The sequence below is a fragment of the Rattus norvegicus genome, chromosome 1 (genome assembly GCF_036323735.1).
Source record: "Rattus norvegicus strain BN/NHsdMcwi chromosome 1, GRCr8, whole genome shotgun sequence".
Taxonomy (NCBI): Eukaryota; Metazoa; Chordata; class Mammalia; order Rodentia; family Muridae; genus Rattus; species Rattus norvegicus.
The window spans coordinates 58,980,542-59,052,630 of NC_086019.1; the positions used below are offsets into that span (position 1 = coordinate 58,980,542).

At 36.7% G+C, this 72,089-nt stretch overlaps 1 protein-coding gene and 1 pseudogene across 2 annotated transcripts; both read left to right on the forward strand.

The window, feature by feature from the left end:
- The first annotated feature begins 14,046 nt into the window (after nt 1–14,046).
- Vom2r9 (vomeronasal 2 receptor, 9) lies at nt 14,047–32,307 on the forward strand. Of its 2 annotated transcripts, XM_039090964.1 has the most exons (7): nt 14,062–14,270; nt 20,321–20,612; nt 20,983–21,789; nt 22,831–23,046; nt 24,937–25,060; nt 27,040–27,920; nt 32,257–32,307. In XM_039090964.1, the coding sequence occupies exons 1-7, from the start codon at nt 14,062–14,064 to the stop codon at nt 32,305–32,307; spliced, it is 2,580 nt and encodes an 859-aa protein (XP_038946892.1). The 2 variants fall into 2 exon arrangements, with proteins under 2 accessions (NP_001092935.1, XP_038946892.1); NM_001099465.1 differs by lacking the exon at nt 32,257–32,307 and having other exon boundaries at nt 14,047–14,270; nt 20,321–20,627; nt 27,040–27,962.
- Nucleotides 32,308–56,613: 24,306 nt separating this feature from the next.
- On the forward strand, nt 56,614–57,619 carry Fpr2-ps3 (formyl peptide receptor 2, pseudogene 3; annotated as a pseudogene).
- The last annotated feature ends 14,470 nt before the right edge of the window (nt 57,620–72,089 follow it).

A 72,089-nucleotide genomic window follows, 5' to 3' on the forward strand; every position in this document is an offset into this window, starting at 1 on the left:
TCAAACCTAAAGATAATAGGTATGGAAGAGAGTGAAGATTCCCAAATTAAAGGGCCAGTACTATATAGTCAACAAAATCATAGAAGAAAATTTCCCTAACCTAAAGAAAGAGATGCCCATAAACATACAAGCAGTCTACAGAACTCCAAATAGATTGGACCAGAAAAGCAACTCTTCCCATCACATAATAGTCAAAAACACCAAATGCACAAAACAAAGAAAAAATATTAAAATCAGTAAGGTAAAGGTCAAGTAACATATAAAGTCAGACCTATCAGAATTCCACCAGACTTCTCACCAGAGACCACAAAAGCCAGAAGTTCCTAGACAGATGTCATACAGACCCTAAGAGAACACAAATGCCAGCCCAGGTTACTGTATTCAGCCAAACTCTCAATTAACATTGAGGGAGAAACCAAGACATTCCATTACAACACCAAATTTACACAATATCTTCCTACAAATCCAGCCCTAAAAAGGATAATAAATGGAAAAGCCCAACAAAAGGACAGAAATTACACTCTAGAAAAAGCAAGAAAGCAATCCACTTGCAACAAAACCAAAATAAGAGAAGCACACAAACATAATCCCACCTCTAAACATGAAACTAGGAGGAAGGAACAATCACTATTCCTTAATATCCCTCAACCTCAATGGGACTCAATCCCCCCCAAAATAAGACACAGATTAACAGAACGGATACGTAAAGAAGACCCAGCATTTTGCTGACTACAGGAAACACACCTCAGAGACAAAGACAGAAACTACCTCAGAGAGTAAGGCTGGAAAATCACTTTCAATCAAATGGTCTGAAGCAGCAAGCTGGAGTAGCCATTCTAATATCAAACATAATCGACTTTCCACCAAAAGTCATTAAAAAAAGATTAATAATGGCACTTCATATTCACCAAAGGAAAAGTCTACCAAGATGAACTCTCAATCCTAAATATCTATGCTCCAAATAAAAGGGCATCTCCATTTTTATACGAATCCTTACTAAAACTCAAAGTACATATTGCACCTCACAAAAAAATAGTAGGAGATATTAACACCCCATTTTTTCATCTTCTTTAACGAGTATTTCTTATTTACATTTCAATTGTTATTCCCCTTCCTGGTTTCCAGGCCAACATCTTCCTAATCCCTTCCCCTCCCCATCTCGGTCAGTGTTCCCCTCCCCATCCTCCCCCCATTACCGCCCTCCCCCCAACAATCACGTTCACTGGGGGTTCAGTCTTGGCAGGACCAAGGGCTTCCCCTTCCACTGGGGCTCTTACTAGGCTATTCATTGCTACGTACGCAGTTGGAGTCCAGGGTCAGTATATGTGTAGTCTTTGGGTAGTTGCTTAGTCCCTGAAAGCTCCGGTTGGTTGGCATTGTTGTTCATATGGGGTCACAAGCACCTTCAAGCTCTTTCAGTCCTTTCTAAGATTCTTTCAACAGGGGTCCCATTTGCAGTTCAGTGGTTTAATGATGGCATTCGCCTATGTATTTGCTGTATTCTGGCTGTATCTCAGGAGAGATCTACATCCAGTTCCTGTTAGCCAGTACTTCTTTGCTTCATCATCTTATCTAGTTTGGTAGCTGTATATGTATGGGCCACATGTGGGGCAGGCTCTGAATGTAACACCTCATTTTTATCAATGGATAGATTATAGAAACAGAAATAAAACAGACACATAGAGAGACTAACAGAAGTTATGAACCAAGTGGACTTAATGAATATTTATAGAACATTCCATCCTAAAACAAAAGGACTTTCTTAGCACTTCAGGTATCTTTTCCAAAATTGACCATATAATCAGTCATAAAACAGGCCTCAACGGATAAGGAAAGATAGGAATAATCCCATGCATCCTACTAGCCCACCACAGACTAAAGCTGGTGTTCAATAACGAAAAGGAAAGAATGCCCACATACACATGGAAGTTGAACAATGTTCTACTCTATGATAACCTGGTCAAGGAAGAAATAAAGAAAAAAATTAAAGACTTCTTAGAATTTAATGAAAATGAAGGTACAACATACCAAAATGTATGAGACACAATGAAAGCTGCGGTAAGAGGAAAACTCATATCTGAGTGCCTGCAGAGCAAAACAGGAGAAAACGTACATCAGCAGCTTGACAGCATGCCTCAAATGCTAGAACAAAAAGAAACAAATACACCCAAGTGGAGTAGAAGGCAGGAAATATTCAAACTCAGGGCTGAAATCATCCAAATAGAAACAAAAAAGGACTATACAAAGAATCAACAGAACCAAAAGCTGGTTCTTTGAGAAAGTCAACAAGATAGAAAAACCCTTAGCCAGACTAACCAGAGGGCACAGAGAGTGTGTCCAATTAACAAAATGAGAAATGAAAATGGAGACATAACAGAATCTGAGGAAAGTAAAAATATCATCAGATCCTACTACCAAAACCCCTATTCAAAAAACTTGAAAATCTGGAGGAAATGGACAGTTTTCTAGACAAAATCAGGTACCAAAGTTAAATAAGGAACAGATAAGCAAGCCCAAAACTCCTAAAGAAATAGAAGCAGTCATTAAAAGTTTCCCAAGCAAAAAGAACATAGGACCAGATGGGTTTATTGCAGAATTCTGTCAGACCTTCATAGAAGACCGCATACTAATGCTGTCCAAACTCTTCCACAAAATAGAAACAGACTGAGAACTACCAAACTCTTTCTATGAAGCCACAATTACTCTTATTTGTAAACTACACAAAGACCTAACATAGAAAGAGAACTTCAGACCAATTTCTCTTATAAATATCAATGCAAAAATACTCAATAAAATTCTTGCAAACAGAATTCAAGAACACATCAAGATGATCATCCATCATGATCAAATAGGCTTCATCCCAGGGATGCAGGAATGGTTCAATATAGGGAAATCCATCAATGTAATCCACTATATAAACAAATTCGAAGATAAAAACCACATTATAATTTCACTAGCTGCTGAGAAACCATTTGGTAAAGTTCAATACCCTTTCATGATAAAATTCCTGGAAAGATCATGAACTCAAGGCTCATACCTAAACATAGTAAAAGTCATATATGACAAACAAGTAGCTAACGTTATACTAAATCGAGAGAAACTTGAAACAATCGCACTAAAATCAGGGACTATGCAAGACTGCCTACTCTCTCCCTACTTATTCAATATACCTCTCAAAGTCCTAAACAGAGCTCTCAGACAACAAAAGGAAGTCAATGGGATACAAAATGGAAAGGAAGAAGTCAAAATATCACTATCTTGAGAGGATATGGTAGTATACTTAAGTGACCAAAAAGTTCCACCAGAGAACTACTAAGCCTGACAAACCACCTCAGCTAAGTGTCAGGGTTTAAAATTAACTCCAAAAAAATCAGTAGTATTCCTCTACTCAAAGGATAGACAGGCTGAGAAAGAAATTAAGTGACACCCTTCTTAATAGTCCCAAATTATATAAAATACCTCGGTGTAACCTTAACTAAGCAATTTAAAGATCTGTATGATAAGAATTTCAAGTGTCTGAAGAAAGAAATTGAAGATCTCAGCAGATGGAAAGATCTCTCATGATTATGAATTGTCAGGATTTATTTACTATATTTAGTAAAAATGACCATTTTATCAAAAGCAATCTACAGATTCAATGCAATCCCCATCAAAATTCCAATTCAGTTCTTCATAGACTTAGAGAGAACAATTTGCAAATCTATTTGGAATCACAAAAACCCAGGATAGCTAAAATTATCCTCAACAATAAAAGAATTTCTGGGGGAATCATCATCCCTGACTCAAGCAGTAATACAGAGCAATAGTCATAAAAACTGTATTGTACTGGTACAGTGACAGGCAGAGAGACCAGTGGAATAACATTCAGTACACAGAAATAAATTCTCACACCTATGGTCACTTGATTTTTGACAAAGGAGCTAAAACCATCCAATGGAAAAAAAGATAGCTTTTTCAACAAATAGTGCTGGTTCAACTGAATGTCAACATGTAGAAGAGTGCAAATTGATCCATTCTTATCACTCTGTACAAAGCTTAAGTCCAAGAGGACCAAGGATATTCACATCAACCAAGATACACTCAACTAATAAAATAAAAATTGGAAAAGAGACTTTAAAACATGGGCCTGGAGAAAATTGCCTGCAAAAAACACCAATGGCTTATGCTCTAAGATCAAGAATGGACAAACGGTACTTCATGAAACTGCAAAGCTTCTGTAAGGCAAAGGACAGTGTCAGTTAAAAAAAAACAGCATCCAACAGATTGGGAAAAGATTTTTAACAATCTTGCATCCAATAGAGAGCTAATATCCAAAATATACAAAAAGCTCATGAAGTTAGACTCCAGAGAGCCAAAGAACCATATTAAAAATGGTGAACAGAGATAAACAAAGAATGGCTAAGAAACACCTAAAGAAATGTTCATAAGGGGAAATGCAAATTAAAACAACCCTGAGATTCTCCCTTACACCCGTCAGAATGTCTAAGATCAAAAACTCAAGGAACAGCAGATGCTGGATAGGATGTAGAGAAAGAGGAACACTTTTCTATTGTTCATGGGATTGTAACCTGTTACAACCTATCTAGAAATTAGTCTGGAGGTTCCTCAAAAAATTTGATATTGCACAACCTGAGGACCCAGCTAACCCTCTCCCGGGCATATACCCAAAAGTTGCTCCAACATACAACAAAGACACATGCTCTACTATGTTTATAGCAGCCTTATTCATAGTAGTCAGAAGCTGTAATTATCCAGATACCCTTCAACATAGGAATGGATAAGGAAATGTGGTACTTCTACACAATGGAGTACTATTCAGCTATCCAAAACAATGACTTTAAGAAATTCATAGGCAAATGAATGGAAATAGCAAGTATCATCCCGAGTGAGGTAACCCAATCACAGAAAAACACGCATGGTACGCACTCATCGATAAGTGGATATTAGCCCAAATGCTCTGATTACCCAAGATGCAATGCATGGATCACATGAAACTCAAGGATGACCAAAATTTAGATGCTTCACTCCTTCTTTAAAAGGGGAACAAAAATATCCATAGGAGGGGATAGGGAGGCAAAGTTTATAGCAGAGACTGAAGGAAAGGCCATTCACATCCTGTCCCACACGTGGCTCATATATATATATATATATATATATATATATATATATATATATATATATATATATATATATATTCACCAAAACTAGATGAGATGGATGAAGCTAAGAAATGCATGCTGACAGGAACTGGATATAGATCTATCCTGAGAGACACAGCCAGTATATGTCAAATACAGAGGCAAATGCTAGCAGCAATCCCGTGAACTGAGAATAGGAACCCCATTTGAGGAATTATAGAAAGGACTGAAAGAGCTGGTGGGGCTTGCTGTCCCATAAAAACAACAATGCCAACCAACCAGAGCTTCCAGGGACTAAACCAATACCCAAAGACTATACATGTACTGACCCATGGTTCCAACTGCATATGTAGCAGTGAATAATAGCCTTGTTGGGGCACCAGTGGAAGGGGAAGCCTTTGGTCTTGCCATGATTAGACCCCCAATGTAGGGGGCTTTAGGGGGGTGGTAAGGGGGGATGGATTGTGAGGGGAACTCCCTTATAGAAGGGGAGGGGGAGGGTTTAGGGGGCTGATGGACAGAAAACCAGGAAAGAGAATAGCATTTGAAATGTAAATAAGAAATGCCCAATTTAAAAAAAATGGGGAAATAATAGAGATAGAAGAGCATGAAAATTCCCATTTCAAAGTGCCAGGAAATATGTTTAATGAAACCACAGAAAAAAAAAAACTTCTCTAAACTAAATTAGGAAATCTTTATAAACATTTAAGAAGGCTAAGGAACACCAATTAGATGAGACAAGATAAGAAAATCCTCTAGCCACACAGTAATGAAAACACTAAATGTACAGAGAAAAGAAAGAACATTAAAAGCTGCATGGGAAAATGGCAAAGTAAGATATAAAAGCAATCCTATCAGAATATCATCTTACTTCTAAAGAGAGACTCTAAAACCCAGGAGATCCTTGGAAAGCTATGTTGCAGAATCTAAGATATCAAGGATGCTGGTTCAGACTACTATACACAGGAGAACTCTCCATCACCAGAGATGGAGAAACTAAGATATTCCATGATAAAACCAAATTTAAGCAATATCTTTCTACTAACCCAGCCAAAGATAAGATAATAGAAGGAAAACTTCAACACAAGGAGGTTAACTATACCAAAAAAAAAAGAAAGAAAGAAAAAAATTAATCATCTCACAGCAATCCTCAAAGAAGAAAATCATATATAAATCTAACATCAGAATAAGTGGAAATGCAACTGCAACTACTGGTCATTAATGTCTCTCAGCAATAGTGGACTCGATTCCTGAATAAAATGACACAGGCTAGCAGACTAGATACATAAGCAAGATCCATATATACAAGTAACACATCTCAGCAATAATGATAGTACCTCAGAGTAAAGGACTATAATAAACTTTTTCAAGCAAATGGACCCAAGAAACAAACTGAAACAGCAATTCTAAAACCTAATAATATAGACTGTCAGCCAAAAATAATGAAAAGAGATGGGAAAAAGATACTTCATACTCAGGAAAGAAAAAAAAAAGATCATTAGGATGAAGTCTGAATTATGAACATCTATGCTTGAATCTCAAGAGTACTCACATCCATAAAAGAACATCTACTAAAGCTCAAAATACACACTGAACCCCCCCCAAAAATAGTGTGATACTTCAATAACTCTGTTTCACCAACAGAAATGGCATTAAAACAGAAATTAAACATAAGCACGATGAAACTAACAGATATTATAAACCAAATGAATTTAACAGATATCTACAGAACCATTCACCCAAAAACCTATGAATGTATCTTCTTCTCAGCAGTGCATGGAACGTTCTCAAAAATTGATCATATAATCAGACAAAAACTAATCCTTATCATGTTGAAAAAATTGAAATAACTTCTTACATTTTATCACATCCCCACAGTTCAAGGCTGGACTTCAACAACAGCAAGAACAGCAGAAAGCATACAGACACATGGACACTGAAAAACTCTCTACTCAATGACCACTTAGAGAAAAAACAAAGACAGAAATTAAAGACTTTCTACAATTCAATGAATATGAAGGAGCAACATACAAAAACATATGTGACACAATGAAAGCAGTGCCAAGAGGAAAAGTCATACCACTAAGAGCCTTCAAAAAGAAATTGGAGAGATCTCATACTAGCAACTTAAAAGACCACCTGAAACCTATACAAGAAAAAAGAATCAAACACACCCAAGAGGTGTAGATGGGAGAAAAGAGTCAAACTCAGGTCTCAAATCAATCAATTAGAAATAAAGAGAACAATGCAAAGTGTCAACAAACAAAAGAGTTGGTTATTTGAGAAAATTATCAAGATAGACAAACCCTTAGGCATGGAGAGAGTATCTAAATTAACAAAATCAGAAATGAAAAGTGGAAACACAGCAACAGAAGCTGAGAAAATTCAGAAAATCATTAGGACTTACTTCAAAACCTATAGCTGACAAAAACTGGAAAATAATAATTGTAACTAAGGTTACAATGAGATAATGTAAAGTATCTATATAGTCCCATAACCCTGAAGAAAATAGAAGCAGTCATTTAAAACCTCCCAACAAAAGAAGTCCAGTGAGAAATGGTATTAATACAGAATTCTACTAAACTTTCAAAGAAGAGCTAATATCAATACTCCTCAAACTATTTCACAAAATAGAAACAGAAGGACCACTACATAATCAAATCTATGAGATCACAGTTAACATGATACTTAATCACACAAAATCCCAGAAAAGAGAGAGAACCTCTGATCAATTTCACTTATAAACATTAGTGCAAAAATACTCAATAAAATGCTTGCAAACCAAATCTAAGACTATATCAAAAACTTCATTTACCAAGATCAAGTAGGCATCATCCCTGGGATGCAGGAACACTTCAATATGTGAAAATTCATCAAGATAATCCACTATATATACAAACTCAAAGAAATAAAAATTACATGATCATCTCAGTAGATGCTGAATAAGTCTTGGAGAGGTCAGGTCTTCAAGGCCCATACCTAAACAAAATAAAAGCAATATACAGCAAACCATCAGGCAATATCAAAGTAATTGGAGAGAAACTTGATGCAATCCCATTAAAATCAGGAAAAAGACAAGGGTGCCACTCTCTCTCTTTCCATATAGTTCTTGGAGTTCTAGCTAGAACAATAAGACAACAAATTCAGATCAAGGATATATAAAATGGAAATGAAGAAGTCAGGGCATCATTATTTTTAATTAATTTTAATTAATTAATTTAGTTAATTAAATTTTCCATTTTTTTTAAATTGGGTTTTTCTTATTTACATTTCAAATGTTATCTCCTTTCCTGGTTTCCTGTCCATCAGCCCTCTAACCCCTCCCGTTCCCATTCTATAAAGGTGTTCCCCAACCCATCCATCCCTCCTTACAGTCCCCCAACAATCTCCTACACTGTGGGTCCAACCATGGCAGAAGCAAGGGCTTCCCTTTCCAATGGTGCCCCGTCAAGGCTATTCACTGCTACATATGCAGTTGGAGCCCAGGGTCAGTCCATGTATTGTTTTGGGGTAGTGGTGTAGTCCCTGGAAGCTCTGTTTGGTTGGTATTATTTTTAGCTGATGTGATACTATACATAAGTGACCCTCAGAATTCTACAAGAGATCTCGTACAGCAGATAAAGAATATCAGCAGTGTGGTTGTATACAGAAATAACTCCAAGAAACCAGTAGCCCTCCTTTATACAAATGACAAAAGGGGTGAAAAAGAAATTAGCAACACCCTTCACAACAGCCACAAATAATATAAAACATTTTGGAGTAAGTCTAACCAAGCAAGTGAAAGTTTTGTGTGACAAGAACTACAAGACAGACCCTGAAGAATGAAATCGAAGAAGACCTCAAAAAATGGATAGATTTCCAATCCTCATAGATCAGTAGAAACATTAGAGATAACAGCCATTTTATCAAAAGCAAGCTAAAAATTCAATGCGTTTTTCAATCACAATTTGAATGCAATTTTTTTACAGACATTTAAAGAGCAATTTTCAACTTCTTTGGAAAAGAAAAAAAAAAGGAAAGAAAACCCAAGATAGCCAAAAACAATCCTGAACAATCAAAGAACTTCTGGAGAAATCACCATTCCATACCTCAAGGTGTACTACATTGCAATAGTGACAAAAACCACAAGGTAACTTTACAGAAACAGACAGGTTGATCAACGGAATACAATCAAAGACATACATCTAAACCCACTTACCTACAGACGCTTGATTTTTGATAATGAAGCCAAAACCATAAAATGCAAAACAGAACCATCTTAACCAACTGTTGCTGGTATAACTAGTCGTCTTCACATAGAAGAATGCAAATAGATCCATTTATAATGGTTAAAAAAAAGTTCAAGTACAAATGGATCACACACCTCAACATAAAACAGGGTACACTGAATTTAATAACAGAAAAATTTGGAAATAGCCTTGAATACATTGATACATGAGAAAATGTCCTGAACAGAGAATCAGTAGTTCAGGCTCTAAGGTCAATAAGTAATAAATGGGATTTCATGAAACTGAAAAGCTTCTGTAAGGCAAAGGACACAGTCAATTGGAGAAAGCAAAAGCCTACAGATTGAGAAAAGTTTTTTTACTAACCCTACATCTGATAGAGTATGGGTATCCAAAATATATAAACAAATCAAGAAATTAGATTAAAACAAAACAAAACAACAACAATAACCACCACCACAACAACAAAAAACCCCAAACCAAATAACCCACTTAAATGGGGTATGGAACTAAACAGAGACATATCAACAGAGGAATCTTGAAAGGCAAGAAGTACTTTAAAATATGTTCAATAACCATTACATACCCTACATACCCAAAGAAGTTAATTAAGAAGGAAGGTGCAAATGAGGATGTTTGAATACAAACTAGAAGGGGCAACAAAATATCATGGGAGGCAACATATAAAAAAGACACGTGCTCCACTATGTTCATTGCAGCCTTATTTATAATAGCCAGAAGCTGGAAAGAACCCAGATGCCCTTCAACAGAGGAATGGATACAGAAAATGTGGTACATCTACACAATGGAATATTACTCAGCTATCAAAAACAACGACTTTATGAAATTCGTAGGCAAATGGTTGGAACTGGAAAATATCATCCTGAGTGAGCTAACCCAAACACAGAAAGACATACATGTTATGCACTCACTGATAAGTGGATATTAGCCCAAATGCTTGAATTACCCTAGATCCCTAGAACAAACGAAACTCAAGACGGATGATCAAAATGTGAATGCTTCACTCCTTCTTTAAAAGGGGAACAAGAATACCCTTGGCAGGGAAGAGAGAGGCAAAGATTAAAACAGAGACTGAAGGAACACCCATTAAGAGCCTGCCCCACATGTGGCCCATACATATACAGCCACCCAATTAGACAAGATGGATGAAGCAAAGAAGTGCAGACCGGCAGGAGCCGGATGTAGATCGCTCCTGAGAGACACAACCAGAATACAGCAAATACAGAGGCGAATGCCAGCAGCAAACCACTGAACTGAGAATAGGACCCCCGTTGAAGGAATCAGAGAAAGAACTGGAAGAGCTCGAAGGGGCTTGAGACCCCATATGTACAACAATGCCAAGCAACCAGAGCTTCCAGGGACTAAGCCACTACCTAAAGACTACATGGACTGACCCTGGACTCTGACCTCATAGGTAGCAATGAATATCCTAGTAAGAGCACCAGTGGAAGGGGAAGCCCTGGGTCCTGCTAAGACTGAACCCCCAGTGAACTAGAAAGGTGGGGGGAGGGCGGCAATGGGGGGAGGGTTGGGAGGGGAACACCCATAAGGAAGGGGAAGGGGGAGGGGGACGTTGCCCGGATACCGGGAAAGGGAATAACACTCGAAATGTATATAAGAAATACTCAAGTTAATAAAAAAAATAAAATGTAAAAAAAATATCATGGGAGGCATAGGTAAGGAGGGACCTGGCTGTGAGATAGAGGGTATGGAGGAAAATAGGGGAGGGAGGTTTGGAGGACACAATGAGGTATGGGGAAAGATAGGAGAAAGTTCCCAAGAGCTAGTAAAATGAATCAAAATATAAGGATGCCAGGTGTGGCGGGTGGAAGAAATCTCTAGTCACTGCCAGAGGTGTGGTGTGGGGAGGCTTTCATGAATCAGGGAGTCTGTTCTTAGCTACAGTGCCCAAAAGTGGGGATATGGAATATGAAGGGATCATGTCCAGTAGTGAGACAGGGTCCTTAATGGAGGAATGAGAACAGCAACACTTCAAAAATTTTGACCTAGTTTTGTCAAAAAGAAATACAGAGACAAAAATAGAGCAGAAACTAGAGGAATGGCTATTAGCCAGGTTAACCTTGGTCAATGGAAGTCCATGTTGTTTCACCCATGTGTAACCTCCATCTTTGTCATCATCGCCATTTTGTTCATAGGCCCATTTGACAATGAGAGCTGTAGTTGGAAAAGAGGCTGACAGTCCACAGAGAGGTCATAATATCTGTTTAGTTACTGAGATCCTCATTTGATGAAGTCACCTTCTGATGAGCATTTGCATGAAATGCAAATATCTTTACATCCGTACCCCATTTTCAAAGATGTATCCACACAGTCCTTCTAAAGATGTCCATATCACTATTTTTCTATCCTGCTCTTTCTAGGTCTTTGACCATCCAGAAAACCCATGAGCCATAGCTCATTAATCATTGAACAATTGCACAACTGACCATTTTTCCTTCCATACAAAATTTTTCACCATGTGTATTGAACAAAGTTATGCTCACTATGAAGATTTCCCTTTGCCAGTGTTTTTCAGGATTGTCCAAGAACTGGATTATAACAGTGTATTTGTCCACTTCTGGGTAGTGCCTGCATAAAATGCAAAACCATTAGTTTAACCAGCCTTAGTCTTCTTTTCCTCAGTCAATTGATAGAAGGCATGCTTTGGAAAATATGGAATTTTAAAGGGAGTAGAAACCATAAGTATTTGGCCAACTTCCTCATGTAATTTACTTGTGCCTTCAGGAAATATTGAGGTCCAATCACACAAATACCACTAACATTTAATAATGGATTTCTGCTGTGCACATGTACTATATGAATTGCTGGGTCATATAACATCTAGCTCATGGTGGGCAGCTTAGTCACATGGCGACTTGGCTCATTTTCAAATATTCCATTTCCACTAAGGTGAAATATCTGTTTAAGTGCTATTATCCAAGTGAATTTCTGCAGATGATGCTAAAAAATAAATCTCATAAAAATGCTCTGTTATTTACCTGAATCTTCTATTTTTGTACTTAAAAACAAATAATTAACAACAAGTTTGCACTGTGTATCTTTCTTAAAAACTGTTTTACCTCAGTTAGTAATCCACAGATTATTTTTATAACCATTCATTTCATACCATGAAAATTACATATTGGAAATTCAAATAAAAATGTGTTTAATGCTTGCTCTATTCTTTGGCCAGGATATTAATCAACCACATACACATTTCAGTTTTAATCATCCTGCATAAAAGAATCTTGTTTGACTCACTTTGCAGAAGTTTCTTGTTAAAGACTTATTTAAATGTGTCTCAATAAATAAGATTTACATAAGTCTTATTTAGGGCTCATCATAGAGTCTCTAAGACTGAGTGACATCTGAATTAAGACATAAGATTTCTACATGACCCAGGATGAACTTGGACTGATGATTTACTGAATCAGATTTTTGAGAAACTGGTTTCTTTGAATATTTTCACAGCACATAGGTGTAGTGATGTAGTTACTGGTGTAGGTTGTAGTTATTGAACTTTCATTCTTTAAGCATCATTCATCTGAATAAAAGAGGAGCATTTTACATTTGAAAAATATATATTTATTATAGTATTATTTTTGCTGCCTCTGCTGGATTTTTTTCAATCCACATTTCTATTCATTCTTAAGGTGTTTATTATTGCTTGGAGCATAGTTGAATTGCTACAGTTTTATGATAATGTATTCACTGTTCTAACTTTCTTCAGTCTACTAAGAAAAGAAGCCTTGTTCCCAAAATTATCATTTTTATAGAATGTATTGAGATGGATCAATGAGATGGAGGTTTTATAGGAAGAGAAGAAGGATTTTTTTACACCTTAATCACTTATAAAAATATCAATAGTATGTAATCCCACAGTTATAGGTATAAGGCGTATTATGACAACATATCTATGCAATGATTTTCTAAGGATGGAAAAGGAGATCGGTAGTTAATGAGCTCAAAGCTCAAAATATCAATGAAAACCCTGATTTCTTCATTGTAATTAAATATCTCATTTTAAATTACTGAATTTAGTAGGAACATTTGTTTACCCAAAGTGAGTAATGTATTTCTTGAGTAGGTGATACATAATAGTGGCATGTAAACATGTATGTCATAGTAGGAATGTACTAAGACTCCTCCAAAATGGAAAGAGAAGACTGTTATTGATACTCTTTGGTTTTTATTAAGCAAAATGCCCCACTTATGTTGACTAGGCTGATCACAGCTCTTTCTGTACATTCTTTCCTTTTGCCTAGCATATCATTTTCTATATCATCTGCAGATGTTTTCATATAAAATTTCACTTTACTTTTTTGCTAAATCATTCCAGGAGTAGTTCATCCCTGAGCTATTGCTTTCTGTTTTCTCTGCTGAAATCATGGTGCCTGTAGCAAGAGAAGAAGGTCTACAAATGTATTTCTAGCCTGTTTTCCACTTGGATACAGGGCCTCAGATGCAGACCCTAAGGGAAGAAAATGTTTCCGAATTCTCCGTGGCCGTCAAGGAGGATTCAGAAAGAACTTAGGGTGATTAGTGTAACAGTTGCATTCATCAACAAAGTTAGGAGCACCCATTTTCACAAAATGTGAGCTGACTATATATTTTCTGTTCACTGCAAGGTGTACATGACTAAAACTTACAGCTGAACAGACATGTATGTTAATAGGATGTTCTGTGTTTTTATTCCTTGGTCTATGCAGATTCCCACTTTTGAGTGTGCCTTTCAATATTCTGAGTGCTATTTTAGATTCAAAGAAAATTTTCACTGTGAAGGAAATGTGGTAATTGGTGCTTTTTTTCCACTTCATACTTTTTACACTGCAAACAAAACTGCTTATGGAAATGTGATGAACTACTACAAGGACTTTTACCTAAAGTAAGTGATTTTTTTCCATTTACAAATTTTCAGAATTCAGAATTTAAGTAAGAAAGGGCATGCATGGAATCAAACTTGATTGTTCCCTGCCTTATTTTATTATGAGAATTATTATCTTGCACTCTGAAATGTCTTCTTAATGATATTTTCCTGCTGAATTTTCTTTTCACAAGGGTTACATAAGGATTTTAATATTATTAACTTTGATTATTATGTTTTATAATTGAAATCATTTACTCTTAACCAGCCTACAGCACCACACTGATTAAATATTTTCAATAATAGGTCTTCAGATTTATAAACATTCAATTAGAGGGTGATCCTTTTTTTTTCAGGAAGATTCTGGAAGTTGAGTTATTTTTCTTTATAAACAAATGATCCCACTAAAAACCATTTTGACTCCTGAATGCTTGGTATCATGATTTAGAGTCACTATGTCTTACTAGTGTTAGATGCTGGTGATTTGAAGGAATCAGAATATCAGTACTTTGGTACATCTCCCATTTGCAAAAGCACCTCCACCTATCTCAGGTAGTTGCACATAAAAGTTTGTCAAATAATAATTGTCATTCTCCAACAATTTCTAAATATTTATATGTTGACTCCAGGTATCTCAGTTCCACTGTGTTTTCTTTCATCATTATGAATACATTATCAATACACATTTAATAATGAGGTTGCTACACAAAGATGTTGCTTTTAGAATGTCTGAGTTCTTCAGGATTATGGGACAGCATATGACAAGTCTGGTTAAAATTTATTGCTTCAGTTAAATGGATGTAATCATTGTATATTCTTTTTAAAGGAAATATGGTGTATTGTATTCCAGGTAGACATTCTCACAGCATTAGACATCAATACCATAGGGATATGAAGGAGAAGAAAGGTAGAACAGTGAATACATTTTCTCATATTAATATATACTAAAGCTTAATCACAGCCATGCTGAGAATTTATGGATGGAAATATAGAAATGGAAACATACACATGAAGGTGGACCATATATGGTCATTCTGAAATTATTGCATTTCTCTGAGGCTTTTCTGAGGTAGTAAACTAAGTCATGTAATTTTGATGCAAAGGGTTCAGATGCCAAAGGTCGTTGAATGTTGATAGTGTTTTAACATATTTTACTTGTAAATGACATAAAAAATCCTCACCACAGAAATTCAAAATTTGTTGCCAAGATTGAATAACTTTCATTTTCTCTATATAGTAGGAAACATATTATATGTAGGAAATGTTTACAGAGTTATTTTCTACTGTCTATTAGTTTTTGAAACATTGCAAGATAAGTGAAATTCTCCAATTGCACAGTGTGTAAAATTTTCTGTTATATCTCTTTTTGTGCTCTCCCATATCACCAGCTCAGGTACCACTGTGCCTCATTATGTAATGAACTCTAAATTTTGCAGCATTAATCATCTGTCTGCAATGGGTATACTTACTGTTATGTGAACTTTTAATGGTTGTCTCCTCTGCTATGTCCAACAGGACAATGGACACAAAGAATTATTTAACTTTTCATAAAGTTGGAAAAGAAAATTAGAAAATTATATGATAAATAAATTTCATTTTTATTCTAAAAGGTTAACATGGATTCCTATACAACACATTTCTCAGTAGAGTATTTTTATTGGTTGTGGCACTTACACATGTATATACATCTAAATTAAAGTAGTTCTGCCATGTTTTTTATTAAAATTTTATTTAAATATATGTACTGTAAATGTTTTCAATATAGTGTTCTATTCTTCTGTGTGTATGTGTAAATGTTCTCTCACCATCCTATTCAATGCCTTTTCCTCATCTTTTAATATGCATAAGTTTATTTGTTGTAATGACAAAGAGTACAAAAGATACTGTGGGATTAAGTCATGTTTTTGTTGTATTAGGATTTGTGTAGTTTAGCTTTCTATTTGGAATTTTCTTCCAGAAAATCATCACCGGTCAAATATTAAATATGGAACAAAAAATGTAAATATAATTATGCATTAATGTAAAGTATTAAAGTTTCCTTCTTCCATATTCCTTTATGTGGGCTGTCACCAGAAACGTTTGCCTAGATTTATGGTTAGTCTTCTCATGTCAAATGATATTCACTCCCCCACTAAAAAAAAAAAAAAACCAACCACACTAAAATACTTCATATCTGGTGGGATTTTAGTTGATTTCAGATCCAGAAAAACTGCCAACCAAGATTCACCAACAATCCTACATATTTGTATTTTTATTGGTACTGGGTACCGGAGAATGAACTCATGTACTTACTGCACACATGGCAAACATTTAGGTAATTGGAGTAATTCCACAAACACAGTTGGTTGTGTTGGAAAGTATTTAGAAAACTTTTTTGACCGCTTCTCACTTTTTCTTATTTTAATCTTTTTAGTCTTTTATGCATCTCTCAAATGTATTATTCATATGTAGACATCCTGATTAACATCACATAGTTCTTAGTTTTTGGTTTCCAAAGATTTTTGGTACAAAGACTTTTTTTTTCTGTTGTTAACTTTGAAGAAAATGTTCACTGGGTTTAAAAGAGATGCACGTCATTGTACAAAAGTTCTAAATCTCAGCATCTGACCAAAAGAGGATTATCAAAGATACCCATCACCCCAGCTACAGATTTCCATGCATTTTGTTTGCTCTCAAACCATCTCTCCTGTCTTTCCCAAAGTGATATGGAGGACTAGTTGTAAATCTTGTTTGTTAATTTTACTGTATCTGGACTAACTAAAACTCTACCAGATGGGCATTTTTCTCTTTTACAACATGTCCTCTTCCTTCCTTCCTTTTTTCCTTCCTTCCTTCCTTCTGTCCTTCTTTCTCATATGTTTATAGACATATTTATATTCTTCCATATGGATTCCTACAACATAATATAATAAGACTTACTTTCTGTGAAATCCTGAAGTATGTCTGTTATGAAGTACATAGCTTTGAAATCAAAGAAAATTTATAACCTTAATGAAACATTTCCTTTGAAAAAGAACCCTTTTATTCTAATGTGAAGTAAATTCTTCTATGTACATGGGATTTGGAGTTTTGCAGAGAGCAAATTATTTTCTTAATTATTGGTTATAAAGATGAGGGTATGGTTCAGAATGGAATAGATTTCAGATACAAGCATGAGGGCCAGAGTAAAATTCTCCAGAAACTTGAGTGAATACATGTAAACCAGTGATTCCATACAGGATGGGAGACAGACACAAGACAAGCCCTGTAAGTTTGCCTGCTAGATAGCCAGGCATATGTAGAGGAAGGGAATATATATTTTTTAGAATGGAATATTATTCAACTGCTAATAAAAATGAGAGTATAATATTAACAAATAAATAAGAGTTGGAAACCATCATTCTGAGCAAGTTAACTGGATGTATAATTGTAAAAGTAATATGTTATTTTTTCATTTGTGTATGTTATTATATTCACATAATTATATTTCATTTGGAATATACTTAAATGGCAAAAAATTTCTAAGGGAAATGGACAATGATGGGAGCCGGTGTGTTTCAAAAGACGGGAGATAAGAAGCAGTGGTAGAAAAGAATAAACTGATTGAGAAGAATGGTAAAAGGCATAATTTAGGTGGTGAATGAGAGGACCGAGTAGATCATGAAAACATGGAACTGGATAATTAAAATAAAGGCATTGCTTGGAAGCGTCATGAAAAGTAGATATTATTGTTGCAGTTTACACATACATATTTATAGACTAATAGTCTAAAATCGGAAACATAATCTTGACTGGAGATCCTATTTCCAAAGTCACTAAGTACTCAGACTGAGTACTTGCAAATGTTAAGTTATAGTAATCTGAGAAAGGATCCTAACTGGCTAGCTTTCTTAGTACCAGAAAGTGCTATGCATAATGCTATAAGATAAGAATGATAAATCTTACCTAACTGTGAACCTTCATAGCTGTAATTGTGAGTAACCCAGTTAGACATGTCCACCCTTTCATAAGTTTATTGAACATCAGAATATTAACCAACCACTTTATGTTTAGAATTAAAGCCCGTTCATCCATATGAACACCATATATGACACTATTGGTGGGGCAAGAACCTTTTGTTACAGAGGTCATAGATACTACCAAAGAACCTACTAATATTCTTCTGCTATAAAAACATATTGATAACTAACATCTTCATTTATTATTATAACCATAGATTAATGTTTATCTCAACCCTTATTAGAGAAACTACTATTTGCAGTAGATGGTGGCTTTCACAAAGATCTATAACTGGTCGTGGTACAGAAAATAAGAGGCTCTGGAATGCTCAGCTCTAAATACAATACCTATATTGCAGTCTTCCCTCTCAAGTTCATTGCAAAAAGTGGGGCTGAAGGGATATAAGAGACAGAAATACTGGACGTGTATAAAGAAATAATGTCTTTCAGACAGAACAAGGCAGTTGCACAGAAAAATTCATATAGCCTATAATATCATGTACAAACCTTATGGAATCTTAAGCTTGACTAAGAACTGTCATTCAGACAGGAGGTGGACATGAAGTATTGCCCATAACAAAGGATCTATTTTCAACTCATAGCACCTAAAAGTAGAATAGTTATTTCATATTTGTTTTAGTATACATGTTTTCTTTTACAGGCAATCCATACTCAAATGCAAAAGCACACATCAATAAATATATGAGAAGCATAAATTGGCTTGGTGAATTATAAAAAATAAGGTTCAAACTTGGGTGTTAGGGAAAGTAGGATGCTGGAATTTGGATATACTGGAGGAGATGGAGATTATATAGAAACCATTTTATGAAACTTTAAAAATCCAACAAAAATTCCCAAGGTAAAACATCTGTGCTAAAAATGTGGAAAGCTAGGACAGACCCTAAAATTGGTCTTTAATTAAACTTGTTAACATATGTTAAAATATTTTGCATGAGCATCAATGTGCATGCACACACACACACACACACACACACACAGAGAGAGAGAGAGAGAGAGAGAGAGAGAGAGAGAGAGAGACTTATATTACATTGTAAAAACAGACAGTAAGATAAAAACAGTGAAATGACACCCAGTACCAAACATGGGATAAATTTAGCTTCTGTTTATTTTCTAACACACTGTCTTGGAAAATGCAGTAGCACAATAAGAAACCCGGGGATTTCATAAGTGCAAAGTTTAAAAGATCCATGATCTGATATATTGTAAGAACTTTTTCCTTGATTTATAGGTATAATTTTTAATGTTAACTGGACAATAAACGTTTTATGGGATTTTTGTTGTGGTTTGTCCTGGAGTTATCTGTATTTTGATGCTAATTCCACTGCCCCAAGGACATCCGCCTAGTCACAAACTCAGGAATCAAGTGACTTCAACAGAAACTTCTCCCCATTGAATTTGTAAAATACAGGTGAGGGAAGGTACAGGATAGAAGGAGGCCTGTCATTGGAGGAGAAGGAAGGATGGGTGGGAGAGAAGTTTGAAGGAAGAGGAGGAGACTGGAATGGAAAGGAGGAGAGGAGAGGGAGAGAGAGAAGCCATGGCAGGACAATATGGCGGGTGACGTTAAGATTCCACGCTGTACCTTTACAGGTTGTTATCAATGTTCTTAAGGGAATGGATGGTACTGGGCTTTGTATGTTTAGGTGGGCAATTATATCTTACCAATTGGGTCAAAAATTATTGTGTTGTATGTTCTTTTATGTGACGATTTGAGTGTAGCAAAGTGTGAGGCAAAGACACTGGGCCACTGCGGAAGTGGGATGTTTCCATCAAGATATGTAGTAGACATCTTGGGGCACTGTGGTGCAGACCTAGTGGGGTAAAAAACATACATTTTTTTTTACTTTTTAAATTTTAAAACATCAGATTTTAACAATAATTATCATTTCTACTGGATATTAAATATTCTTAATGGGGAAATATATTCTATTTCATTTCAAGTATGCTTGGGATCAGTAAAATATCGATTTTACAGAAAGAAAGACATTGATCATTGAAACATAAAAGTTATTATATCTCCAAATGTTTTCAATTTATATCTTGTTCCCATGTGTTTTTATGTCATCTGTGCAGGTATAAGTTTAATAATTACCAATTTGTTCTGGCCTTGGTATTTGCCATTGAAGAGATCAATAAGAATCCCCATCTTCTTTCCAACATATCCCTGGGATTTCATGTTTATAATGTTCCATACACTGAAAAGAACACTCTTATGAGTACTTTGATTTGGCTCACAGGGCAGAGAAACTTCATGCCTAATTACAATTGTAGAATGAATAGAATGTCAGCTGCTGCACTCACAGGTACATCATGGGCAACATCTGCCCAGATTGGGACACTGCTGCAACTGTACAAATTCCCACAGGTGAGGGAGATTATTGTGTGGGAAAAAAAGCTCTAGATATGCCTTGTGGACATTTCAGGTTTCTGCAGTCGTAAAAAAAGACACACTTAAACTATGCCTGAATTATGTAAGCTAATTACTCAGGCAATAGGTGATCGATCCACTTTTTTTTTTTGGTTTGGACTAGAAGATGAGGGTGGAGTAAACAGGAAGGGGGTCGATCCTGGAAGAATTTTCCATTATTTTCTAGAAATATTAGTGATAGAGACTAATATTTTAATTCAGAATGAAATCACATTAATTGCAACCATTTTCATCTTATGCTTCGGGACTGAGATTGTATTTGATACAAGTATTCTTCCTCTTAGTTCCAGTTCTATTTTCTCTTCAGCTTACCTTTGGGCCTTCAGATCCTATCTTAAGTGACAGAGGTCAGTTTTCCTCTCTCTACCAGATGGCTCCCAATGACACAACTCTATCACTTGCCATGGTTTCTCTGATGCTTCATTTCAATTGGTCCTGGGTTGGCCTGCTTCTCATAGATGACCACAAAGGGACTCATATACTCTCACACTTGAGAGAAGAAATGGATAGGAGTAAAATATGTCTAGCTCTTGTGGAAATGATCCCAGTCACCTGGACTTCATTTTCCTATAATTTCTGGAAAAATTTAAAGAAGATCCAGGAATCATTGGCCAATGTTTTTATTATTTATGGAGACATTGATTCTCTCCAAGGTTTAATGGACAATCTAGGACAACAATTAATAACATGGAAAGTTTGGATCATGAACTCACAATGGGATAGTACAAAACAAGCTGATTATTTTCTGTTAGACTCATTCCATGGGAGTCTCATTTTTTCACACCATCACGAAGAGAGTTTTGAGTTCTCTAATTTTATCAGAAAGGTAAATCCTTACAAATACCCAGAAGACCCTTATCTTCCTAAGTTGTGGTATGCACTTTTCAACTGCTCATTTTCTAAATTTGATTGTCAACTTTTGGAAAACTGTCAGCCAAATGCTTCCTTGGAATTGTTCCCTACAACCATTATTGACATGAGCATGAGTGAAGAGAGTTATAACATATACACTTCTGTGTATGCTGTGGCCCACACTCTTCAGGAGATGAGTCTTCAACAATGTCAAATGCAATCACATTTAAAAGGGGAAAAAATGGTCTTCTTTCCTTGGCAGGTAAAATCTCTTCCACTGTATTGTAATATTGGCATTGTGACATTTTGAAGGTTTGACAAATCTTTCAAACTAGGTATTGTAAAGTTCAGTGAATTTAAAAAGTTAATACAAATTTAGTTTCATCCTCTAGTGATCAATTCAGATCTATTTGTTTGTGCCCTTGTGATTGTAGTAAGAGTGGCAGCAAGAACTTAAAGTATTCATTAAGATTTCACTCAATCACTGCTGTGATAAAAAAATGGTTCAAAATCAAGGTGGAGAGTCAAGTGTTTATTTGGCTTATGCTTCCACATCACTGCTCCTCATTAAGGAATTCAGTCCATCAACTCAAACAAGGTAGGAATATATAGGCAGGAATTTATATGGAATCTGTGGAGGGGTGCAGCTTCCTTGTTTCTATACTACCATGTTCTCTCATATACTACCAAGCCTAGGCTAGTCCTTCACACAATAAGCTGTTTCACCGTTGACAACAGTAATTAAGAAACTAGCTTACAGACAGATCCTATGGACGAATTGTTACAGTTAATGTCCCTCCTTTTCAGATAACCCTATCTTGTGTCAAATTGACATGAAACTATCCAGTACACTCACTATCAAGACTGTGTCATTAATACCTCCAAAACAATCTCATCCTAATAGTTATAGTAAAACTGATTTTTCATATTTCTCACATTAGAAATAAAAAACTCATCATTAAGTTTCACAACATCATCCTTCATTAGCATTTATGTATGTACATTATTCTCTAAAATGAAATTTTTAATATTTTAAAAGTAAGAACCCTGCCTTCATGTTATACGCTGAACCTATAAATATATTCTGAAAATAAATGGCTATTGTTTACTTGACATTGGTTCAAACTTTTTCTTGGAGGTGACAGAATTCTTTCCCACTCACAAAGGGGAGTTGCCTAACCTCACTGATAGCTACAATAAGGTTGCATTTTATATCAGACATTAAAAATAATAATATACTTTCCACCAAAGGTTATATCCTTCCACCTGTTCATGTGTTGATAAAAATGCATTTATCTGTCAGCTTCACCATTTCCTGAGGAAGATTCATGAAGGAGACCATATGAGTTTAGAGTGGAAATGGAGGTTCATTGAAGAATATGATATTCTCAATTTCTGGAACTTTCCAAAGGGTCTTGGACTAAAGGTGAAAGTAGGAACCTTTTCTCTGGATGCTCCCCAGGGTGAACAATTGTCTTTATCTGAGCATATGATACAATGGCCAACAAAATTTACACAGGTGAATTTCATCTTGTCTTAATGCTTTGAGCTTACTCTTATTAAAAAATTGTTTATTTTTGATATGATCATTCTAGGTTGCTCAACAAAACCTATCACTATAAAACTACCAATAAAGGGTTATTACACTTGTTTTATGCACTATAAAATTATAGTCAAGAATAATGACAATGCAGAGAATTCCCTGATTCCCTAAGTCTAATAATCTTTTTTTGTCCCAATGTGTTTCAAATGTACATCCCTGTGCCGCTTAGATTTACTGAACTAGGTACCACCTTGCTTTAAATAGGGACAATAAATTTTATTCCCCTAAATACCTATGAACTATTGTGATGTAGAAATCCCTCAGTAGTAGTTACTTTTGTTTGCTGAAATAAAGCAGCATGACCCAACATTATATACATTAGAGATTTATATAGAAAAATATTTTCAATGTTAGATTCAATATAACATAATCCATCAATGCAAGGAAGTTTGGCACCAAGCAGCACATACAAATCAGGAGAAGGAAACTTAGAGGCCACATTTTGATACAAAAATAGAAAATATTTACAGCAAAGTAGAAATGGGTTAAAAATCTTTCAAAACCCATTTCAAGTGCCATATTTCCTCCAGTAAAGTCTAATAATATGAAACTTCCATATTCACACCCAGAATATTTTTCTAGTTCCATCCACTTGCCCACAAATTTCCTGATGCCATTTTTAACACATGAATAAACTTGTGTAAATTTATCACATTTTCTTTAAAAATCCACTCTCTTTTGGTACATCTTGTTTACCTTTGATTTCTGGCTCTAATGAATTGAGAGGCAATGAGCATGTTTAATCAATTACCCTTGAGGTAGGATTTAAAATCCTTTGGGTATATGGCCAAGATTGGAATAGAAAGATCTTTTGTAGATTGGTTACCAATCTTCTGAGGAAATGCCATACTCTTTCCCATGGTGGATTAAAGTTTGTTTTCCTACAAGCAATAGATGAGACTTCTCCTTATTCCTCATCTTTGACAACCTGAACTGTCACATGTTTTATTAATCTTGGGTATTTTGATGTGCGAATCATGAAATGTAGAAAGTTTTTGATTTTCATTCCCTTGATACCTAAGGAGGTTGAACATTTTCTTGTGTTTCTCAACCATATGAGTTTCCTCTATTGAAAATTCTCTGATTAAATCCATACCCCATTTTAAATTAGATTATTTTCTTTGTGATACCAAGTTGCTTGAGTTTTTTTTATACATTTTGAGTATAAGACCTAGTCCTCTATCAGTAACAGTGTTGGAATAAAAGTTTCCCAATCTATAATCTGCTACTTTGTCTGATTGGTGGTGTCCTTTGCTTTACAAAAACTTTTCAGTTTCATGAAGTCCCATTAACTTTACCATTGTGCCTGGGCCATTGGTGATCTATTCAGAAATTCTTTTTTCTTTCCTTTGTAAATGAGTTCAAGGGTATTTCAGAAGGTCTTTTTCTACCTCAGATTTTTTTTCATAAAATCCCTCTAACAAATGTCCAAAACATTCTTACCATGATGATTCTCAACCCTGTTCAGCTTACCATCTTGATGCATTATCATGCTGAAATTGAAATATCAACTGTGTAACCAGAGAGTACAGAGACATGATCTGTCTGACATTTCTACATACCAGTATTGTTCATATTTTCAAATTATCTAACTTCTGAATACTTGCCCCATTTTCCTATTTATTCCAAACTATCCAACTTAGTGATGAATTTCTGACTAAGCTTTGAACACACAGAACAATTAATGACCTATATTGTCAAATTCATTGCTATATACTTTGCAAATAAATTGCTTAACATTCAAAGGCAGATTACTACAGCTTTTCATAAAACTCTGTGTATAATAAAACATCTTTTTATTTTTAGATTCCTCAGTCTGCATGCTATACCAGCTGCTGGCCAGGATTCAGAAAGGCTACTCAGAAAGGTAGGGCTGTATGCTGCTATGACTGCATTCCTTGCCTAGACAACGAAATTTCCAATGAAACAGGTAAATAAATACAGAGGTCAAACAGAAAGCAGTTCCACTTCTCAATGGGATCTGTAACATCCAAGTAATTGAAAAACATTTGGAGAAAAGTATAAAAAAATCATTTATTTAGAAAATTTAAATATTTCTCCTTATTTTATTTTTCCTTTAAAGTAACTTTTTTTTAATGTCTCGGCATTCATAGATGACATCATTGTTGGTTCTCTGATATTAATTACTATAGTAGAGTACTTCCTCATACACCACTATTTACACATTTCATTTTATCATAGACAATAATGTGGGAACATATTTCTTGGAGTCTTAGAATAATTTATCGATTGCACATGTCTATTAATTCTTTCCTTCACAATATTTTTTACAGCAGGTGATTAAAGGTTGCATTTCCAGTGTGTGTGTGTGTGTGTGTGTGTGTGTGTGTGTGTGTGTGTGTGTGTGAATAACGTTGAATCTATACTTATATAATTTTGGAAATTCTTTTAAATAATATTTCATTAGTTCTATGTGAGTACATAAAATGGTTAGTGATCATAGTTCCTCCTCAGATCTTCTCAGATATACCTGACCCTCTAATTTTACATGTTCTCTCCTTAGATTTAAAACTTAGGGAGTCCAATTTGACAAAATATTTTTAGGTTGTACAGTCTGCTATCGAAGATGTTCACCATATCATAGTGGCAATTCTTAAAGAACATTGGGTCTTTCTCTCTCTGAAACAATTATATACAAATAGCTTCTCAACATTTGAAGAATTTTGTACCCATGTTCATCCTTTCTGTTTGGATTCAACTTAGTTTGAACAATTATGGGTATTGTATATATGTGACTCCTATAGTGATTTTGTACGTGCAAATACCCTACTGTCAGAACAGCATCCATTCCTTGTACATATTTGTTGTCTATGACTTTTGAAATGTTTCTAATTTTCTAGGAATCTACTTTGATATATACTATATATGCACATTTTGTGTATGAACATGAATTCATTTTCTGAGCAGATAGATTACCTCTCTCACTACAACTAAATACTGCATAATATTGCTTAAGAAATATACTTTACAATAATATGTTGCTCAGAAAAGAGACAAATACATCAGTGTTAAGCATTTCAAAACTAAAAACTCACAGGTGTTTTAACGTTTTTAATATTATAATGCAATTACATCATTTACCCCTTTTCTCTCCTCCCTGCATATTCTCCCATATAGTCAGTATTTCTCTCTTTAAAATTCAGTCTTCTTTTGAAATTGAAGATGATATTCAGATATTATGAGAAATAAACATCCAATGACTATCTCTTTTGTGAGGAATCCACATGTACAGTTGAATAAACATTTTATGATTTTTGATATCAGTGCCCATGTATATTCATGCAATAGAATTTCGTAATACAGTGATTTTCAAAATGCAGTAACAGTATCAAAAACCAGAGAGAGCACAGAATGCAAAAGACAAAAGAATTTGTCTATTTTTATTAGTAATATCACAATAAAGAAGATTGGCCATATGAGGTGATATCGGTAGTTGTAGGCTATGTAGACAAGATAGTCATTTGTCTTTAGGTTTGCATTCCTTAAGAGGTTAGCTTGCTTCTGGAGTTGTCCTACATCTACAAACATACTATCTACACTAAGTCAATTAAGTATGTATTAAATAGTAAATATAAGAAGGAGAGAGACAATATAAAGTTTGGAAGGATAAATGTGCATCTGTAAGGAAGAAGTTACAGAGAGAGAATAGATGCTGGATTGGATACAAATGCATTATACCATGTTTAAATACTAAAGTAACAAAATGAAGTTAAACTATATGAATTATTAATTATTCACTTGAAGGCATTTGTTTATTTGCTCTGTAGAAGCAAAGGAAGATGATTTAGGCAACAGTAAGGTTTGTAAGTAGTCATAAATGTTTTAGTATAAAAGGGAGTAACTGTGCAGTGACTTCATTGTCTTTAAATTGTCTTCATTTCTTATCAGATGTTGATCAGTGTGTGAAGTGTCCAGAAACTCATTTTCCAAATACAGAGAAGAACAACTGTCTGCAGAAATCTATGAGCTTTCTTGAATATAATGACAATCTGGGCATGGTCCTTATTACCATAGCCCTTTGCTTCTCTGCCTTAACACTTGCAGTTCTTGGAGTCTTTGTGAAATACAGAGACACTCCAATTGTCAAGGCCAATAATCGGACTCTCAGTTACATCCTGCTCATGACACTTGTTGTCTGTTTTCTTTGTTCCTTACTCTTCATTGGTCATCCAAACACAGCGACCTGCCTCATGCAGCAGACCACATTTGGAATTGTGTTCACTGTGGCTCTCTCTACTGTCTTAGCCAAAGTTATTACTGTTGTTATGGCTTTTAAGTTCACTATTCCAGGGAGAATAACAAGGTGGTTAATGGTATCTAGGGCCCCAAACTATGTAATTCCCATCTGTACCCTGATCCAAATTGTGCTTTGTGGAATCTACCTGGGAACCTCTCCTCCCTTCCTTGACCAAGATCCATATTCAGAACATGATCACATCCTTATTGTATGCAACAAGGGTTCAGATGTTGTCTTTCATTGCATCCTGGGATACCTCTGCTTTTTGGCACTTGGAAGTTGTGTCATGGCCTTCTTGTCCAGGAATCTTCCAGATACTTTCAATGAATCAAAACTCTTGTCATTTAGTATGCAAGTGTTTCTCTGTGTCTGGGTTACATTCCTACCTGTCTACCATAGCACCAAGGGGAAGGTCATGGTAGCTATGCAAGTCTCCTCTATCTTAGCTTCCAGTGCAGGAATCTTAGGCTTTATCTTTGCCCCTAAGTGCTATATTATTTTGTTAAGACCAGACCAGAACTCACTTCATCATATTAGGAACACAGCATATACAAGAAGAAATAAACCACTTTAACAATAAACTTGTATAAGGACACTTCAAAATATCCATTATAAAAAGATATACGCCACTTTTATATTGTTCAAATTATCAATTATATAAACACAATAAGGGATTTCAGTCATGACTATTCTCTTTTCACTAACTGTCTTAAAGTCACTTGACATTGGTCCCTTCAATATTTTCACGTTTAAACTAAATTTTATAGTATTTTATATTATAATGATTAATCAGATAACCTTGTTTGTCCTTCAAATAAGTGTTTAGATCACAATGACATTTATTTCATGGAGTCATGATTAACCTTGTGTCTGAAGTTTACAGATTAATGATGTATCCTAGGCTGTTTGGGTCTATGTTTGAATATGTTATATCAGCATTTTATATAAAATGTTTAATTTTCTTATTATAGATATAATTATTATGAAATCTAAGTTTATTCTCTCTATACCTGTATATTTTAAATACCTCTTAGTAAGTTTGAAAATGGATTCTGATACAAATTTATTTTCCTCTTTATTCTTCTGCAAGGAAAGATCAAGATGAATAAATACAGATTTTAGTTTTGTTTTTCTTTTTTTTTCAAGTTTCAATAGAAACATTTGTATATGTATATCAATATGCTTTTGAATTTCTCAATGCAGTTTACTAATTTACTATGCATTTATTTCATTTATTTGTTTACAAAGAAAAAATTCATACTTTTATACTTCAATGAAATCTTTTAGTTTGACAATATTTTATCAAATCATTATATGGCAATTTAAAATTGAAGTTAGCATATAGAATTGTTCAGAATTGTATTTTAAGGATGTTGAACATTTCTTTAGGTGCCCTTTGGCCATTCAATATCCTCAGCTGAGAATGTTTTGTTTAGCTCTGTATCCCAGTTGTTAATAAGTTTATTTGACTCTCTGGAGTCTAACTTTTTGAGTTCTTTCTATATTTTTGAATATTAGCCCTTTATCAGATGTAGGATTGGTAAAGATCTTTTCCCAATCTGTTTGTTGCCAGTTTTATTATAATGACAGTGTCCTTTGACTTACAGAAGCTTTGCAGTTTTATGAGGTCCCATTTGTGGTTTCTTGATCTTAGAGCATAAGCCTTAGGTGTTTTGTTCAGGAAATTTTCTCCAGTGCCCATGTGTTCAAAACTCTACCCAACTTTTTCTTCTATGAGTTTGAGTGTATCTGGTTTGATGTTGAGGACTTTGATCCACTTGGAGTTAAGCTTTGTAGAGAGTGATAAGAATGGATTGATTTGCATTCTTCTACATGCTGACCTCTAGTTGAACTAGCACCATTTGTTGAAAATGCTATCTTTCTTCCATTGGATGGTCTTAGCTCTTTTGTCAAAGATCAAGTGACCATAGGTGTGTGGGTTCATTTCTGGGTCTTCAATTCTGCTCCACTGATCTATCAGCCTGTCTTTGTACCAATACCATACAGCTTTTATGACTACTGCTCTGTAATACTGCTTGAGGTCAGGGATGGTGATTCCCCCAGAGGTTTTTTTTATTGTTGAGTATGTTTTTTACTATCCTGGGTTTTTTGTTATTCCAAATGAATTTGCAAATTGCCCTTTCTACCTCTGTAAAGAATTGAGTATGAATTTTAATGGGGATTGAATTGTATCTGTAGATTGCTTTTGGCAAAATGGCCATTTTTACTATATTAATCCTGCCAATCAATGAGCATGGGAGATCTTTCCATCTTCTGAGATCTTCTTCAACTTCTTTCTTCAGAGACTTGAAGTTCTTGTCATACAGATCTTTCACTTACTTGGTTAAAGTCACACTAAGACATTTTACATTATTTGGGACTATTGTGAAGGGTGTCATTTCCCTAATTTCTTTCTCAGCCTGTTTTTCCTTTGAATACAGGAAGGCTACTGATTGGTTTGAGTTAATTTTATACTCTGACATGTTGCTGAAGTTGTTTATCGGGCTAAGTAGTTCTCTGGCGGAACTTTTGTGGTCACTTAAGTATACTATCATATCATCTGCAAATAGTGATATTTTGACTTCTTCCCTTCCAATTTGTATCCCTTTGACCTCCTTTCATTGTTGATTTCTCTGACTAGGACTTCGAATACTATATTGAATAACTAGGGAGAGCACAGGCAGCCTTGCCTAGTCCCTGATTTCAGTGGTATTGCTTCAAAATTTCTCTCCATTTAGATTGATGTTAGCCTGGTTTGCTGTATATTAGACATGGGCCTTGAATTCCTGATCTTTCCAGGATTTTTATCATGAAGGGGTGTTGAGTTTTGTCAAATGCTTTCTCAGCATCTAATGAAATGATCATGTGGTTCTTATCTTTTTTGAGTTTGTTTATACATCCTTAGTCATCAGGGAAATGCAAATCAAAACAACCCTCAGATTCCACCTCACACCAGTCAGAATGGCTAAGATAAAAAACCCAGGTGACAGTAGATGCTGGCAAGGGTGTGGAGAATGAGGAACATTCCTCCATTGCTGGTGGGATTGCAAACTGGTACAACCACTCTGGAAATCAGTCTGCAGGTTCCTCAGAAATTTGGATATTCCTCTACCTGATGACCCTGCTATAACACTCCTGGGCATATACCCAAAAGATGCTCCAACATACAACATAGACACATGCTCCACTATGTGCATAGCAGCCTTATTTATAATAGCCAGCATCTGGAACGAACCCAGATGCCCTTCAACAGAGGAATGGATTAAAAAATGTGGTACATCTACATAATTGAGTACTACTCAGCTATCAAAAACAATGACTTCATGAAATGTATAGGCAAATGGAATAAACTAGAAAATATCATCCTGAGTGAGGTAACCCAATCACAGAAAAACACTTGGTATGCCCTCATTGATATGTGGATATTATCCCAAAAGCTCGAATTGCCCACGATGCAATCCACAGACCACAGGAAGCTCAAGAAGAAGGATGACCAAAACGCGGATGCCTCTACTCCTTCTTAAAAGGGGGAAAATATCCTTAGGAGGGGATATGGAGGCAAAGCTAGGAGCAGCGATTGAAGGAATGGCCATTCAGAGCCTACTCCACATGTGACATATATATGTGTGTACGTATACACAGCCACCAAAACCAGATAAGATTGATGAAGCTAAAAAGTGCATGCTGAAAGGGACCTGATAAATATCTCTCCTGAGAGACTAATCCAGAGCATGTCCAATACAGAAGTCAATGCTAGCAGCAAATCACTGAACTGAGAACAGGACCCCCTTTAGGGGAATTAGAGGAAGGATTGAAAGAGGTGAAGGGGCTAGCAACTCCATAAGAACAACAATGCCAACAAACCAGAATTTCTAGGGACTAAACTACTTCCAAAAGTCTATATATGGACTGGCCCAGGGCCCCACCTGCATATGTAGCAATGAATAGCCTTGTTGGGACACTAGTCGAAGTGGACGCCCTTGCTGCTGCCCAGATTAACCCCTAGTGCAGGAAAATGTCGAGGGGCAGTAAAGGGGGTGAATGGGGGGAAACGCCTGTATGGGGGAGGCAATGGGGGGCTTATGGACGTGAAATAAGGATAGGGAATAACGTTTGCAATATAAAAAAGAAATATATCTAATAAAAAATGAACTGTATTTTAAAACACAAGTGATTGTCCGTCAATGAGCACAAACAAATTAGAGTTATATGAATGGTCTATTTAGACTGTGGTAAGATTTGTCATATAAAAAAAACTGTAGTCCACTCAATTTTATCCTCACATCCATTTTAAAATAAGCATCTAAATAACGGTTTTTCTACTCAATTCTTTCTAAATTAATTTATACTCTAGTAAGTATTTTATTTGATGAAGTTCCCAATTTAGTTCCTTGACATTTTCTCATTGTTTGTCACCATATCTCAAAAGGATGTTATCATTCCACAAAAAGCTCAACATCATATGGACCAAAGACCTCAAAATAAAACTATGTACAGAGCTAAATGAAAAAGCATGGTAAAACCATGTTGTATTTGGTAACAAAAAAGGTATTGTCTCAGTAGAACATGGTTAGCACAGGCTTTAAAAACAATAAGTAATAAATGGGACCTCATGACAGTCTTAGCCATGGCAAAGGGTAACATCAATGGAAAAAGCGGGACTGTAGAGAATGGGACAAGATTTTTACCAACTGCATATTAGAAAGTGAAATATATATCTAAATAACTAAAAAATAACCTGATAAAAAGAAAGCAAATAAGCAATTAAAAGATACAGACCTGGGGGCTGGGGATTTAGCTCAGTGGTAGAGCGCTTACCTAGGAAGCGCAAGGCCCTGGGTTCGGTCCCCAGCTCCGAAAAAAAGAACAAAAAAAAAAGATACAGATCTGAACAGAAATTCTTAAATAAGAAATCTTAAATGACTGACAGACACTTATTGAAATGATCAACAATTTTAGACATCGGGGATGTGCAAATGTTGATTAATCTTTGTCAAAATAAATAAAAGAAAATGGAGATCCATCTGTGCCCAGAGCTGGGGCAGTCCCACAGCCCTTGGACACAAAACCTACCCTCAGAAAGTTAGTCTGCCAGGAGTGCTCTTTTTCTCCTAAGCACACAGCAGAGAAGTGGGACTCTACTTTTTCTCCATTGATTGTCTAAACAGTTACAATTGGAGCATATGGGGTACAGGAGCCAAAGAGCAGACTAGGACAGGACCATTCCAGTTTCCATCTGTGACCAGAACTGTGACTTAAGCTTCCAGACCCAAAAGCTACCCTGAGAGAGCTGGTCTCCTAGGAGCACTCTCACTCCTAAGATCACAGGCTCACAGGGCCACAGACCCACAGGAGGGACAAGCTATAGTCAGGGACAGCAATACCAACTAACATCAGAGATAAGAAGATGGCAAGATGAAAGCACAAGGACCTTAGCAACAGAGACCAAGACTATTTGTCATCATTAGAAACCAGTTCTCCCACCACAGCAAATACTTGATGTTCCAATACATCAGAAAAACAAGATTTTGATTAAAATTCGCATCTCATAATAATGACAGAAGATTTTAAGAAGAACATAAATTACTCCCTTAAAGAAATATAGGAGAACACAGGTAAACAAGTAGAAGCCTTTAAAAAAAGAAACACAAATGTCCCATTAAAAATTACAGGAATATACAACCAAACAGGTGAAGGAATTGAACAAAACCATTGAGGATCTAAACTTGTATAGAAAGAATAAAGAAATAACACAGGGAGACAAACCCAGAGATAGAAAACTTGGAAATTAGATCAGAAGTCATAGACGCAAACATCACCATCCAAGTACAAGAGGTAGAAGAGAGAATCTCAGGGGCAGAAGACACCATAGAAAACATTGACACAATAGTCAAAGAAAATACAAAAAGGAAAAAGCCCCTAATCCAAAACACCCAGGAAATCCAGGACACAATGAGAAGACCAAACCTAAGAATAATAGGGATACAAGAGAACAAGAATCCCAAATTAAACATCCAGTAAATATCTTTGACAAAACTATAGAAGAAAACTTCCCTAATCTAAAGAGATATCCATAAACATATAAGAAGCCTACAAAACTCTGAAAAGATTAGACCAGAAAGGGTCACATAATGACATCCTGTCCCATAATAGTCCAAACACCAAATACACAAAACAAAGAAAGAATACTGAAAGCAGTAAGGAGAAAAGGTAAGGTAACATTCAGAGGCAGACCTGTCAAAATTACCCCAGAATTCTCATCAGATACTATGAAAGCCAGAAGATCCTGAGCAGACATCATACAGACCCTAAGAGAACACAGGATTCTATATCCAGTAAAACTGTCAATAACCATAAATGGAGAAACCAAGATATTCCATGACAAAACAAAATTTGCACAGTATCTTTCTTCAAATCCAACACAATGAAGAATAATAGATACAAAACTCCAACACAAGGAGGGAAACTATGCTCTAGGAAAAGCAAGAAAGTAATCTTCATCCAACACACCCAGAAGAAGAGAGCCACAGAAACATAATTCCACCTCTAACAACAAAAATAACAGAACATAACAATCAATATTACTTATTATCTCTTAATATCAATGACCATAATTCCAAAATAAAAGGACATAAACTAACAGACTTGATATGTAAACAGGACCCAGCATTCTGCTGCATATAGGAAACGTACCTCAGTGACGACGAAAAACACTACCTCAGAGTAAAAGTCTGGGAAAAAAATCTTCCAAGCAAATGGCCTCAAGAAAAAAGCTTGAGTAGCCATTGCAATAACAAATAAAATGGACTTTCAACCAAAACTTATCAAAAAGATAAGAAAGGGTACAAAAGAATTTAAGGGAAATGATGGGACAACATACCCAAAATAATGGTACACAATGAAAGCAGTGTTAAGAGGAAAACTCATAGCTCTGAGGCCTCCCAAAAGAAATTGGAGAGAGCGTATATTAACTGGTTGACAGCACATCTGAACACTCCAGACTAAAAAGAAGCAAATTCACTCAAGAAGAGTAATGGGTAGGGAATAATCAACCTGAGACCTAAAATCAAGACAAACAAACAAAAAAAAAAACTATACAAAGAATCAAAAAACACAAGAATGTGGCTCTTTGAGAAAATATACAAGATAGATTAACCCTTAAGCAGATTAACTAGAGGGTAGAGAGATAGTAGACAAATTAACAAAATCAGAAATGAAAAGGGAGACAAAGCAACAGAAACTGAGGAGATTAAAAAATATTATATCCTACTACAAAACTAGAAAATCTTGAGGAAATGGACAATTTTCTAGACAGATATCAGGTACCAAAGTTAAATCAGAATCAGATAAACCATTTATAGAGTCCCATAACTCTCTGGGAGCTCTGGTTGGTTGGTATTGCTTTTTTATTGGGTTACAAGTCCCTTCAGCTCCTTCATTCCTTTCTCTAATTCCTCCAATGGGAACCCCATTCTCAGTTCAATGGTTTGCTGCTAGCATTTGCCTCCATATTTGTCAAGCTCTGGCAGAGTCTACAGGAGACAGCTATATCAGGCTCCTGTCATCATGTACTTCTTGGATTCATAGATATTAGCTTGTTTTGGTTGAATATATATATATATGCGCTGTATCCCAAGGTGGGACCAGCTCTGAATGGCCATTCTTTCAGACTCTGCTTTAAACTTTGTCTCCATATCCCCTCCTATGAATAGTTTTGTCCCCCCTTTTAAGAAGGACTGAAGCATCCACACTTTGTCCTTCTGCTTGAGTTTCCTGTGGTCTGTGATTGTGTCTTGGGTAATTCCAGCTTTTGGGCTAATATACACTTAACAGTGAGTGCATACCATGGGTATTTTCCTGTGATTGTGTTACCTCATACAGGATATTTCCTACTTCAATCAATTTGCCTAATAATTTCATGAAGTCATTGTTTTTGATAGCTGAGTAGTATTTTTGTGTAGATGTACCACATTTTCTGTATCCATTTCTCTGTTGAGGGTATGTGGGCTATTTCTAGCTTCTGGCTAACATAAGTAAGGCTTCCATGAACAGAGTGGTACATGTGTCTTTATTGTATGGTGGAACATCTTATGGGTATGTAACCAGGAGAGATATAGCTGGTTCCTCAGGTAGTGCAATGTCCAATTTTCTGAGGAACTTTCAAACTGACATCCAGAGGAATTGTACCAGTTTGCAATGCCACCAAAAATGGAGGACCATTCTTTTTCTCTACATCCTCACTAGCATCAGCTGTCACCTGAGTTTTTGATCTTAGCCATTCTGACTGGTGTGAGGTGGAATTTCAAGGTTGTTTGGTTTTGCGTTTCCCTGATGAAGAAGGATGTTGAACATTTCTTTAGGTACTTCGCAGCCATTCAATATTCCTCAGCAGAAAATTCTTTGTTTAGTTCTGGCCCCAGTTTATAATAGGGTATTATGGTCTCTGCGGTCTAATTTCTTGAGTTCTTTGAATATTCTGGATGTTATCTCTCTATCAGATTTAGGATTGCTAAAGAATTTTCCCAATCAGTTGGTTGCTGATTTTTTCCTAATAGCAGTGACCTTTGTCTTACAGAAGATTTGCAGTTTTATGAGGTGCCATTTGTGGATTCTTTTTTTAAACCTTTATTAACTTGAGTATTTCTTATTAACATTTCGATTGTTACTCCCTTGGCCGGGCCAACATCCCCTTAACCTCTCACCCTCCCGTTCTATATGGGCATTCCCCTCCCCACCCTCCCCCCATTACTGCCCTCCCCCCAACAATCACGTTCACTGGGGGTTCAGTCTTGGCAGAACCAAGGGCTTCCCCTTCCACTGGTGCTCTTACTAGGCTATTCATTGCTACCTATAAGATTGGAGCCCAGGGTCAGTCCATGTATAGACTTTGGGTAGTGATTTAGTGACTGGAAGCTCTGGTTGCTTGCATTGTTGTTCATATGGGGTCTCGAGCTCCTTCAAGCTCTTCCAGTCCCTTCTCTGATTCCTTCAACGGGGGTCCCATTCTCAGTTCAGTGGTTTGCTGCTGGCATTCGCCTATGTATTTGCTGTATTCTAGACTGTGTCTCTTGGGAGAAATTTACATCCGGTTCCTGTCGGCCTGCACTTCTTTGCTTCATCCATCTTATCTAGATTGCTGGCTGTATATGTATGGGCCACATGTGGGGCAGAACTCCTAAGTGGGTGTTCCTTCTGCCTCTGTTCTTAACTTTGCCTCCCTATTCCTTCCCAAGGTTATTCTTGTTCCCCTTTTAAAGAAGGAGTAAACCATTCACATTTAGCTCATCCCTCTTGAGTTTCGTGTGTTCTGTGCATCTAGGGCAATTCAAGCATTTGGGCTAATATCCACTTATCAATGAGTGCATACCATGTATGTTTTTCTGTGATTGGGTTACCTCACTCAGGATGATATTTTCCAGTACCAACCATTTGCCTACGAATTTCATAAAGTCATTGTTTTTGATAGCTGAGTAATATTCCATTGTGTAGATGTACCACATTTTCTGTATCCATTCCTCTGTTGAAGGGCATCTGGGTTCTTTCCAGCTTCTGGATATTATAAATAAGGCTGCTATGAACATAGTGGAGCATGTGTCCTTGTTACAAGTTGGGGCATCTTTTGGGTATATGCCCAAGAGAGGTATAGCTGGATCCTCAGGCAGTTCAATGTCCAGTTTTCTGAGGAACCTCCAGACTGATTTCCAGGATGGTTGTACCAGTCTGCAATCCCACCAACAATGGAGGAGTGTTCCTCTTTCTCTACATCCTCACCAGCATTTGCTGTCACCTGAGTTTTTGATCATAGCCATTCTCACTGCTGTGAGGTGAAATCTTAGGGTTGTTTTGATTTGCATTTCCCTTATGACTAAACATGTTGAACATTTCTTTAGGTGTTTCTCAGCCATTCGGCATTCCTCAGCTGTGAATTCTTTGTTTAGCTCTGAACCCCATTTTTAATAGGGTTATTTGTCTCCCTGTGGTCTAACTTCTTGGGCTCTTTGTATATTTTGGATATAAGGCCTCTATCTGTTGTAGGATTGATAAAGATCTTTTCCCAATCTGTTGGTTGTCGTTTTGTCCTCAAAAAAGTGTCCTTTGCCTTACAAGAGCTTTGCAGTTTTATGAGATCCCATTTGTCGATTCTTGATCTTTGAGCATAAGCCATTGGTGTTCTGTTCAAGAAATTTTCTCCAGTGCCCATGTGTTCGAGATGCTTCCCCACTTTTTCTTTTATTAGTTTGAGTGTATCTGGTTTGATGTGGAGGTCCTTGATCCACTTGAACTTAAGCTTTGTACGGGGTTAAAGCATAGATCGATCTGCATTCTTCTACATGTTGACCTCCAGTTGAACCAGCATGATTTCCTGAAAACGCTATCTTTTTTCCATTGGATGGTTTTGGCTCCTTTGTCAAAAATCAAGTGACCACAGGTGTGTGGGTTCATTTCTGGGTCTTCAATTCTATTCCACTGGTCTATCTATCTGTCTCTGTACCGATACCATGCAGTTTTTATCACTACTGCTCTATAATACTGCTTGAGTTCAGGGATATTGATTCCCCCTGAAGTTCTTTTATTGTTGAGGATAGTTTTAGCTATCCTGGGTTTTTTGTTATTCCAGATGAATTTGCAAATTGTTCTGTCTAACTCTCTGAAGAATTGGATAGGTATTTGTATGGGGATTGCATTGAATCTGTAGATCACTTTTGGTAAAATGGCCATTTTTACTATATTAATCCTGCAAATCCATGAGCATGGGAGATCTTTCCATCTTCTGAGGTCTTCTTCAATTTCTTTCTTCAGAGGCTTGAAGTTCTTATTTTACAGATCTTTTACTTCCTTGGTTAAAATCACACCGAGGTATTTTTTTTCTTGTAATCATACTTTTATTTTTAATGATGGTTTTGTTTAATGAGCTGTCAAATAACTGAAAATTAAAAAAATATTTTCCTATATGATACTAATTAGTGTAATATAGAATTTTTCTAGATCACCACTCTATAGAACATAGAAAAATCCACAGGCTTGGACCCTACTTTAATTCCCTGGGCCTGTTATAACAGCAACATAGAGTAGAATAGGATAATGAAAGGATGTAATTTTACTTCTCAGGGAGGTATTATTCAGGTAGGTTATTTCAGAAGCCATGAGGACAAATATGTCCACATACTCCTCTAGTCTGTGGAGCCTTGCTGGCAAATCTTGGTATCTGTTGGCTATTTGTTTATATGGGTATGGCATGCTGATATCAGTTTATCCTAATGCTTTCTTTTAACTTTCTTTGTCCATAATAGCCCTTCAAAAAAGTTAATTTTCAAAATACTGAGGAATAGATTTCAGTGTACAAAGTTTGCTCTTGAGGACCTGGTTAGCAGCAGATATGGTACTATAATATTATCATATGATTTTTTTGGTTCACAAAACATCCCTTAATGTTACTTACTACTTATAGATTGTTGACTCAGAAACAAAAAAATTGGAGGTGGTATGAAGTAGTCACTGGGTCTTGACTTAAAAGATGTTCTGACATAAAGATTTTCTATTCACCTCTTATTATTTTCATTTTCTCCTCATGAAAGAAACTGACAATAAGTACTGATATTCAAGACTCCTCAATAAAGGCCAACTGCCTTGGTACTGATACTTCTGCTCTCCCTGGTGTAAGGTATGCTTACAGTTCCGTGGAATGGCGTGTCTATCACTCTTCAACTCTTCATTACCGACTAAACTCCTAGGAACTTGAACTGTCCTATGACTTATTTTTATCACTATCACATTAATGTTGTATGTAAGAAAATACATATACTCAATGCTAATATTTTATAATTATCCTATAAAACAGTGCTATGTTAGCCATCAGTGTTTTTAAAAATGCATTATATATATATACATATATATTCTCAATTTTATGTTCCTTCTTTAATAATTATTGTAATTATAATTCCTATTCTCAATTTTATGCTTTATTTTTCTTTTTTTCAAATTTTTTTATTAACTTGAATATTTCTTATTTACATTTTGAGTGTTATTCCATTTCCCGGTTTCTGGGTCAATATCCCCATAACCCCTCCCCCTCCCCTTCTTTATGGGTGTTCCCCTCCCCATCCTCCCCCTATTGCCTCCCTACCCACAACAATCACGTTCACTGGTGGTTCAGGCTTAGCAGGACCCAGGGCTTCCCCTTACACTGGTGATCTTACTAGGATATTCAATGCTACCTATGTGGTCAGAGTCCAAGGTAAGTCCATGTATAGTCTTTAGGTAGTGGCTTAGTCCCTGGAAGCTCTGGTTGCTTGGCATTGTTGTACATATGGGGTCTCGAGTTCCTTCAAGCTCTTCCAGTTCTTTCTCTGATTCCTTCAACGGGGGTCCTGTTCTCAGTTCAGTGGTTTGCTGCCGGCATTGACTCTGTATTTGCTGTATTCTGGCTGTGTCTCTCAGGAGAGATCTACATCCGGCTGTGTCAGCCTGCACTTCTTTGCTTCATCCATCGTGTCTAATTGGGTGGCTGTATATGTATGGGACATGTGGGGCAGGCTCTGAATGGGTGTTCCTTCTCTGTCTGTTTTAATCTTTGCCTCTCTATTCACTGTAAAGGGTATTCTTGTTCCCCTTTTAAAGAAGGAGTGAAGTATTCACATTTTGATCATCTGTCTTGAGTTCATGTGTTCTAGGTATCTAGGGTATTTCAAGCATTTGGGCTAATAGCCACTAATCAATGAGTGCATACAATGTGTGTTTTTCTGTGATTGGGTTACCTCACTCAGGATGATATTTTCCAGTACCAACCATTTGCCTACGAATTTCATAAAGTCATTGTTTTTGATAGCTGAGTAATATTCCATTGTGTAGATGTACCACATTTTCTGTATCCATTCCTCTGTTGAAGGGCATCTGGGTTCTTTCCAGCTTCTGGATATTATAAATAAGGCTGCTATGAACATAGTGGAGCATGTGTCCTTGTTACAAGTTGGGGCATCTTTTGGGTATATGCCCAAGAGGGGTATAGCTGGATCCTCAGGCTGTTCAATGTCCAATTTTCTGAGGAACCTCCAGTCTGATTTCCAGGATGGTTGTACCAGTCTGCAATCCCACCAACAATGGAGGAGTGTTCCTCTTTCTCCACATCCTCACCAGCATTTGCTGTCACCTGAGTTTTTGATCATAGCCATTCTCACTGCTGTGAGGTGAAATCTTAGGGTTGTTTTGATTTGCATTTCCCTTATGACTAAACATGTTGAACATTTCTTTAGGTGTTTCTCAGCCATTCGGCATTCCTCAGCTGTGAATTCTTTGTTTAGCTCTGAACCCCACTTTTTAATAGGGTTATTTGTCTCCCTGCGGTCTAACTTCTTGAGTTCTTTGTGTATTTTGGATATAAGGCCTCTATCTGTTGTAGGATTGATAAAGATCTTTTCCCAATCTGTTGGTTGCTGTTTTGTCCTAACCACAGTGTCCTTTGCCTTACAGAAGCTTTGCAGTTTTATGAGATCCCATTTGTCGATTCTTCATCTTTGAGCATAAGCCATTGGTGTTTTGTTCAGGAAATTTTTTCCAGTGCTCATGTTTTCAAGATGCTGCCCTAGTTTTTCTTCTATTAGTTTGAGTGTATCTGGTTTGATGTGGAGGTCCTTGATCCACTTGGACTTAAGCTTTGTACAGGGTGATAATCATGGATCAATCTGCATTCTTCTACATGTTGCCCTCCAGTTGAACCAGCACCATTTGCTGAAAATGCTATCTTTTTTCCATTGGATGGTTTTGGCTCCTTTGTCAAAAATCAAGTGCCCATAGGTGTGTGGGTTCATTTCTGCATCTTCAATTCTATTCCATTGGTCTATCTGTCTGTCTCTGTACCAATACCATGCAGTTTTTATCACTATTGCTCTGTGATACTGCTTGAGTTCAGGGATAGTGATTCCCCCTGAAGTCCTTTTATTGTTGAGGATAGTTTTAGCTATCCTGGGTTTTTTGTTATTCCAGATGAATTTACAAATTGTTCTGACTAACTCTTTGAAGAAATGTATTGGTATTTTGATGGGGATTGCATTGAATCTGTAGATCGCTTTTGGTAAAATGGTCATTTTACTATATTAATCCGACCAATCCATGAGCATGGAAGATCTTTCCATCTTCTGAGGTCTTCTTCAATTTCTTTCTTCAGAGGCTTGAAGTTCTTATTGTACTGATCTTTTACTTGTTTGGTTAAAGTCACACCGAAGTACTTTATATTATTTGGGTCTATTATGAAGGGTGTCGTTTCCCCAATTTCTTTTTCACACTGAGGTATTTTATATTATTTGGGACTATTATGAATGGTACCGTTTCCCTAATTTCTTTCTTGGCTTGTTTCTCTTTTGTTTAGAGGCAGGCTACTGATTTATTTGAGTTAATATTACACACAGCCCATTTGCTGAAGTTGTTTATCAGCTTTAGAAGTTGTCTGGTGGAACTTTTGGGATCACTTAAATATACTATCCTATCATCTGCAAATAGTGATATTTTGACTTCTTCTTTACCAATCTGTATCCATTTGATCTCTTTTTCTTGTCTGATTGTTCTGGTTAGAACTTCAAGAACTATATTGAATAAGTAGGGAGAGAGTGGGCAGCCTTGTCTAGTCCCTGATTTTAGTGGGGTTGTTTCAAGTTTCTCTCCATTTAGTTTAATGTTAGCAACTGGTTTGCTCTACATGGCTTTTACTATGTTTAGGTATGGGCCTTGAATTCCTTTTCTTTCCAGGGCTTTTATCATGAAGGGGTGTTGAATTTTTTCAAATGTTTTCTCAGCATCTAATGAAATGATCATGTGGTTTTGTTCTTTTGGTTTGTTTATATAATGGATCACGTTGATGGTTTTCCATATATTAAACAATCCCTGCATGCCTGGGATGAAGCCTACTTGATCATGGTGGATGATTGTTTTGACGTGCTCTTGGATTCGGTTTCCCAGAATTTTATTCAGTATTTTTTGTGTCGATATTGATAAGGGAAATTGGTCTGAAGTTCTCTTTCTTTGTTGGATCTTTGTGTTGTTTAGGTATAAAAGTAATTGTGGCTTCATAGAAGGAATTCGGTAGTGCTCCATCAGTTTCAATTTTGTGGAATAGTTTAGATAGTATTGGTATGAGGTCTTCTATGAAGGTCTGATAGAATTCTGCACTGAACCCATCTGGACCTGGGCTCTTTTTGGTTGGGAGACCTTTAATGACTGCTTCTATTTCATTAGGAGTTATGGGGTTGTTTAAATGGTTTATCTGTTCCTGATTTAGCTTTCGTACCTTGTGTCTGTCTAGGAAACTGTTCATTTACTGCAGATATTCAAGTTTTGTTGAATATAGGCTTTTGTAGTAGGATCTGATGATTTCTTGAATTTCCTCTGATTCTGTAGTTATGTCTCCCTTTTCATTTCTGATTTTGTTAATGTGTACACACTCTCTGTGTCTTCTCGTTAGTCTGGCTAAGGGTTTATCTATCTTGTTGAGTTTCTCAAAGAACTAACTTTTGGTTCGGTTGATTCTTTCTGTCATCCTTTTTTTTTCTGGGTTGATTTTAGCTCTGAGTTTGATTATTTCCTGCCTTCTACTCCTCCTGGGTCTATTTGCTTCTTTTTCTTCTAGAGATTTTAGGTGTGCTGTCAAGCTGGTGACATATGCTCTCTCCTGTTTCTTTCTGCTGGCACTCAGAGCTATGAGTTTTCCTCTTAGCACAGCTTTCATTGTGTCCCATAAGTTTGGGTATGCTGTACCTTCAATTTCATTAAATTCCAAGAAGTTTTTAATTTCTTTCTTTATTTCTTCCTTGTCCAGGTTATCATTGAGTAGAGCATTGTTCAACTTCCATGTATATGTGAGCGTTTTTCCCTTATTGTTATTGAAGACCAGCTTTATGTCGTGGTGATCTGATAGCACGCCTGGTTTATGACTAATTATATGGTCAATTTTGGAGAAAGTTCCATGAGGTGGTAAGAAGACGGTATATCCTCTTGCTTTAGGATAGAATGTTCTATAAATATCTGTTAAGTTGATTGGGTTCATGACTTCTCTTAGTCTTTCTATGTCTCTCTTTAATTTCTGTTTCCATGACCTGTCCACTGATGAGAGTGGGGTGTTGAAATCTCCTACTATTATTGTGTGAGGTACAATGTGTGTTTTGAGCTTTAGTATGGTTTCTTTTATGTATGGAGGTGCCCTTGTATTTGGAGCATAGATACTTAGAATTGAGAGTTCATTTTGTTGGATTTTTCCTTTGATGAATATGAAGTGTCCTTTCTTATCTTTTTTGATGACTTTTAGTTGAAAATCGATTTTTTTTTTTTTTTGGATAGTAGAATGCTTGCTTCTACCGACCATTTGCTTGGAAAGTTGTTTTCCAGCCTTTCACTCTGAGGTAGTTCCTGTCTTCTTCTCTGAGGTGTGTTTCCTGTAGGCAACAGAATGCAGCGTCCTCACTCCATACCCGGTTTGTTGATCTATGTCTTTTATTGGGGTGGTGAGACCATTGATGTTGAGAGATATTAAGGAATAGTGATTATTGCTTCCTGTTATATTCATATCTCGATGTGAGGTTATGTTTGTGTACTTTTCTTCTCTTTGTTTTGTTGCCAAGGCTATTAGTTTCTTGCTTTTTCTAGGGTGTAGCTTGCCTCCTTATGTTGCCTCCTTTACCATTTATTATCCTTTGTAGGGCTGGATTTGTAGAAATATATTGTGTAAATTTAGTTTTGTCATGTAATATCTTGGTTTCTTCATCTATGTTAATTGAGAGATTTGCAGGATACAGTAACATGAGATGGCATTTGTGTTCTCTTAGGGTCTGTATGACATCTGTCCAGGATCTTCTGGCTTTTATAGTCTCTGACGAGAAGTCTGGTGTGATTCTGATAGGTCTGCCTTTACATGTTACTTTACCGTTTTCCCTTACTGCTTTTAATATTCTTTATTTTGTGTATTTGGTATTTTGACGATTATGTGACGGGAGGAGTTTCTTTTCTGGTCCAATCTATTTGGAGTTCTGTAGGCTTCTTGTATGCTTATGGGCATCTCTTCCTTTAGGTTGGGGAAGTTTTCTTCTATGATTTTGTTGAAGATATTTACTGGTCCTTTGAGCTGGGAGTCTTCACTCTCTTCTATACCTATTATCCTTAGGTTTGATCTTCTCATTGGGTCCTGGATTTCCTGTATGTTTTGGACCAGTACCTTTTTCCATGACAGTTGTGTCGTTGCTTTCTATGGAATCTTCTGCTCCTGAGATTCTCTCTTCTATCTCTTGTATTCTGTTGGTGATGCTTGTATCTACGGCTCCTTGTCTCTTCCTTTGGTTTTCTATATCCTGGGTTGTTTCCCTGTGTTCTTTCTTCATTGCTTCTGTTTCCATTTTTAATTCCTTCAACTGTTTGATTGTGTTTTCCTGGAATTCTTTCAGGGATTTTTGTGATTCCTGTCTATAGGCTTCTACTTTTTTATTTACGTTTTCCTGTGTTTCTCTAAGGGAGTTGTTCATGTCTTTCTTGAAGTCCTCCAGCATCATGATCAAATATTATTTTAAATCTAGGTCTTGCTTTTCTGGTGTGTGTGGATATTCAGTGTTTGCTTCGGTGGGAGAATTGGGCTCCGATGATGCCATGTAGTCCTGGTTTCTGTTCCCTGGGTTCCTGCGTTTCCCTTTCGCCATCAGATTGTCTGTGGTCTTACTTTGTTCTGCTATTTCTGACAGTGGCTAGACCGTCCTATAGGCCTGTGTGTCAGGAGTGCTGTAGACCCGTTTTCCTGTTTTCTTTCAGCCACTTATGGGAACAGAGTGTTCTGCTTTCGGGCATGTAGTGTTTCCTGTCTACTGGTCTTCAGCTGTTCCTGTTGGCCTGTGTCCTGAGTCGACCATGCAGGTCGCTTGGAGCAGAAAAGTTGATCTTACCTCTGCTCCCATGTCAAGTTGGCTCGTGGGGTCTTGCTTTTGAGCTCTCCATGAGGGCGGCAACCAGGAGGGCCTGTGCTACCTTTTCTGGGAGCCCCCATGCACTGGGGTCCCAGATGGCATTAGGTGTTTTCCTCTGGAGTCAGAAATGTGGGCAGAGTGTAGTCTCTTCTGGCTTCCCAGGCATGTCTGCCCCTCTGAAGGTTTAACTCTCCCTCTCAAGGGATTTGGGTGCAGAGAACTGTTGATCAGGTCCCTTCAAGTCCGGGTGGTGTCTGGAGCTCAGGGGACCATTTGTGGTTTCTTGATCTTAGAGCATAAACCATTGGTGTTATTTTCAGGAAATTTTCTCCAGTGCCCATGTGTTTGAAATTCTCCCCCACATTTTCTTCTATTAGTTTAAGTGTATTTGGTTTTATGTGGAGGTCCTTGATCCACTTGGACTCAAGCTTTGTGCAGGATGATAAGAATGCATCTATTTGCATTCTTCTATATGCTGACCTCCAGTACATCCAGCACCATTTGTTGAAAATGCTATCTTTTATTCCACTGGATAGTCTTAGCTCCTTTGTCCAAGATCAAGTGATCATAGTTGTGTGGGTTCATTTCTGGGTCTGCAATTCTGTTCCACTGATCTATCTGCCTGTCTCTGTACCAATAAGGTACAGTTTTTATGACTATTGCTCTGTAATACTGCTTGAGGTCAGTGATGGCAATTCCCCAAGAAGTCCTTTTATTGTTGAGTATAGTTTTCACTATCCTGGGTTTTTTTATTCCAAATTAATTTGCAAATATCTCTTTCTAACTCTATGAAAAATTGAGTTGGAATTTTGATGGGAATTGCACTGAATATATAGATAGCTTTTGGCAAAATGACCATTTTTACTATATTAATGCTGCCAATCCATGAACATGGGAGGTCTTTCCATCTTTTGAAGTCTTTTACAATTTCTTTCTTCAGAGACTTGATGTTCTAATCCTAAGTATCATTCACTTGTCTTGGTTAGAGTCATACTGAAATATTTTATGTTATTTGCTACTATTTTTAATGGTGTCATTTCCCTAATTATTTTCTCAGCTGGTTTATACTTTGAGTAGAGGATGGTTACTGACTTGTTTGAGTAAATTGTATGTCCAGCCAATTGCTGAAGTTTTTTATCAGGCTTAATATTTCTCTGGTGGTACTTTGGGGGTCGCAAGTATACTATCATATCAAATATGCAAATAGTGATATTTTGACTTCTTCCTTTTCAATTTGGATCCCTTTGACCTCCTTTTGTTGTCTGATTGCTCTGGGTAGGAATTTGAATACTAAATTGAATGACTAGGGAGACAGTAGGTAGCCTTGTCTAGTCCCTGATTTTAGTGGGATTGCTTCAAGTTTCTTTCCCTTTAGTTTGATGTTATCTACTAGATTGCTGTATATTACTTTTACTGTTTAAGTATGGCCCTCGAATTCCTGATCTTTCCAAGGCTTTTAACATGACGCACAATTGAATTTTGTCAATTGCTTTCTCAGAATCCAATGAGATGATCATGTATTTTTTTCTTTGAGTTTGCTAATATGTGCATTCCATTCTTGGAATTCTGCATGTATAACTGTCCCTGCATCCGTGGAATGAATCCTACTTGATTAGGATGGATGTTCCATTTGATGTTTTCCTGGATTTCCTTCACAAGAATTTCACTGAATATTTTTTCATCAATAATCATAAGGGAAATTGGTCTGAGGTTCCCTTTATTTGTTGGGCCTTTGTGTGGTTTAGATATAAGTGTAATTGTGCATTTATAGAAGGAATTGGGTACTCTTCCTTCTGATTTTATTTTGTGGAATCATTTAGAGATTGTTGGTATTATGTCTTCTATGAAAGTCTGATTGATTCCTGCACTAAACTCAACTTGACCTGAGGTTTTTTTTGGTTGGGAGTCTTTTAATAACTGCTTCTATTGTTGTAACACCCCGGAGGTGGTCTTAGCTCAGGTGTGCAACCCACAGAACACAGCTTGACAAATAGATCGATGCAATGGCAAGAGGTTTGTCATGTATGTGGGATTTCTCATCCACGCAGGGAGAAGCAACCCTGAACTCAAAAAGCATACATATTTTATTGTTTACAGAAGGCAGACCTCAGCAACAGGTCTAGTTGGCTTATTCTCACAGGTGGAACACAGGTGGAACACAGGACAAAGGATCTTTTCAGGTATTGACTATCTTGCTCAATAGTTCTTAGCTTAGTTAGTCACTTTCTTCATCCAGCCTTTCATCTGGCCTTGGAAAATCCTTGGGAAAGTGCTAATTGCAAAATTACTTAGGGAGGTGAGGGGAAAAACTGGGTGTTTGGGCAGGGTCAAGAGGATATCTTATGGTTGTTTTCAGAATTTACCACAGGGAGGGGTAGGGAGTCTTTCTGAGAACAGTTATTATTTTGTTTTAACTTAGCTTCATATTTCTGACTGACATCTTGATCACCAAAACTTTGTCATATCATTCGGCAACCTGATGTCAGATGTTGGTTTCTTAGAAAGGTCACAAGTTTGTCATACCACTAGGCATTCTGACGTCAGATGTATTTTTCAGAACCTTGTTTTTGAAACTTTGTTTTTCACATCTATGAAACTTTATTTCTTAACTATTTCTTTAGGAGTTATAGTGTATCTGATCCTGATTTAACTTGGTCTCTGTCTAGAAAATTGTCCATTTCTTCCAGATTTTCCAGTTTTGTTGATATAAGTAAGCTTCTGTAGTAGGATCTGATGATTTTTTGAATTTCCTCATATTCCGTTTTTATGTCTCTCTTTGTATTCAGAAATTATTTTGTTAATTTGGGTACTATCTCTATGCTCTCTGGTTTATCTGGCTAAGGGTTTATCTGTCTTGTTTATTTTCTCAACAGACCATGTCCTGGTTTTATTGATTCTTTGCATAGTCCTTTTTTGTTTCTACTTGGTTGATTTCAACACTGATTTTGATTATTTCCTGCCATCTACTCCTCTTATGTCTATTTGCTTCTTTCTAATCTAGAGCATTTCGTTGTGCTGTCAAGCTGATAATGTATGCTTTCCTCAGTTTAATTTTGCAGGCACTCAGAGCTATGAGTTTTCCTCTTAGCAGTACTTTCATTGTGTCTAGTAAGTTTGGATATGTTGTGACTTTATTCTCCTCAAATTCTAAAATGTCTTTAATATCTATTTCTTCCTTGTCCAAGTTATTTTTCAGTAATGTGTTGTTCAATTTCCACTTGTATGTGGACTTACTGTCATTTTTGTTTTTATTGAAGACCAGCCTTAGTCTCTGGTGATCTGACAGGATGCCTGGGATTATTTAAATCTTCTTGTATCTGTTAAGGTCTGTTTTGTGACCAATTATAAGATCAGTTTTGGAGCAGGTACCATGAAGTACTGAGAAGAAGGTATATTCTTTAATTTAAGATGAAATACTCTATAAATATCTTTGAAACCATTTAGTTCCTATCTTCTTTTAGTTTCCTATAACTCTGTTTAGTTTCTGTCTCTGATCTGTCCATTACTGAGAGTGGGTTGTTGAAAACTCCCACTATTATTGTGTGAGATGCACTCTGTGTTTTGAGCTTTAGTAAGGTTTCTTTTATGAATGTGGTTGTCATTGCATTTGGAGCATACATATTCAGGAATGAGAGTTAATCTTGGTGGATTTTTCCTTTAATGAATATGAAGTGCCCAACCTTATCTTTTTTGTTATCTTTTGGTTTAAAGTCATTTTTTATATTAGAATGGTTACTCTGGCTTGTTTCTTTGGATTATTTGCTTGGAAACTGTTCTCATACCTTTTACTCTAAGGTAGTGTCGGTTTATGTCACTGAAGTGTGTTTCCATTATGCAACAATATGCTGGGTTATCTTTAAATATACAGTCTGTTAGTCTATGTCATTTTATTGGGAAATTGATTACATTAATTGTTGTGGTTTGGCCTGGAGTTATCTGTATTTTGATGCTAATCTCATTGCCCCAAGGACGGCTGTGTAGTTAAGTACTCAGGACTCAGGTGACTAAACCTGAACTTTCTCCTTATTTAATTTGTAAATTACAGCTGAGGGCAGGTTCAAGATAGAAGGAGGCCTGTCATTGGATGAGAAGGAAGGATGGGCGGGAGAAAAATTTGAATGAAGAGGAGGAGATTGGAACAGGAAGAGGAAGAGACAGAGAGGAGAGAGAGTAACTGGTAGACAACATGGCAAGTGATGTTAAGATTCCACACTGTACCGTTACAGGTTGTTACAAATGTTTTTAAGGGATGGATGTGTATAGGGTTTTGTATGTTTAGGTGGGCAATTATATATTATCAATTGGGTCAAAGGTTATTGTATTGTGTGCTCTTTCATGTGTAGATTTAAGTGTAAGGGAGTGTGGAGTGGCTGGTGTGGGGATAAAATGCAACCTTACTGTTTTTTAATATTTTATTTTTACAACAATTAACGTTGAGAAATATCAGGAACCAATGATTATTGTTTCTCCTATTTTTTTAGAGGTTGAATTATGTTTGTGTGGCTCTCTTATTTTTGGTTTGTTGCAAGATTACTTTCTTTCTTTTCCTAGGGTGTAGTTTCCCTCCTTGTGTTGGAGTTTTGCATCTATTATCCTTTGTAGGGCTAGATTTGTGGAAAGATATTGTGTAAATTTGGTTTTGTCGTGGAATACCTTTGTCTCTCCATTTATGTTAATTGAGAATTTTGCTGGATATAGTAGCCTGTGCTGGCATTTGTGTTCTCTTAGGGTCTGTATTATATATGGCCAGGAACTTCTGGCTTTCATAGTCTCTGTTGAGAAGTATATTGGTGGTCTGCCTTCACATGTTACTTGATATTTTCCCTTTACTCTTTCAATATTCTTTCTCAGTTTTGTGCATTTGGTGTTTTGACTTTTATGTGATGAGAGGAATTTGTTTTTTGGTCCAATCTACTTGGGGTTCTGTAGGCTTCTTGTATGTTTATGGGCATCTCTTTCTCTAGGTTAGTGGTATTTTCTTCTATAATTTTTTTGAAAATATTTTCTGGCCCTTTATATTGGGAAACAGTCTCTCTTCTATAACTTTTATCCTTAGCATTCACCTTCTCATTGTGTCCTGGGTTTCCTGGATTTTTTCTGGCTTAGGAGTTTTTTGTGTTTTACATTTTCTTTCACTATTTTGTCAATGTTTTCTTTGGTATCTTCTTCCCCTGAGATTCTCTCGTCTATCTCTTGTATTCTGTTGGTGATGCTTGTATCTATGACTACTGATCATTTTCCTAGATTTCCTACCTCCATGGACTGGGACAGCTCCAGGAGTGTGCAGAAATTGGATGATCTTCTCCCAGACTGCTCCTGGGTTTCTGTGTCCTGAAGGCTCCAGCTAGGTCCTCCAGAACAGAATTGTTGGTCTTACATCTGCTCTCAGGTGTGTCAGTGCTCCTGCTGACTGGATTTCAATCCTGGGCACAAGCAGAGATCAGATGCATCCTGTCCCTGACTGCTCCTTGGTTCCTGTTTCCAGAAGGCTCTAGGCAGAATCCTCTTGGGCTGGGAATGTGAGCAGAAGTGGTGGTCTTCTCTGTGCTCTCAGGCTTTTCTGAGGGTCCAGCTCTCTCCTGCATGGGACCTTGGCACAGAGAGCTATGGGACTGGGTCAACTCTGGGAGCAGTTAGAAAGAAGGATCCTGTCATTATGGAGTTTTGAAAAAGTGACCACCATATTGAATAATATTGTGAAATTATATCTCTTTTAAACCAAAAGTACTGACATTGCTTGTATCTTGAGAGCAGATCAGTAGTTCTGCCTAAACTGAGGAACAAAAAGTTTGAGGCTAGTTGACACATCATGAGACTGTGTAAACAAAAACAGCAAAAAAAGTAAATTTAAATCATTTTAATTTTCTTACTTCTCGACAATGATTTGCAGCTTCATGATTGACCCTGTACATTTCTTACACCATCCTATATCCTTTTGAGTATTCTACACTGCATTGAGTTCAAGTTTTCTACATTTCAATTAGTTGAAGAAGAAAGTCACTGGACATACCACAAGCCTTGCTTTCTCTATTCCTTTACCTTCAGACACCATGCTTTTAAAATTGTTTCATTTATTTAACATTGTTAAAATTATTGTTTCAATTATTACAAGTGTTGGATCCTTTCTGGTTTGCTCTCCAAGATTTTTTCAGCCCATCCCCACACACCATTGCCTCTGAGAGGGATCTGCCCCCAACCCACAATCCCTTGCCCCATCCCCCATGCCTCATCCAATCCAACCCACCCCTCACCACCCAACCCCCTCATCTACCTACTCCCACCTTACCTCACAAACTTCTCTTTCATAGGGTATCAAGTCTCTAAAAGATAAAGTATATCCTCTTCCACCGAGGCCAAACTCAGCCATCCTCTCCTACATATGTGCTAGGTGCCACAGGTGTTCCCAGGGGTCCCAATTATGTGCTCTTGTTGGTCTTACTCTGGTGTTGCCATCTCTTTCAGCTGCTTTCTTAACTCTTCTATAGGGGTCCCTGACATCAGTACAATGTTAGCTGTATGTATCTGTAGCTGCCTTACTCAGATGCTGGTAGATTATCTCATAGGACAGCCATGCCAGGGTTCTCTCTGTATGACAGCATTGCATCTCTAAAAATGTCATGGTTTGGTGCTCACCCACTTAATCGATCCCTGAATGGCTTCTCCTTCTGACTGCTACATTTTTTGTCCCTCCATTTCTTTTATAAAGGAACAGTAATGGGTCCAAAATTTTCAAAGTAGATTGATGACACCTATTCCTCTCCTGGGGGCCTTGTCTATATACTGGATGTGGTCACTTCGGGTCCCATCTCCCGACTGTTGGGCATTTCACTTAAGGCCATCCTGGTTGAGTCCTGGGAGATTCTCAACTGCCTGGTCTTTGAGAATTTCTAGGATTTTTCCCCTCCCTCCACTCCCTGCAGCTCTATATTTCCATCACTCACCTGACCCTCTGGGTTTATCTCGTGTTTAGTCCTATATTTGATCCTGTTCAACTTCCCCTCTCTTTTCCTTCTTCCAATTAGCTCCCTCCTTCTGCTATATGTGATTATTTCATTTTCTTTGGGATGAAAGCATAAAAGCTGTGATGAAAAAGAGCCAAGTAGCACATAAATGTAGACCTATCAGAATTGCACCAAATTTCTCAAGAGAGAATCTAAAAGCCAGAATACCTTGCACAAATATAATGAAGAGCCTAAGAGAACACATGTGCCAATGCAGGCTAGTATAACCAGGAAAGCTCTCAATCACCATAGATGAAAAAACTAAGATATTCGACGACAACACCAAATTGAAATTATCTTTCTATTAATCCATGCCTACAGAAGATCCTAGAAGGAGAACTCCAATATATCTTGGGTAACTCCACCAATAAAAACACAAGAAATTAATCATCTTACAACAGAACCTACAGAAGAGAATCACACAAATACACACATAATACCACCTCTAACAAGAAAAATAACAGGAACTAACAATCATTAGTCTTTAATAGCCTTCAACATCAATGGACTCAATTCCCCAATAAAAAGGCATAGGTCAACAGACTGGATATACAAATACAATCCATAATTTTGATGCATAGAAGAAACACACCTTACCCACACAGATAGACACTCTTCTTTGGAGTTTCTATTGTTTTATCTGCTATGGATAGCCAAATCACAGTGTAAGTATCAGGACTTCAGAACTGTTGATAGAAACACAAAGTAAATCTCATTGCATTAACAACTTATCTCTTCACACACATCTCTTGTGTAAGCAGTTACCTATTTTCAATATTCAATATCTTCTGTAAAAGCACATAATAACCTTGTTATAATTCAAGAATGTTGCCAAAATTATAGCCAAAACCCAGATCCATATACTTCACTAAATTTTTAATTAGCTAAACTAGCAGAAAATGAAAACTTTTTGTATAATAAACTAAGTACTATAACTTTCATAAACTCAATCATTTCAAATACTATTGTTTGAACATTCCGTCAAAATAAAAGTAATTGATATCAAAGTTTAGTTCCTTGATATCTCATATTTTGGGTAGTGTTTTACACCCTGGGAGCTCTGGTAGCTTGACACTGTTGTTCCCATGGGGTTGCTAGCACCTTCACCTCTTTCAATGCTTCCTCTAATTCCCAAAAAGGGGGTCCTGTTCTCAGTTCAGTGGTTTGATGCTTGCATTTGCCTCTGTATTTGACATACTCTGGCTGTGTCTCTCAGGAGACATCTATATCTGGTTCCTGTCAGCATGTACTTCTTAGCTTCATCAATGCTATCTAGTTTTGGTGGCTGTATATATCTGGACCACATGTGGGGAAGGCTCTTAATGGTTGTTACTTCAGCCTCTGCTCCAAACTTTGCCTCCATGTCCCCTCTTACAGATATTTTTGTTCCCCCTTTTAAGAAGGAGAGAAGGGCATGTACCTTGGTCATCCTTCTTCTTGAGCTCCATGTGATCTGTGGATTGTATCTTGGGTAATTCGAGATTTTGGGTTAATATCCACTGATCAGTGAGTACATACAAAAAGCGTGAACTTTTGTGTGATTGGGTTACTTCATTCAGGATGATATTTTTTAGTTCAATCCATTTGCCTATGAATTTCATGACATCACTGTTTTTGATAGCTGAGTAGTACTCCATTGTGTAGATGTACCACATTTTCTGTATCCATTTAACTGTTGAAGGACATCTGGGTTCTGAAAAGATCTAATAATTTTAAAAATTTCCTCAGTTTCTCTTGCTCGGTCTTCCTTTTCATTTCTGATATTGTTAATTTAGATACTCTCTGTTTGCCTTCTGGCCAGTATAGCTAAGGATTTATTTATTTTGTTGATTTTTCTCAAAGAACTAGGTCCTGGTTTTGTTGATTCTTTGCATATTCTTTTTGTTTCTACATGGTTGATTTCAGCTCTGAGTTTGATTATTTATTGCTGTCTACTCCTCTCAAGTGAATTTGCTTCCTTTTGTTATAGAGCTTTCCAGTGTGCTGTGAAGATGTTTAGTGTATGATCTTTCCGATTTCTTTTTGGAGGCACTCATAGCTATAAGTTATCCACTAAGCACTGCTTTTATTGATCTTATAAGTTTGGGTATGTTGTGCCTTCATTTTCATTAAATCCTAAAAAGTCTTTAATTTCTTCTTTCCCTCCTTGCTTGACCAAGTTTTTATTGAGTGGAGCATTGTTTAGCTTCCATGTGTATGAAGACTTATTGTTGTTTTTGTTTTCACTGAAGAACAGCCTTAGTCCATGGTGATCAGATAGGATGCATGGGATTATTTTAATCTCCTGATATCTATAATGGTCAATTTTTGAGAAGGTACCATGAGGTGCTGAGAAGAAGTTTGTTTAGGATGAAATGTTCTATAGATGTCTGTCAAATTCATTTGTTTCATAACAGCTTTTAGTTTCAATGTATCTCTTTTTTTAGATTCTGATTCCATGATCTGTCTATGGATGAGAGTGGGGCGTTGAAGTCTCCTACTACTATTGTGTGTGGAGCAATATATCCTTTGAGCCTTAATAAAATTTCTCTTATGAATGCTCCCTTGCATTTGGAGCATAGATGCTCAGAATTGATAGTTCATCATGCTATATTTTTCCTTTGATGAGCATGAAGTGTTCTTTCTTATCTTTTTTGATAAATTTGGGTTGAAAATCAGTTATATTCGATAATAGAATGGCTACTCCAGCTTGTTTTTTGGGACCATTTGCTTGGAAACAATTTTCCGAGCCTTTTACTCTTAGATAGTATCTATCTTTGTCACTGAGGTTTGTTTCCTGTATGTAGCAAGATGCTGGGTCCTGTTTACATGTCCAGTCTGTTTGTCTATTCTTATTGGGAAATTGAGTGCATTGATATTAAGAGATATTAAGGAATAGTGAATGTTTCCTGTTACTTTTGTTGTTAGAGGTAAAATTATGTTTGTATGCCTATATTCTTTTGGGTTTGTTGTAAGATTACTTTCTTGCTTTTCTGAAGGTGTGGTTTACTTCCTTGTGTTGGAGTTTTCATTAGTATTTCACAGAAATACTAATGTAAGGTCTGTGCCCTTATAACATTAATTTTATTCATGCCCTGTGGAACTCTCAAGCAGATAATAAAATGATATACCACACAAAGGAAGTCTATGGGTCTGTGCATAACACACTTGTAAAATGTCTTCCTTACATAAAAAAACTTAGAAAGTGAAGATGGAACATTGCTTGCAGACACCTTTCTGGGGAGGCAAATATAGAGGAATACCTTGTGTGCACTGGCTGGTTAGATGACCTACTCAGTACGTTCCAGGTCTGTGAGAGAAGTCTGTTCAAAATTCCAAACTGTTTTGTGCCTAAAGAATGCCAGTTGAGCTCTGCCATTAATTAGTCCAATGTGCACAGACATAAGCATACACTCAGCAGACACACTAGACACACAGTCACACACGGACACATAAAGAAAGACTATATGCTATGTTATTACAAAGGTAACAAAAAATTACCACTATAAATGCAGCATGCACAAAATAATCTTAAAAATTTCTTGGAAAATTCTCAATATAAAAAGTAACAAAAATCATTGGGTAGGTTAAAATTACAAGGATATTATTATAGTCTACATGCACAATGTGTTTTTGTTTATTCGGTGTATATGAATACACTGTCGCTGTCTTCAGACACCAGAAGAGAGCTTCAGATCCCATTACAGATGGTTGTGAGCCACCATGTGATTTCCAGGGCACAAGGTGTTTTTATAACAGTATGTGCCTAGAAGGATATTCAAGTGAAAAAGACACAGGCATAGAAATGTGTCACAACTGTAGTAAGAACATCACAGCTAGAACAAAAAGGACATCATCTATAATCTTGAGTAAACATACTCCAATAACCCTCCCCATCCCTTATTCTTTTTTGCAAAAAATAACTTAAATTCTGTTCATCACATAGTTGTATTTTATTCTGTGAGGAAAAAGATATATTCAAATCCTTGATCAAGGGATAATATCATCAGTCACTTCTGTGTTATTCCTTGTAAACTCAGGAATGCCAACTTTGTATTTCCTGTTCAATATCAGTGGTATAGCATAGACTCATGTGATCCTATTCATAATAAATATGTGAAGTAATAATTCTCTCTGGCAGTGTATGTAAATATGATTTCAATATGGAAGTTTCAACAGAGAAGTAGTTTTCATCCTTTACACTTAAAATAGTTACCCTGATATGGAGGGTAATGTGGAATCTGAGTAAGCATGGTGGATATTGGAGCCACATCTGTGTAACAGTCAATGTTGAAATATTTAAGATGCTGAGGAAATGGAAGCCAACTTCTCCATCCCTCTGAATGGATCAGAAGTGGTGTTTTATAATTCTACCACCTCTACAGTTCTATGGATCCTCTCAGTGGTAGTCCTCTCGATAACCTTTGTCCTTGGTGTGCTAGGTAATGGGCTTGTGATTTGGGTGACTGGGTTCTGAATGGCACACACTGTTACTACCATCTGTTATCTGAACCTGGCTTTGGGTGACTTCTCTTTCATGGCTACTTTACCAATACATATCATCTCAATGGTCATGAAAGGAAAATGGCTTTTTGGATGGTCCCTTTTAAAATTTCCTCACAGCATTGTACATATAAACCTTTTCACAAGTGCTTTCTAATCACTCTCATTGCCATGGATCGTAGTACTTGTGTCCTGCACCCAGTATGGGCTCAAAATCACAGAACTGTGGGTCTAGCGATTCTTTCTCTGCTGCTTACTTTGCCACATTTTCTCTTCTTGACTGCAATGAGAGATCCAAGAGGTGAAGTGTACTTTATATGCAACTTTGAATCTGTGGTTGCAACCCTGAGGAGCAATTAAAGGTGTCAATTATTGTGAGCACAGCTATAGGAATCATCAGTTTTATTATTGGCTTCAGCCTACCCATGTCCGTCATTGCCATCTGCTACGGTCTCATGGCTGTCAAGATTTGCAGAAAAGATTTTCTGAATTCCAGCCATCCCTTACGTGTTCTCACTGCTGTAGCAATTTCCTTCTTTATGTGTTAGTTCCCTTTTTAATTAATTATTCTTTTAAGTAATATATGGAATAAGGAGACACTGAATAGCATTCACATATTGTTGAACCCAGAAAGCACACTGGCCTCTTTCAACAGTTGTCTCAACCCAATACTCTATGTCTTCCTTGGTCAAGAATTTAAAGAGAAACTGATACATTCCCTGTCTGCCAGTCTGGAAAGGACCCTGCAAGAAGACTCAGTCCTGAACACTGGCAAAAGCAACAATTTTTCTTCATGTCCTGCAGATTCTGAACTATAGAAAATGGTAGCTGCAAGTCCAGTGGAATGCTTCCTATGCTACTGTATTCTCACTCTCTCATGCTACCTTGCATCATATTTTTAATGTTAATTTTAAAATCATTTTTGTCTTTCAGTTTGTAAAAATTTAATACAAATAAAAAGTAGTACCATACATTATTATTTTATTATAAAATAAATACTTGCTGGCCATGTGGTGCATGATTACAACCGTAATAATGACATCTACTAAGCAGTATGATATAAAGGACAATTTATATAGAAATTTTGAGAATTCGAGCCAAATTGAGCCACTAGAGATCAACTCCAAAATCAATAAATTGTTCTGCCATGAAGAAGGAAAAATTGTATCATTACTAGAAAATAGGTAAAATTGTTGATAAACATAATGTAAATAAAACTCTTATTAAAAGGAAATATGTTGCATTTTTGTTTGACTCCCTAGATGTTAGTTTGAATTAGAAAACTCTGTGTGCGTGTGTGTGTGTGTGTGTGTGTGTGTGTGTGTGTGTGTGTGTGTGTGAGTGTGTGTACATGTACATGTAAAAGATATGAAAGAACATTCAGGATGTCAATGGACTAATCCATTGAAAGTATAAGCAAGCAAAAAACTAAATGTTTTCTTTTAAGAGAATTGTGATAGGTGTGTTTTCTCTTTACACTATTAGAGCAGTGACTAGGACAACTTGCAGCCAAAATGATCCTATTTCTCTCCAAGTTGCTATAGTCAGAAGTGAGAATCTCATTATGATATTCTGCATTTTAAGGATGATGCAGATTTCCTGACCTGAGGCATGCAGTGTTTTGAAGGTTATGGAGGAGTTGTTCTGGGAGGATGAAAGCTAGGGTTTACAAATTAAATACCTAGGTCTAATAAAATTTCTGAAGTTTCCATTGTATATGATAGAAAGTGTCTGAAGTACAAAGCAAGTATGATAAGTGCAAAATTGTCCTAAACAGTGGTAGGAGAGACCTTTCAATGAAGACCTGGTTAGACTTGAAAGAAAGAATATGGGATACAAGATTTGCACAGACTGGGAGGAAGGTTATTATTGGCTTTGCTGTTTTGGTTTCCCACCCACGTCTGGGAAGCTATTGGTTTTCTCTCAGGTAAAATGTAGATATTTTTGGAAACGCTATTAGAGAGTGGCTCAGGGAATTTGCACAATATCGTGGACAGAAGGACACTTAATTTTCTGGATGTCCTGAAAACATAGGATCCAGAGAATAGCTGGGCTAGACCCCCCCCCAAAAAAAAAAAACTTAAATACAGTTTTGACTTGTATATAAGTCAAAACTGAAGAGAATTGAGAAGGTAAAAATAGATGTTATGAGTATTTGATAAGAAGTATTGTAAAACATTGTGCAAGGGCAAGAAATACATAAATAGTGATTTGGATCATCTAGAGTAGCAAGCATGTTGTAGACCACAATTAAAGTTTGGTATGTCTTAATTTGTGCCAATATTACAGCTTCTCAAATAAATATAAGGTGTGAATTTGAGGAAAATATATTTGAGAAGATTGGAAGAAGAGGTATGTACTCTCAGAAGTGCAGTGAGCTGTGTCCATTAGGTTCCTGGAAGAGTATAATGGGAGGGGTAGATTTGAAGAGTTATGTGAATGATTCTTTGGAAAGTTTTGAGTAGAGTGACTAAGAGGAGAGAGTATAAATGGTAGAGACCTATATAATTCAGCATTTTGTAAGGTTATGTCTTTGTACACTTGCCTCTCTGTTGCAGAGATACTTCCTTGAGGGTGGATGTTCAATATTCTTAGTCTCCTCCTGCAACAGATGGAAACAAATGTATAGAATCACAGTCAGATAATATTCATATGGAGATCTTCTAACCCTGAAGCATAGGTAGGAAATATACATCAATTTCTCCCACTAGAACTCACGAATCCATGTGAAGAAGTGGAAACAAGATGATTTGAATGTAGAACCTGAAGAGTTGGATGATACAAAGGAAATACAGTCTACTAAATCGACAAAATCAAAGCCCTTGTGAACTCAGAGGCTTAGGTATCTTGCTCATGGTTTGGAAACACATCTGTATTTGATGAGGTCCAAGACTGGAAAAGAGATGCAGACTCATGTAACCACTCCTTACCTAAAACCCATGTGCAGTTCATAACTAACTGTAACTAAATTTTTTTCAATGGAAAGCTCATTCTGAAAATAAACTATACTTAATTATAGGACATATTATCAGTAGTAGATGACCAACAGAGAATTATCTGAGTCTCATTTTTGAAGACTCCTTGTTTCATAGTGACATATCAGATCTTTCACAATTTTATCTTATATTTTCTTATATTTAATCATTGTTTAAGTTATTTATAAACCATTTTGGTTATTTTCTTATTCCTTTGCAGGTTGTTTTTCCTCTTCTAATATAATAGGATTTTTTAACCATATTGATTTTTGATTCCATTATTATCTTAGTAATTTTGGCATTATAATATGAGGAAGAAAGTGATGAATCTAGATGGGACCTAGCTATGGAAGGATTTGGAGGAATAAATAAAGAAGAGCACATAAGTCGGGGAGATTATACAGAAAAAAAAACTATTTTAAGGAAACCAAAATTCCCTGAACCACAATGTCTCATAGGTCAAACATAACCAGCAGCACACATGACACTGCTGCCCCAATACTCATAGATCCCAGCAGATTTGGAATCTATTCTGCTCTGCCTCAGCCCCACTGCCCGTCTTTTCTGTACCTCCACCTGAACACAGAGTGTCAGATACCCCCAGTACCCCATACACATCAATGCCTATGTGCTTTCTGGGAGTTCTGCCCCAACTTAAGACATAGGAAGACTGCTCTAAGGAGGGACACTTGAGGCCTGCTCAAACCAGAGACAGAATGCATGAAATAACCAGAGACAGCAATGCTTGCCTCTCAGTTTGCCTCTACTAACTGTGGTTTTACAGAGCTTTACCTGCCTCCAAGAAGCCTGCTCTAATTGGAGACATGGAGGCCATTTAACAGAAGAGATAATCAGATGTCAAATGGCCAGCAAAAGAAGATAAGAAACAGAACCCAATGTAATTTGGGACCATCAGAACCCAGTTCTACTACAGTATGCTCTGGAAAACCTAACACAAGTGAAGAGAAATATTCTGACCTAAAATCCAATCTTATGCAGATGATAGAGATCTTTCAGTAGGACACAAATAAATAACTATTAAAAGTAATTCAGGAAAACACAAGCACACTGGTAGAAGACCTTAAAGAGAAAACTAATAAATCTCTTAAAGAAAAACAGGAAAATACAATAAAAAAGGTGAAGGAATTTTACAAAGTAGCCCAACATCTAAAGATGCAGATAGAAACAATAAATAAATTGCAAATGGTTGCAACTCTAGATATGGAAAACCTAGGAAAGAGAGCAGGAACTACAGATTCAATCATCACCAAGAGAATACAAAAAGTATAATAGAAAAATCACAGGCATAAAAGATACCAAAGAAGAGGGAAAGAGAAAGAGAGAGAGAGAGAGAGAGAGAGAGAGAGAGAGAGAGAGAGAGAGAGAGAGGTGGAGAGAAGAGAGAGAAGAGAGAGAAGAGAGAGAAGAGAGAGAGAGAGAGAGAGAGAGAGAGATCTGGGAGGGGCAGAAAAAGGAGGGCCAGTTCAGATACAGGAGGAGATGGAGGAGAAGTACAGAGGGTCAGGAATTTGAAAGGAGGCATGTAGTATTGGGGGAGGTAGGACTGTGGGTAACTTCTAGAAAGTCCCAGATGTCAGGGACCGAAGAGTTTCTCAGGACACAACAGAAAAGACATTGTCCAAAACACCCAGAAAAGGGGAGATAGAACCTGTAGAGACAATGTCCAGTGGATCGTTTGAGGAACAGGGCCACAACACACCTCAAAATTATTAACCCAGAATTCCTCCTGCTAAAAGGAAATGCAGAGACAAAGAGTGGAGCAGAGATGGAAGGAAAGGCCATCCAGAAACTACCCCACATAGGAATCTATCCCATCTGCAGACATTTTTGCTAATGCCAAGAAGTGCTTACTGACAGGAGCCTGGTCTAACTGTTCCCTGACAGGCTCCACAGAGCCTGACCAATACAGATGTGGATGTATGCAAACAAACAACAGACTGAGAGTGGGGACCCTAATGAAGAAGTTAGGTAAAGGACTGAAGGAGCTGAAGGGGTTTGCAGCCCCATAGGAAGACAAACAATATCAACCAATAAGGCATCAAAGTTCCCAAGGACTAAACCACCAACCAAAGAGTACACATAGGTGGGACCCATGACCCCAGCTGGATTAGTAGCAGAAGAATGACTTATGGGGAATCACTAGGAGGGAAGACCTTTCGTCCCATGGAGGCTCAATAACCCAAGATAGGGGAATGCTGTGCTGCTTAGGCAGGAGTCCCTGGCAGTGAGAAAGCACCTTCATAGAAGCAGGGGGAGGGGGGGAGGATAAGGAGTTTTGGGAGGGGAAACTGGGAAGTAGGATAACTGTAAAGGATAATGTAAATAAATAAAATAACCAATTAAAAAATGAAAAAGTGGTAACATTGAAGATATTGACACATCAGTTAAAGAAAATGCCAAGTATAAAAGTCTCCTAACTTAAAACATTTAGGAAATTTGGGACACAATGAAAACACCAAACCTATGAAAAATAGGATTAGGAGAGGGTTATGATTCCCTGTTCAAAGGGCCAGAATATATCCTCAATAAAAACATAGGAAAACCTTCCTTAACCTAAAAGAAGAGATGGCTATTAATGTACAAGAAGCCTACAGAACACCAAATAGATTGGATCATAAAAGAAAATCTTCCCACCACATAATAATCAAAACAGTAAATATGCAGAATAAGGAAAAATATTAAAAGCTGTAAGAAGAAAAGTCAGAGTAATGTATAAAGGAAGACCCATCAGAACTAAATCAGATGCTAGAAGTCACAAGGCACTGGACAGGTGTCATGTAGATTCTAAGAGACCACAGATGTCAGCCCAGGCTACTCTACTCAACAAAACTCAAAATCACCATAGAAGGAAAAATCAAGATGGTCCATGACCAAACCAAATTTAAACACTCTTTTTCCTAATCCAGCCCTACAGAGGAAACTAGAAAGAAAATTCTAACATGCTTAAGTTAACCACACACAAACACACACACACACACACACACACACACACACACACATATATATATATATATATATATATATATATATATATATATATATATATAAAATCTCTCAACAACAATGAGATTAATTCCCCATGAAAAGACACATGCTAACAGACTGGATATGTTAACTGTATCCATCATTCTGCTACATACAAGGAACAAAGACAGATATTACCTCAGCGTAAAAGGGTGACAAAAAGTTTTCCAATCAATGGGTTCAAAGAAACAAGCTGGAGTATACATTCTAATATCCATATAATAGACTTTTAACCAAGTGAATTCAAAAGAGATGGGGAAGGGCTCTTCATATTTGCCAAAGAAAAATTTACCCTGAGGGCAACCTCATTCAGAAACCATCCTGATGCTCAAAATAGACATTGAACCACACACAGTAGTGGGAGATATCCATACTGCACTCTCACCAATGGACAGGTCATTGAACCAGGAATTAAACAGACACAGGTTGAACACAGTGAAAAATAACAGAAGTAATGAACCAAATTAACTATTAGATATCTACAGAATATTTCACTCCAAAACATTAGAATACCTCAGCACCTTATAATACTTTCTAAAAAACTGACTGTATAATCAGACACTATACAGGCCTCAACAAATACAAGATTGACATATTCTTGATCATAGAGCATATGTATTAGGGGATTGCCTTATCTGGCATCACTTAGATTGGAGCCCCTTTACTTTCTATAAAACTGACTGTATAAACAGGCCTCAAAAGATAGAAGAAGAGTGACATATTCTTGATCTTGGTGCATATGTAACAAAGGATTGCCTTACCTTGCATCACTAGGGGAGGAGGCCTTTGGTCCCATGGATGCTTAATAACCCAGGATAGTGAAATGCTAGGCCTCTGAGGCAGAAGCAGGTGGGAAGGGAAGAAGTACCCTCATAGAGGCAGGGGGAAGAGGGATAAGGGGCTTTTGGAAGAGAAACTGGAAATGGAGAGATAACATTGGAAATGTAAATAAATAAAATAACCAATAAAAAAGAAGATTGATATAATCCCAGGTATTCTAGCAGATCACCACAGGACTCCAATATAAACAATAGCATCAGAAAGCCCACAAACACATAGGAACTAAACAACACTCTGCTCAAAGATAACTTGGTCAGAGAATTAAAAAAAAAAAGAAAGAAAGAAATTAAGGACTTTCTAGAATTCAATGAAAATTAAGGTGAGACACAATGAAACCATAGCAATAAATTTCATAAATTGGAGAGATCCTACACTAGAGTCCTTTATTAATTTTATTGGATATTTTCTTTATTTACCTTTCTTTTTTTTCAAGAATTTCATTTTATTTTATTGGATTTTTTTATTTACATGTCAAATGTTATCCCCTTTCCTTTTTCCCATCCATAAACACACAATCTGAAACCCCCCCTTCTATGAGGGTGTTCCCCCCAATCACCCACCCCTTCCTGCCTCACTGTCCTGACATTCCACTTTCACAGGTGTGTCCAGCTTTGGCAGGACCAAGGGCTTCTCCATCCATTGGTGCCCAACAAGGGCATATGCACTCTGCTACATATGCAGCTGTAGCAATGGGTCTTTCCATGTGTACTCTTTGCTACACTAGAGTCTTAATAGCCCTCATGAAAGCTACAGAAAAATAAGCAAACCCCAAAAAGGGGAGTAGATAGCAAGAAGTAGTCAAACTTAGGGATATATCAACCAATTAGAAATAATTGAATAATACAAACAGTTATCAATACTAAGAGCTGGTTCTTTGAGAAAATCAAGAAGATAGATAAACTCTTAGTTAAATGAAGTAAAATCAAATATTCATAGGTGTGTAGGTTTATTTCCTGGTCTTCTATTCAATTCAAATGATCAACATGTCTTTGTCTGTACCAATACCATTCTTTTTTGTTTGTTTGTTTGTTTGTTTTGACTATTTCTCCACAGTACATGTTGAAGACCAGGATGGAGATTCATCCCCAAAATTCTTTTATTATTTAGGGTAGCTTTGGCAAATTTGGATTTTTTTTCATATAAAGTGGACAATCACTATTTCAAGGTCTATAAAATATATTGTTTGCATTTTGATGAGTATTGTATTTTATCTGTAGATGTCTTTTGGTAAAATGCCCATATTCACTATATTAATCCTACATATTCATAAACATAGGGATCTTTCCATCTCCAGATTATCTTCTGAAATGTCTTTCTTCTAGGACATGGATTTCTTATACAAATATTATACTTGCTTAGTTAGAGTTATCCCAAGATATTTTATATTTTTCATGGCTTTTGTATAGTATCTAGTTTTCCTCATACTTTTACTGGGCATCTTATCCTTTATATAAAGGAAGGTTACTTATTTTGTGAGTTAACTTTGTATCTAGCTACATTGTTGAAGGTGTATGTCAACTGTAGGTATTCCCCTGTATAATGTTTAGGTTTGCTTATGCATATCATATCATCTGCCAATTGCAATACTTTAACTTCTTCCTTTCCAATATGTTTTGTCTTGATCTCCTTTAGTTTCTTACTGATCTGACTAGAACCTCAAGTACTATACATACTACATAGAGATAGAGTGGATCGCCTTCCCTTGTCCTGATTTTAGTGCAATTGCTTCAAATTTCTCACTATTTTGTTGGTGATGGTATGGTATTGAGTTGCTGTGTATGGTCATGATTATGTTTAGGTTAGTGACTTGTATCACTGATCTTTCATACTTTTAGCATAATGAGGTGTTGGATTTTTCAAGGTTTTTTTCAGCATCCAATAAGATGATTGTGTGAACATTTTCTTTCATTTTTTATATGGTGGATTACATAGATGGATATTCATACAACAAACCATTCCTGCATCTCTGGGATGAAATCTCCTGATCAAGATGGATGATATCATCGATGTGTTCTTGGGTTCAGTTTGAAGTATTTTATTGAGTATTTTTTGCATCAATGTTCATAGATAAATAGGTCTGCAGTTCCCTCTCTTTCTGTGATTTACATACTAGGGTGATTGTGGCCTTATAGAGTGAGTTTATCTGTGTTCCTTCAGATTTTATTCTGTGAATTGTTTGAGAAGTACTGATATCATCTATTTCTTGAATGTCTGGTAGAATTCTGCACTAAGACCCTCTGGCCCTGTTTTTTTTTTAAATTTTTTAAATTAAATTAAATTTTTGGTTGTTAGACTTTTAACGAGTACTTCTCTTTCTTTAGGAGTTATAGGACTGTTGAAATAGTGAAATTAATCTTGATTTTACTTTGGTAAGAGTTATCTTTATAGAAAGTTATTGATTTCATTAAGATTTTGCAATTTTGTTGAGTAGTTTTTTGAAATAAGACCAAGTGATCCTTTGAATTTCTTCACTGTCAGCTGTTATACCTCCCCTTTTATTTCTGATTCTTTAACACTAAATACTATCTCTTGCTGGGATCCTCCCTGTCTGGAGTCAGTTGAAATGGAACACAGAATCAGACTCAGGTGTCACTTTATAGACTGTTGGTCCTAGAAATTTCTAGTTCTCTAAGTATACTGAAAGCTGATGATAACTGTGAGAAGGGCCTAAAAATTTTCCTTCTCATTGTAAGTGCTAAAACCTGCAGGCTTACGTGATTAACACCTGTACCTAAATGGAGTATTAATTAGCAATTAAAAACAATGATTTTATGAAATTACTAGGCAAATGGATGGAACTAGAAAATATCATCCTGAGGGAGGTAACCGAGTCACAAAAGAACACATATATTATGAACTCACTAATAAATGGATATCAGTCAAATAACTCAGAATACCCAAGATGCAAATCAGAGAGCATATGAAACACAAAGCGAAGGAAGACCAAAGTATGAGTTAATTTTATACCCTGACACTATGCTGAAGTGGTATATCAGATTAAGTAGTTCTCTGATGGAACTTATGGAGTCACTGAAGTATACTATTATATCATATGCAAATAGGGGTATTTTGATTTCTTCCCTTCCAATTTGTATCCCTTTGATCTCCTTTCACTGTCTGATTGCTCTGATTAGGACACTGAATACTGTATTAAATAAGTGGGGAGAGAGTGGGCAGCATTGTCTCGTCCCTGATTTTAGTGGGATTTTTTTCAAGTTTCTGTCCATTTAGTTTGATGTTAGCCACTGGTTTGCTGTATATTGCTTTTACTATGTTTAGATATGGGCCTTGAATTCATGATCTTTCCAGGACTTTTATCATGAAGGGGTGTTGAATTTTGTCAAATGCTTTCTCAGCATCTAATGAAATGATGATGAGTTTCTTATCTTTGAGTTTGTTTATATGGTGGATTATATCGATGGATTTTCATATATTAAACCATCCCTGCACCCCTGGAATGAAGCCTACTTGATCATGATGGATGATCCTTTTGATGTGTTCTTGGATTGGGTTTGCAAGAATATTATTGAGTATTTTTGCGTCAATAGTCATAAGGGAAATTGGTCTGGAGTTCTCTTACTTTGTTGGGTCTTTGTGCGGTTTCGGTATAAGAGTTGTTGGGGCTTCATAGAAGGAATTTGGTAGTGCTCTGTCAGTTTCTATTTTGTGAATACTTTGCACAGTATTGGTATGAGGTCTTCTATGAAGGTCTGATAGAATTCACTAAACCCATCTGTACCTGGGCTCTTTTTGGTTGAGAGACTTCCAATAACTGCTTCTACTTCTTTAGGGGTTATCATGTTTTAGATGATTTATTTGTTCCTGATTTAACTTTGGTATCTGGTATCTGTCTAGAAAATTGCCCATTTCCTCCAGATTTTTCAGTTTTGTTGAATATAAGTTTTGTTGTACCAGGATCTGATGTTTTTTTTTTAATTTCTTCACATTCTGTTGTTATGTTTCCCTTTTTGTTTCTGATTTTGTGAATTTGGATACTCTCTGTGACCTCTGGTTAGTAGTCTGGCTATCTTGTTGATTTTCTCAAAGAATCAGCTCCTGTTGTGGTTTTTTTTTTTATCCTTTATATAGTCCTTTTGTTTCTACTTGTTTGATTTCAGCCCTGAGTTTGATTATTTCCTGGCCTCTACTCCTCTTGGGTTTATTTACTTCTTTTTGTTCCAGAGCTTTTAGGTTGTCAAGCTGCTGATGTATGCTCTCTCCTGTTTCTTTTTGCATGCACTCAGAGCTATGAGTTTTCCTCTTAGTATCACTTTCATTGTGTCCCATAAGTTTGGGAATGTTTTAATCTTCATTTCATTAAATTCTAAGAAGTCTTTAATTTCTTTATTTCTTCCTTGACCAAGTTGTCCTTTAGTAGAGCATTGTTCAACTTCTATGTACGCATGCTTTCTGTCATTATTTTTGGTATTGAAGACCAGTCTTAGTGTGTGGTGATCTGATAGGATGCATGGGATTAGTTCTATCTTCCTGTATCTGTTGAGGCATGTTTTGTGACCGATTAAATGGTCAGTTTTGGAGAAGGTTCCATGAGGTGCTTAGAAGAAGGTATATCCTTTTGATTTAGGATGGAATGTTCTATAAATATCTGTTAAATCCATTTGGTTCACAACTTCTGTTAGTTTCTCTATGTTTCTGTTCTCCATGATCTGTCCATTGATGAGAATGGGGTGTTGAAATCTCCTAACTATTATTGTGTAAGGTGCAATGTGTGCTTTGTGCTTTAGTAAGGTGACTTTTATGAATGTGGTTGCCTTTGCATTTGGAGCATAGATATTTAGGATTGACAGTTCATCTTGGTGGATTTTTACTTTGATGAATATGAAGTGTCATTCCTTATCTTCTTTAATGACTTTTGGTTGAAAGCATATTTTATTTGATATTAGAATTACAATTCCAGCTTGTCTCTTCAGGCCATTTGTTTTGAAATTTGTTTTTTAGACATTTATTCTGAGGTAGTATCTGTGTTTGTCTGTGAGGTGTGTTTCCTGCATGCAGCAAAATGCTGGGTCCTCTTTACGTATCCAGTCTGTTAGTATATGTCTTTATAATGGGGAATTGAATCTGTTGATGTTGAGAGATGTTAGGGAATAGTGATTGTCGCTTCATGTTCTTTTTGTTGTTAGAGGTGGTATTATGTTTGTGTGTTTCTTTCAGTTTCATTGGGAGGAAATTATATTCTTGCTTTCTGTATGGTGTAGTTTCTCTCCTTGTGTTGGAGTTTTACATATATTATCCTTGTTGGCCTTGATTTGTAGAAAGATATTGCGTAAATTTGGCTTTGACATAGAATATCTTGGTTTCTCCATCCATGTTAATTTAGAGTTTTGCTGAATACAGTAACTTGGGCTGGCATTTGTGTTCTTTTAAAGTCTGTATGACATCTGTCCAGGATCTTTTGGCTTTCATAGTCTCTGGTGAGAAGTCTGGTGTAATTATTATAGGTCTGCCTTTATATGTCACTTGACCTTTTTCCCTTAGTGCTTTTCATATTTTTTCTTTGTTTTGTGCATTTGGTGTTTTTTTTAAAGATTTATGTTATTCATTTACGGTATATAAGTACACTGTCACTTTCTTCAGACACACCAGAAGAGGGCATCGGATCACATTACAGACTGTTGGGAGCCACCCTTTGGTTGCTGGGATTTGAATTCAAGACCTCTGGAAGAGCAGCCAGTGCTCTTAACCACTGAGCCATCTCTCCAGCCTGCATTTGTTGTTTTAACTATTATGTGACAGAAGGAATTTCTCTTCTGGTCCAATCTATTTGGAGTTCTGTAGGCTTCTTGTATTTTTATGGGCATCTCTTTCTTTGGGTTATAGAAGTTTTCTTCTATAATTTTGTTGAATATATTTACTGGCCCTTTAAGTTGGGAGACTTCACTCTCTTCTATACCTATTATCCTTAGGTTTGATCTTCTCATTATGTCCTGGAATTCCTGTAAGTTTTGGGCTAGAAGCTTTTTGCATTTTACATTATCTTTGACAGTTGTGTCATTGTTTTCTATGGTATCTTCTGCTCCTGAGATTCTCTCTTCTATCTCTTGTATTCTGTTGGTGATTCTTGTATCTATGACTCCTTGTTTCTTCCTTAGGTTTTCTATATCCAGGGTTGTGTCCCTTTGTGCTTTCTTTATTGTTTCTATTTCCATTTTCAAATCCTGAATGGTTTTGTTCAATTCCTTCACCTGTTTGCTTATGTTTTCCTGTAATTCTTTCAGAGACTTTTGTGTTTTCTCTCTAAGGGCTTCTACTTGTTTATTTGTGTTTTCTAGAATTTCTTTAAGGGGGTTCTTTATGTCTTTCTCAAAGTCCTCCATCATTATCAAAAAATGTGATTTTAAATCTAAATCTTGTTTTTCTGGTGTGTTTAGATATCCAGTATTCTCTTTGGTGAGAGAACTTGGCTCTGAGGATGCCAAGTAGTTTCAGTTTCTGTTCCTTAGTTTCCTGTGCTTGCCTGTAGCCATTGGATTGTCTCTGATGTTTGCTTATCTTGCTATTTCTGACCTGCTGTAACCCTCTGTGTCAGCACTCCTGTAGAACTGTTTTCCTGTTTTCTTGCACTCTTTCCTGAGAAAAGTTTTTCTGATTTAAGGTATGTCTGCACTCCTGGAGACTGTCTTCCAGCTCTAAAGAGGAGCAGGAATTAAAGGGTCCTTCCTTGACTGCCCGTAGGTCCTTCCACCCAGCAGGCACAGTTGGCAATATGCAACTCCCTCTTGGGTCTGGACTGTGGGTAGGGAGTAGTCTCTTCTGACTTCTCAGGAGTATCCACACTTCTGAGAGTCCAGCTCTCTCTCCCCCATGGGATTTGGGTGCAGGGAGTTGTTTGTATGGTTTAGTTCGGTCCTGGGGCAGACAAAAAACACATGTCCTGGTGGCTGTCTCTTCCTATATCCCTCTGTCTAGAAGCACTGTGCAGTTTCTCCTTGGACCAGGGATGTGGGCAGAGGTGTGCAGAGATAGCAGTCAAACCTGTGGTCTTAGGATGACTGCATTCCTGGGTGGTCAGCTATCTTCCTTGAAGCATATTTTGAGTATATACCCAGGATTGATATAGCTGGATCCTCAGTACTATGTACTATTTTCTGAGGAACCATCAGACTGATTTCCAGGGTGGTTGTACCAGTTTGCAATTCAATGTAGAATGGAAGACTGCTCCTCTTTCTCCACATCCTCGACAGTAACTGCTGTCACCTGAGTTTTTTATGTTACCCATGCTTACACATATGATGTGGAATCTCAGGGTCATTAGGATTTGCATTTTCCTGGTGGCTAAGGATGTTCAAAATTTCTTTAGGTAGTTCTCACTCATTCATTATTCCTAAATTGAGAATACTTTGTTTGGTTTGTACGCCCATTCTTTATTTTCTTTCTTTTTTTTCTTCTATTTAAATGTTATCCCCTTTTACAACTTCTCCCCCAGAAACCCTCTTTCCTATCCCCCAACCCATGCTTCTTCTACAGTATTTCCACCCTACCTCTCCTTCCCAACTTCCCACCCTGACATTCTCCTACACTGGGGGCATAAAGCCTTGACATGACCAAGGGCCTCTCCTCTGATTGATGCCTAACATGGCTATCCTCTCCCAGATATGTGGATGGAGCCATAGGTCCATCCCTATGTTCTCTTGGGATGGTGGTTTAGTCTGTGTGAGCTCTGGAGGGTCTGGTTGGTTGATATTGTACCACATTTTTAATTGGGTTATTTGGTTTCTGTAGTCTAACTTCTTGAATTCTTTACATTTATTGGATAGTAGCCCTCTTTTAGATGTAGAATTGGTAAATACCTTTTTCCAGTCTGTTGGCTGCCATTTTGTCTTATTGACAGTGTCATTTGCCTTACACGACCTTTTCAATTTGATGAAGTACCATTTATTAATTGTTCATCTTAGAGTATAAGCCATTGGTGTTCTGTACAGAAAATTTTCCACTGAGTCCATGTGTTCAAGGCTATTCCCCATGTTCTCTTCTATTAGATTCACTATATCTGGTTTTATGTGGAGATCCTTGATCCACTTGGACTTGAGCTTTGTACATGGAGATCAGAATGGATTAACTTGTATTCTTCAACATGCTGATTGCCAGTTGAACTAGCACCATTTTGCTGAAAATGCTGTCTTTTTTCCACTGTCTGGTTTTGGCTTTGTCAAACATCAAGCGACATTATGTGCATGCATTAATTCGTGGGTCTTCAATTCTATTCTGTTGATCTGCTTTCTTGTCTCGCAACCAATATGATGCAGTTTTTATAACCATTACTCTGTAGTAGAGCTTGAGTTTAGGGATGGTGATTCCCACAGAAGTTCTTTTATAGTTGAGAATGTTTTTTTTTTTTTTTTTTTTTTTTTTTTTTTTTTTTTTTTTTGCAATCCTTTTAAGCTGGTAGCCAGACCAACCTGGAATG

Bases quoted from the DNA above. Each gene is read 5' to 3' on its own strand.
- Vom2r9 (NM_001099465.1), top strand. From the start codon at position 14,047: ATGTATGTTAATAGGATGTTCTGTGTTTTTATTCCTTGGTCTATGCAG. The intron at 20,628-20,982 runs GTGTGGGAAAAA...TTTTCTCTTCAG, and splicing joins CACAGGTGAGGGAGATTATT to CTTACCTTTGGGCCTTCAGA. The intron at 21,790-22,830 runs GTAAAATCTCTT...TTTATCTGTCAG, and splicing joins TGGTCTTCTTTCCTTGGCAG to CTTCACCATTTCCTGAGGAA.